We start from the raw sequence: 72,089 nt of genomic DNA on the forward strand, positions 1-72,089 counted from the left end.
CGGGCGGTCGGTCGGGCGGTCGGGCGGGCGGTCGGGCGGGCGGTCGGGCGGTCGGTCCGTTGCAAAGCTTGCGTCGCGAACTACTTCCTCAGTTTTCAACCGATTCCCATAAAACTTGGCACAGATGTGTGCCTTGGGTTGTAGATGTGCAAGACGTATTTTTTGACAGTACCCAAAAGTACGTTGCCATGGTAATGGCATATTATGGGCAAAAATGGGTACAAATCTTGCGTCGCGAACTACTTCCTCAGTTTTAAACCGATTCCCATAAAACTTGGCACAGATGTGTGCCTTGGGTTGTAGATGTGCAAGACGTATTTTTTGACAGTACCCAAAAGTACGTTGCCATGGTAACGGCATATTATGGGCAAAAATGGGTACAAATCTTGCGTCGCGAACTCCTCCCACAGTTTTTGATCAATTTTTATGAAATTAGGTACAGATGTTCATCTGAATATGTTAATGTGCAAGACACATATTTCCGCAGTGGCAAGAAGTGCGTTGCCATGGTAACAGCATTTTATTGGTAAAATATAGGGCAAAATGCTTCATGGCAAAACTGCTTCATCAGTGTTCTTCCAATTCTCATGGAATTCATATTGAATGTTAGTCTTAGGATATTCTCATGGTCGGACATCCGGGTATTTTGCGTGTCACGGGGTCATGGATAGCGGTGGAGTGAAAACAAACAGTCGCGTGAGCCTGGAGTGGTACGCTGTACGTGTTTTCTGCCGGGGCGCCTCGCGAGCATAGCGCTAGCGCAAGCTGTACTACTGTAGCTGTGCGGGCGGCAGGATTAGGCCCTAGGCCTACCCTAAATTAGGCCCTACCCTAAGCCTACTACAGTACTAACGTTAGGCCTGTAGACCTACCTGAAGTTTCTATGAGGTACTAAGTAAGCGTAGATATCGGGGTAGGGCCTACTCAAAGAGGTTCTACTGCACATCTGGCCATTATTGTCGGGTCGTTGATCCAGAGTCCTGCCGCGATTTCATACGGGCACAGCCAGTCCGACTGCCTTCAACTTGGCAAAATACCGGACCGATCGATCGACAGGATCCAGATTATTAGAATATTGCTGGCAAGACATGATGCATTATCTCAATGAATGATGGCACAAATGACAAAATGAATAATGAAAAACAGTCCCCATGTCTGCGTAGAGTTGCACATAAATTATACGCGTCGCACATGCACAGCATGCAGTATGCGCATTATGCAGGCTTAGCGCTTGCAAGCTGTTTGTTTTCACTCCAGTCAACCGGAAGTGACGTGTAGCCGACCGCAAGAATAGGTCAGCATGACACATTTCTTGACAGTGACAAAAAGTATGTTGCCATGGTAACAGCTCACATATTATGAGCCAAAATGATGGAAAATTTTGTGTTGCAAACTACTTCCTCAGTTTTTGCCCAATTTCCATGAAACTTGGTACAGATGTGTGCCTTTGGTTGTAGATGTGCAAGACGCATTTTTCGACAGTACCCGAAAGTACTTTGCCATGGTAACGGCATATTAATGGCAGAAGATCAAGGAAAGATCTTGCGGATTTAACTACTTCTTCAGTTTTATGACCAAAGCTTATCAAATGTTGTTTTGACCAAAGCTTATGAAATGTTGTTTGGCGGGGGTATAACCAGTCGCTGTAGCGACATTTCTAGTAGTATTTAACAAGGAAACGTGCAAGTTACACTCATTCTTGGGGAAGGTGCATTTAAATGTCGTAATGATTAACAGTGATGTCACAGGCAGAGTCTTTATTTAGAAAGTTTTTTGCTGGCATATCTGTGTAATCTGAAGAAAAATAGTTGAAGTATTATAAAATGTATAGCGTGTATTCAGAGATCCATTTTGCCACAAAAGTGATGTTGAGGCTATCATGAATCAACTCAAGTCAAAATGCATTTACATTACATAGTTCCTTTTAATGTGGATCGTTTGTATGATAATGCAGGCGCACCACGTGTCCTCCAAAGACGAATTATCCGGGCAATTGGAAGGATGGGCAAATAAGGTGACAGGCTCACTTTTTAGAGGGGTCTTTTTGTATGATATGCACGATGGCAGCTCGTTGAAGAATGCTTGTGGTTCTCCTTTCTGCGACTCTGGTCAGTGTTAAACTGATTAAAGCTAGAGTATCTAGAGTCGCATCAATGTATTATGTATATCAAAGTTTGTGATAACCAGTTTTCTAACGTGAACCGTACGACGATTTCTTGTTTTGCAGTTGGTCTACTCACCTATAGATCGCGACTACCATGCTGGCAGCGCTGATCAAATCCCCACTGATTTGCATGTAAAGTTTGGACACCCTCGAATTCATTCTCCTAACCAATGTTAACCATTTGCTGAACCTTAGATTTAGCGACACACTGCCAGTACTGTAAATTGAATCCTCGAGAGAACGCTGTGTGCAAGTTCTGTTCACATCAAAGTTGATGTAGTTCACGATCAAAATTCTCAATTACAGTGACATGCTGCTATGGAATAGTCAAATGAATAGCTTATCAAGCTTTGAATGACAATGCAAAATTTTCAGAAGTCATTGAAGAGTTTAAACAAATTCCTTCCCGTTGTTTTTTTTTTAATACCCAAATGATACATCATGTTCTGCCCAGTGGAATGATTATTGTTTTGCGTTTAAACTCCAGGTTTGTGCATATCCATTGTACATTCCCCAAATTATCACAATTAAGCATGAAATATACATACTGCAAACCTGAAATCATTTGATTGACACTCCAGATCCACTTGTATCTGAGTTATTATTACTTCTTTTTTAAATTTTGTCTTTCTGAAAAATTGCACAAAAATTATTTGAGCTTAAAATAAAGTTTACCCAGAATAATGTGCCAAGGAAGTGTGTGATAAAGGAATATCTAATGCTGAGTGATTCGTATACAAACAAGTTCACCTTCATAGACATGTGGATTGAGTGAATGCAGCAATATTGATAGAACACTTCAGCAAGAATTTGAGGAAAATCAGACAATCCGTTTAAAAGTTATGAATTTTAGTCACTGCTGGATGAGAAGACTACTAAAGCTTGTGATGTCACATGAGTACAACGATATAAAGAAAATATAAGGACAATTCAAAATATTTTCACTTTTCTCGCATGATAAAAGAACACTTGACTTCCCTCTTTCAGAAGGCAAGGGGAATAATATTACCCTTAACATACGTCAATGACGAGTCGAGGAAATGAGCACTTTTTTCAAAAAGTAAAATTTTGTGAAATTCTCTTTATATTTTCGTTATATGTGACCCGCTACAACAAAAGGGTCCTAAAGTCGCGCACGGTCGAAGCCGTGAAAATCGAGTTTGAAGTCAGAGCGTCAAAATTGGTCAAAACTTATGATTGTCTGATTTTGACATATTATTGGAGTCTGACATGTCTTCTATCATCTGTCGAAATTTTGAAGGAAAAAGATGAAAGGAAAGACCAAAAAATAGCGTTTTTCTGGGCCATGTTCTTTGGCGTTTCAACGAAGCAGAAACTGGTTCGATAATTTGGATTGAGCGCCACAGATAGGCTCCGCCCCTAACAATGACCAGAGTGATCTCATTGGTCAGTTTGCTGCTTGCCGCTAACCGAAGCGTGAAGCTCGCACACTGTCCAGTTGACTGGTGCGATCGGGCGGGGTGCGCTATGCCCAGCCGCTTCTCCTGGCATCCTGGTCACTGATTGGTCGGTGAGGAGACCGCGGACGCTGTGCTTGAATGAGCATTTCGGGGGTTGCTAGGGCTTACCTTCTATTGTCCGGAGGTGAAAACTGACTTGCGTGTCCCTTGATGGCGATTGCGTCGCAAGGAAAACTTTTAGGGCGCTGTTCTCGAAACAGTGATTTCCCAGACGTCTCGACATGCTCTCTTTTAAACATTGATATCTCAGCAGCCGATTATTTCCATAAGATGTGTTATATATCAATTTAAAGCAGAAAGATTAGGGAATTATGTCATGCAATTTTCAAATAATCGACCTCGCCCGACTTTAGGATCATTTTGTTGTAGCGGGTCACATATCGTTGTACGCATGTGACATCATACACTCTAGTAGTCTTCTCATTCAGCAGTGACTGTGCAGATACTTTAAAAATTCATAACTTTTGAACGGATTGTCTGATTTTCCCCAAACTTTCACTGACGTGTTCCAATAACATTGCTGCATTCACTCAATCCACATGTATATGAAGGTGGACTTGTCCTTTAAATGGCCAAAGTTCTTGTTTTCTGGCAGGCATAAACATTCAAATTGGCAATGACTTGCAAAAGTTGATTTTAGCAGGAAATCCACAGACAATGGGGAATGTGAACAGGACTTGAATTTGTTGTTTTTTTCTTATCCCTTTTCACTATCCTTGTAGCACTCCTCAATCTAAACACCTCTGTCGTTCACCTGTTTCTGTCTTCGTCATTTTGCTGTGTAGCTAGCGAAGAAATCCGATTAACGTTTCCCGTTTCCCGTTTCCCCTCCATATAGAATTGTGCGCAGTATCATAAGCACTTCATGCAATACCATCGTGCGTTACGACTGAGTTGATATTTTAAAATGAATTCCTTGGAATGAATATCCTTTATAAATCATGTTTACATCACAAGATGCTGGATGCATACATTTTGTCTGTAGAAAGATTGGTCAGATAAGCATTTTTTTTTTCTCCGTCGATGTAGGGCAATTTGTCAATCAGTTGCAATGGAAAAAAAAAATCTTGACTGAAGAATTTCGTGAATTTGAATAAGCATGGGTTCGTTGGTGATACGATAATGTATACATGTTAGAATTTTTATCACACAGCTACTATACCAGGCATTACCATTTTGTTCTTGTAGCAGTGATATTGTCATTCATGTACTTGTATGTACATATAGTCTCCTTTTTACACTGTGCAGTTTACTATTCAAAAAATGTTGAATTGCATTGTTCCAGTGCAGATGTGCAATACTGGAAAAGTTGAAATTTTCATGCGAGTAATTTCTCGAGCTCGGTCTGTTGGTAGTCAAAGACATTTTCTGTTCATAGCAGTGAATGCAATGAAATTCACGAGCATTGTAACAGCGCACTAACCTCTTTGTGCAGGGATCTCCGCTCAACTTTCGCCACAAAAATGCCTCACAGCAGCAGTAATTTTCTCTATTGTATTCTTCCATTGTGTCACTCATATCTGGCGTGGTATTTACTCTACCCCTGTCGAACATACATACATATACTTATATATTGAATGGGAGTCTGTCATATATATATTAACACAATCTGCAATTATTTGAACATGACATTTTATTCTCTATTATATGTATATATGCAAACTTTGATAAATGATAATGGTGTTGGGAAATGATTACTACTAACATGTGTGTTATCTCTGCTGATGTGTCATAGCACTCTGTAATTCTTGCATCTTGGTATCTCTCTTTCCCTCTATCTACAATAGCTACTGTTTGTTCATGTTATGCCACCAAAATTACCTGGAGAAAAAAAAAAATTGGGCAGTTACCGCACCATACATTTTGCCGTGCCCAGCTGGCATGCATGTATAGGGAACATGGAGTTGGTTTAGAAGCCAAATATGGTACCGTTTATCTCATGGCATAATTTTGTTTTGTGATTGGGAGAATGCTGGCGATGTTGTGTACATGCTGTCGTTAGATTTCAAATGCCAGCTGCAGGCACGTTGAAACATAGAATACTTCGAGCGCACTGCATGAATCTCCCTTGGCAGATCCCCAATAACTTCTCTGATAATGAAGCAAAAATAGATGTTCTGCTAGACTGTGTGCAAAGACAGATGTCAGATCATTTCTAATTCCACTGAAATTTTTTTTCTTTGAAATTTCTTTCTAATTTTTTGTTTTATTGTTGTCTCAAGGAAGGGGATCAAGATTTGTCCAAATTCTTGTTAGTAAGAGAATCTTGGTGACAAAATCAGGAAAATGCTTGGAATTTGACATGATTTATTCACAGATTTGTGAGTGATCTTTTAGAAGAAACATACTGCCTGTTAAGTCTGTGTTGCGAATGTTTCTATGTGACGTCCAGTTATTTCATCTCTTTGCAACAAATGTCCCCTGAATCTACCAGCGTCCACCCCTTTCTACTCTTGGGCCTTTTGTCTAAATTCACAATTATGAATAGAATGAGAATCTGTATTTACAGCATGTCTGTTGTTATGACAACATTTCAGACACATTAGATTTGTATACGTGTTAGATGAGATTAATTGTGACAATGAACATATAATACTGTATATTGAAATTTATCATTTTCATGTTAATAGTTGTCATCTGTATCATTTTTTGAAGTGAAGATGCTTTAAAGAAGATGGATTCCCTTTTATGGAAATTGATGAAATCAAACTTGCAAGTAAAACATTTTTGTTTTGGGGTGCTCTTTTCCCCTTTTTTTTTTCAATATGGATCAAGTATAATGGAAAATAATGAAGGAGTTCAGCAACGAGTTGTCCTTCAATGCCGATAATGAGTGAACTGAAATTTGACTGATCAAAGTTTCTTCATGAATTGTCAATGTTGCATAAATTTCCACTGATTTATTGCTCTTGTTCAGCATTTTTTGTGCATTCTTAATCTGTGGGTGCATTCTTTATCAATGACTAGCCAGGGTGCCTTTGCTTGAATAGCATCCAGTCTATATCTCAGCGCACAGGATTGCATTTTAACGACAATGCTGCTAACAAAGTTGATGACGATAAGTGGACAGTGACAATTATAGTGATGATGCCTTTATGACAACGATGATAATGATGATGATGATAGACATTGGACAGTGATTATGATAATGGCAGAACTGAGTGATCCTCTATAATGTTTTATTTTGAGCAGGTGGAGAAGGGTCAAGAGGTGACCGACTACCGGTTCTTCCTGCGAGCCATCATCCGCCACTCGGACCTGGTCACCAAGGAGGCCTCCTTTGAGTACCTGCAGAACGAAGGGGAGCGCATGATCCTGGAGGCCATGGATGAGCTGGAGTTGGCATTCTCCCATCCAAACGTAAGCTGCTTATGATACTCTTTCTTCCATTCATGAAAAATGAGCTTGATACTTGCCAACTATTACATCATCATCTTAATTTTTTTGCTCTTCTTCTTGTTTTCTTCTTCATCATCGCCATCATCTTCTTTTTCTTCCTCCTCCTTCTCTTCGTTGCCATCATTGCCTTTTTCCTCTTCTTCCTTGACTACTGAGTCAGCCTAAAGTGTAGCATAGCTCATTTTGAATGTTGAAGTTACTAGTAGTAGCAAGTCTATTGCTTCATTTTGTCTCGTTTTGTTTTGTTTCTCCTACCTATTGTTCCTTTTTTTTTCTTCAGTCCAAGCGTACAGACTGCAACCACATCTTCCTGAATTTTGTGCCCACTGTGTACATGGATCCAGTGAAAGTGGAGGACAGCCTGCGCAGCATGGTCAGTCGCTATGGCTCCCGCCTCTGGAAGCTGCGAATCCTGCAGGCAGAGCTGAAGCTCAATGTCAAGTGAGTTTCCTCGTCACACTGATCATGACCTCAATGTGAAGAGAAACAGGTGTATGGTACAGAGATAGATAAGAAAAGTACAAGTAGTACAAAAGCTTTATACAACATGCCAAGAAGAGGAATTAATCAGGGCTTCGTAGCATGTTTTTGGCACTACATTTAAGGATAAGTAATACAGTATTCAAGTTGAGGGATATTTTCATTCCTCAAGGATGAAGTAGTGAGGCATAAACTTCATTTGTCCCCTTTAGATACATTACCGTAGTTTCCAGTGGGCATCTTTTGAAAGATATGAAGAAAATTTGAATATGTTCAGAGTAAACTGGGCTATTCATCACTAATCATCAATAACAATAGATGTGTGTGTTCAAGTGCTTGTTTGATAATTTAAGTATGAAGTATCAACTGCACCATGTGGGGATTTGATTCTTTAAAGCAATCTTGTGTTTGCAGAATAGATCAGTTTAAGGTATGGCAAGTCATGGCCTTTACATTCAGCAGAGACTTTATATATGATTACAAATGATTTAATTCTTTTATGCCAGTAATACTTACACTTTATCATTATCTGTGTTGGCCTTGCTTTATTACAGCATTATGTACGATGTCTTTATAGTAATATCTCATCAGATTGTGTATGTAGTTTGACTCAATCTCCCTCTGCACTCTTAATTCACTTCAGGTTGAGCTCACACAGCGAACCCATCCCGCTGAGGATCTTTGTGACCAACGAGTCTGGCTACAGACTGGACATCAGCACGTACAGGGAGGAGACAGACCCAGCCAGTGGCCTGGTCAGTTTTGCTGTCTCCTAACTTGTCCTTTCCTCTCAGATTTGGGTGAAGTTTCGTAGCACGACCTTGTACAATGTATAGCGTACATTGTATCTTGAATCAAACTACGCGGCAAGGGAATATTAATGGTGAAGGTGACAGGTTGCTTCAAATGGATATTTGCATGTTTTCAAAAAATGACACAAAAGTAAAACATTTGGCAGGTTTTCCTCCTCTTAATTGGTGTTCAAGAAATTAGAGGCATTCTCACTGAATGCTTTACAAGTGGAAATCTTAGGAATGTGGAAATATTTGTGCATTTTGGGGAACATGAAACTTCCAAGAAAATCAAAGCACACACATTTTTTGTTTGTCATATGTAGTACTGTTTTATAGTTTTATTCTGTGGAACCAGCCAAGTGTGAAATATTACTCACCTGAAGAATATCCACTTTTACTGTACACTAGAACCTATGAAGAGACTCTAGTACCTGTCAATGGTTTTATTTAATTCAATTTGATTTACAAAATTCTAGCATTTTTGTTTTGAAAACAGACAAACAAACATAGTATCACCCTTGCTTTGATTCATAAAATATGGAAAAAATAATGATACAAAGTGTTATCTTACCTAAATGTTACAGCGTGCGTTGATACATTTTTGAAATACATACCATTTCCTGATCTTGGACAGAAATTGTAATTGACAAAGAAAGAAACTTGCAAATGACCACTATCTTCAATATAAAAGTTATTACTTGGTCATTCTGAGTAACAATATGTTGCCTGTCATGGCAGTTGGTCAGATTTTGTATACCGTATATGGCACTGCTGATGATTTGTGAATGGCGCCCTCTGCAGGTCAAGTTTGTGTCGTACGGCCCGCGCAAGGAGGGCGTTCTCCACGGCCGCCTCATCAACTCGCCGTACATGACCAAAGACCACCTGCAGCTGAAGAGATACCAGGCCCAGACTCTCGGCACCACCTATGTCTACGACTTCCCAGAGATGTTCAGACAGGTAAAAACAGTCATGGTGTTGGCTAGGAAAGTACAGTGGATGAACCCTTTGAGTATAATTTACTTTCACTGCAAAAGTTTGACCCTAAGAATTTAAAAAGATACAAACACCAAAATGATGGTGATGGTAAAAGTGATGATAATGTTGGAGAGGAGGAGAAGGAGGAAGACAGGTGAGAGAAATAATAATCAATATCGATATGAATGTAAATGATGCGAGAGATATTTATAGAATTAATGATGAATATAGCATTGCAGTCCTTTAGTCATTATCGTATCGTACTACTACTATTTTTGTTACGCTGTCCAGCTGTACAGGTGATGTACATGAGATGTATCTAGCCCAAGATGTTTGTGGATGCCTGGTCATGGAGAGAGCAATTTATTTGTCAGCATGTACAAAAACAAGCATAGACATAGAAAAAAAAAACTCAAACAAACACTACATTGAAAGAACAAACAAACAAAATGTCTGAAGTGTTATTATAAATGGGGAAGGACGTGATGATTGTGGTAATTTACTCTTTGCAAATTTCATGTAGTTCTAAATGATACAATGTATGCATCCTCCATTTTATTTTCCTTGTGTAGAACATCGCCCTGATGTGGGACAAACACAAGAAGGCTCATCCAGACGCCAAGATCCCGGAGGAATTGGTAAGACCAACACCGCCATCTTTCTCTCTCTAGACTAGGCTCATTTTAATCTCCATTGCTAGTAATCTGATGTACTCTTTTTTTTTTACGAGACATCGGACTGCAGGTATTTGTTTTGTCTTTAATATGATTTGTCATGCAGTAGTGCAAAACGAATATCTATAAGTTTATATTCTTTGAAAGTGTTGGCTTAATGTCAGTTGTGCAATGTTCAAAAGCTGAAAAAATATCTAGCAATGGCATTGCATTTGTTACCACACTCTATTGTGTGCAGATAATGGAGGGGAGCTGTGTTTATTATTCTCTCTTCATCAGATGACGGGTACCGAGTTGGTGCTTGACGTGAACAATGACATCCAGGACATGAATCGCATGCCGGGAGAGAACACGGTGAGTTGGACGGACATAAATAAGAAGTGCTGCATGTGACTGCGTACTGCTTTCAGAGCTGCTCATTGGGCAGCATGGTAAAGGGAAATTGTAGGGTGACGTTCTCGTGCATTTTGAATAGTCAAGCTATCATGTGCATAGCAAGTAAGAATTCTGATTAATGATGATGATAGTGATTGTGATTTATATGATGCAAGATGATCGTCAATATATTCTTATAAGTTGTGGAAGTCAGAGATTTTACAGCCCTGATGACAGCATATGAGGGCAAATGTAATATGGGCCATGGTGTCGCTATATTGAGTATGGTGTAAATGAAGAAATGTCTTTTTGCTTTTTGAATTTGGACATTCATACCTATACTTATCTGATTGACTATCTGTTTGTGTCTGTGTCTCTTTCTCTCTCTCTCTTTCACTCACTCTCCTGTCTCACTGTCTGTCTCTCTGTCTGTATGTCTATCTGTCTTTCTTGGCATGTCTCCCTTTGTAGGTTGGTATGGTGGCTTGGAAGTTCACCTTCAACACTCCCGAGTACCCCGAGGGGCGGGACGCCATCGTCATCGCCAACGACATCACCTTCAAGATCGGCTCCTTTGGCACGGAGGAGGACTGTCTCTTTCAGGTTGGTGTGGCGTGGACAGACTTTTGATGCTTCACTGTTTGTTTGTTTGTTTGTTTGTTTGTTTGTTTGTTTGTTTGTTTGTTTGTTTGTTTGTTTGTTTGTTTGTTTGTTTGTTTCTTATGCATGTCCATGTGTCTTAGTCAGTTTACCTGCCTGTCTGATTTTTTTTAATCCAAATTTTTCCCTACCCAATGAAACAGAAGGGAATCCCATGAATGTCTTCTGTACAGTTCATGTGACTATCAGTGGATATTTATACAATCGTGTAGGTAACAGAATGGGTGCGCAGATCTGCCTTTCAGTTTCGACCACTGAGTATGACTCTTGTTACTGAAATGGATAGATAGTACTGAATGTGGCTTTTCATGGAAATGCAAAAGACTTATATAGTTCTTACCTAATTTCATATCGTGATATTAAAGAGACAACCATGTTTGTGCATCACCAATCCATACTGTACTAATTCTTATGATTTCCATCATACTCTTTAGTAGTATGAAGAAATACATTTTTTTCCTTTAAAAAGATCAAAATTGACTTTATGAAGAGGAGTTTTCTAATTCAGTGATATATTTACTCAATTATTGTATTAAGAAAAAACAAAACAAAACTTGGAGACCACAGAATAATTCTGCAAATGCCTCATTGGTTGATTTCAATACACAGAAAGCGTCGGACCTGGCGGTAGAGAAGGGTATCCCCCGAATATACATCGCCGCCAACAGTGGGGCGAGGATCGGGCTGGCAGAAGAAGTCAAGTATCTCTTCAAGGTCGCCTGGGATGATGGCAAGGAGCCAGAGAAGGTGAGAAGAATGGGTGGTGTGTGACGTGGCCGACATGCTTTCTTCTTTCTCTTCTTCTTCTTCTTCTTCCTCTTCCTCTTCTTCTTCTTTTTCGTTTTTTCCTTCTTTGTATTCTTTGTATTCTTCATCTTCTCATTTTTCTCCTTCGTATTCTTCTTCTCCTTTATATTCATCTTTGTATTCTTTGTCATCTTCTTTTTCTTCTTCTTCTTCTTCTCCTTCTTCTCCTTCTTCTTCTCCTTCCTCTTCATTGTTATTATCATTCATCTTTTTTTGTGATCTTCTTCTTCCGTGTATTCTTCTTCTGTATTGAAACCTTCAAAGAGCTATGCAGCCTATCGCACTCTCTTTCACACTGATCTGCTGTAACAACAGTGCTGCCCTGGAACTTTCAATTTGCCTCTTCGTGAAGCCAGGCTTCTGGTATCGAAAGACGTGATTTCGAGTCATTCTGAAAATCCTAAGTGCGAATGATGAAGAGTGAAGCGGAAGCGGTATATCAAAGGATGTCTTGCCCAGAGACACATAAATTCCACTGTCTTATCTCACACAATAGGAGCCATGCTATTTTTGATTCAGGAATTAGACTTAAATTGTGCAGATCACCAATTATCCATCCCATTGATGCAAATCCTCAAAACATTAGTTGATTTATTTTTGATGTTGTCAATGGTATATATATTTTTTTTCTTGGGGACAGGGCTTCAAGTACCTGTACCTGACGCCTAACGACTACAAGAAGCTGACGCCTCTCAACTCCATCCGGGCGGAGCACATCACAGATGATGGCGAGTCACGGTACAAGATCACGGACATCATCGGTGAGTCACGGGATATGGGAGTGATGTTGTTGAGATTTTTTTAGAGTGTCAATTCATGTAATTTTCAGATTTCGTATGCTGTAAAAAAGAGGAATGTTTGCATGCATTTTAGTTCTGCAAAGTTTGTGAGAGCCAAGATTTGCAAAAATCAGAATGCTTGCTAAAGTTTTTGTCTACACTCGATTCATTGAATGCCAGTGGCAATTCATGAAATTTCAAGCCGCGAAAACGGCTGTCGGCTCCAATTCATGAAAATTTCATGTCACAAGTGTATCTTGCTTTGCAATATCCAACCTACTCTCAAGTTGCTCTTTAGCTGTCCTATGTGAATCAGTTGAGATTGATAGTGTGGTTTCTGTGTGCTTCAATATTGATGCAGTGTACATCAGTAGCATTTTGAAAAAAACAAAATGCAACTGGCTGCACTTGCTCAATATGCTGTCAGACCTTGTATCACACCCAAAATATATTGCTACCCAAACATGAATGTGAAGTTAGCACACACATATTCCAAGTTAGCATTGATATTTCGAGCTGACTGGAACATTGAAAGCTCACCTTTGACCTGACTATGCTACTGACTGTGTCAATTTACATGTGTGATTGACAGGTAAGGACGAAGGTCTGGGCGTGGAGAATCTGAGGGGGAGTGGCATGATAGCCGGCGGGTCTTCCAGGGCCTACGAACAGGTCATCACTCTCAACATGGTAAGAATGGTAGTAGTAACTGGAGAGTAAGTTATGTGTTGCGCAGAGGTTCTGCTACCCTGTAGTGGAGTGCTCTATGTGAAATGTGTTTCTATACCATGAAAACTCCTACCAATTTGAATGGAAACTAGTCAAATTTAATAGGTGTTTTTTTTCAGTCACATTTAGTCTAGTTTGTAAGAGTCATCATCAGCTAGAAGTAGTTTAGTGCAATGAATGGTTTCAGCTGATAAATCATTTGGGCATTTGGTATATTGACCTGTTGCAAAGCCTCTTGGAGCAGCAACTTCCACAGTTTTCTTGTAATTTGAAACAAATTATAGTATATATCATATCAAGGTATGTAGATGTGCTAGATATGATTAATTTCTATGTGTCTTGCAGACAAGCATTGCCATGGTAACCATTTTAAAGACAAGCTTCAGTAAATCATATTTGAAGATGATTCGAGAGTGGTCTTCCTCATTTGTGTCGCGGAACAGGTGACGTGCCGCGCCATCGGCATCGGATCCTACGTCGTGCGTCTCGGCCAGCGCATCGTCCAGATCGAGAACTCGCACATCATTCTGACGGGAGCAGCGGCGCTGAACAAGGTGCTGGGCCGCGAGGTCTACACCTCCAACAGCCAGCTGGGCGGCATCCAGATCATGCACAACAACGGCGTCACCCACGACGTGGCTCTGGACGACTTCCGCGGCGTGGGCACGCTCCTCCAGTGGCTGTCATACATGCCAAAGGTGGGATTGAGATACCGGTATAGAGTATCAAAGTGTGACACCATAGCCATTCATCACCATGGAAACTAGTTCTATACAACCTCACCTGGCCCAAATATCTGTGAATACCATTGTTGCTAGCCATGTTCGCTCCTGGTTCCAACCAGTGCTATAACAAAAATACTGTGACATCATCAGTTTGGTACTCTATAGACCAATTCGGTTTGGGTGCTGTTGTGTTTTTTTTTATGGTAATTTCTAACTGGGGGCTTCAAGTATGCCTAACAAAAGATAATTTATGCGCTGACATAGCAACGCACATGGCTCATTGCATAACCCATTGAAAGTGCTTTTGCTCTTCTTTGGAAGCCCCCCAGTTATGGCTGCCTTAAGTAGCAGTGCTCTGAAGTTGGATTCATCCTTAGCTGATAAGAGTTTTTGAGTCTGTGCCCATAAATCCTAAACATAATTTTGGTTTCTTCTCTGCCAAAGACTAAATTCACACCTCAGCTTACCCATCAATGGTGATCTGACTCTGCGTAACACACGGTTGCCATTCTTTTTCCCCCTCATTCAATTCCTCCCAGGCCCGGGACTGCCTTGTACCCATTGTTCCCAGCGTGGATCCCGTAGAGAGGGAGATTGACTTTGTGCCTTCAAAGACGCCCTACGACCCTCGTCATATGCTGGCTGGCAGACCCCACCCTGGTGAGTTTACTGTGGGGATGGGGAAGGGTGGGGAAGTGAGAGACTTATTGTGGTTTGCAGTAACTAACTATATACTCGAACGACACAGAAATCACAAGTAATAATAAAACCCTTAAAATTCAATTTTTATGTCAAAATTACAATTGAACAAAAGAGGCACATGTATAGTAAAAGAATCTTTCAGTTGAGCCATTTGGTATACATACATTATGGTTTGATTTGGTTGCAACATTTTCGGAAGTTCCTGTTGCTGTATAGAATTGCCATACATTGTAGGTACACTGTATAAAATGCGAACTATTGCATTTGATTTCTTAGAACAGTTTCACTGGGTTGACATCAAGGTTGAGCCAGATTCAGGTTACTGTCAAAACGTTTTCCAAAAAGATTTGTGTGTGTGTGTGTGTGTGTGTGTGTGTGTGCGTGTGTGTGTGAAGTGTAACAGATGACACACCACATCTGATACAGCTGAGTCAGGGTACTGGCAGAATGAGAGTGATGCCAAAAACTTTTCAACAGTGTAACACTTGCCCCACCCATCTGTCCTCGTTTTCAGATAAGGCTAGTGAGTGGCAGTCCGGCTTCTTCGACAAGGATTCCTTCATGGAGATCATGGGACCGTGGGCCCAAACCGTCGTTGCTGGCCGAGCCAAGTAAGTCAGTGTCAACCCCTTTTCATTCCCAAGCGCTTTGCTGCACATATGTATAACATTGTAATTTTGAAAAAACAAAACAAAGCAAAACAACTTAAACCTTTAAGTGTGAGATAACCAGTGCTCTCGGGCATAACAATGCCACAGTCCAACAAGAAGGCCATGGTGACACAATATCAATGCCAATGGAGATTAGACAATCTCTATCTTGGGGCAATTTGTTTCCATACATCTCCAGAGCTGCAGAGTCTCCCGTGGTCTGCAGGATGCTCCCTGAAAACTTTAATATCTCCTCATATCTGGACAAGATGAAGTGAAAACATCCTTGATTTGGTTAAAAAATTACTTGGGCTATTTAGATGCATTTAAAACACCAGCATCTCCCTGATTGCTATTTGCAACTTCTCTGATTATGATGTGGCCATGTTGGCAGCCCTATATCTCATTCAAGCATCAAAGAAAGCACTCCAGTTGAACTGCATGCTAGTCAGTGAATAAAGCACTGTAAGGGTTAAGAACCATTTCAAATGGCTTTGATTTAGTCTGGCGTGGGCTCTGACAGTCTGGCATGCAATAACAGTGAAGTGAGCGATGTCTAAATTGAGAGTGAGATGAGGGTTGTGTTAAAGTTTGAACGCTCTGATCCGTTGGTTCTCAAATCAAGTTGGATTCAGCCACCATGTTCAAAGTCAAGTAACAATTTGCAAGAACTATATTAAATGTCAGTATTAAAGCATTTTTGTCATCATCTCTGATAGATTGGGTGGCATCCCTGTTGGTGTGATCGCCGTGGAAACCAGGACAGTAAACATTGAGATTCCAGCTGATCCTGGCAACCCAGACTCCGAAGCTAAGGTGAGTTACGCAGAATGTTGTGACTATGGCAAAAGAAGAAGAAGAAGAAAAAAAAACCAAACAAACAGCTGTCTATTTAGTAGGTGCATGTCATGAAGGTGGCAGGTGATATCTTGTCATTCTATTGTGTGTCTTCTCTGTGTGATCTTGTCCAGATACCTGGTACCAGCATTTCACTCAGTCATTCAACATTGTTTATGATGTTGACATTGCTTATGATGTTGACATTGCTATAAAGTTTATGATGTGCCTTGCCCTTGTTCGTTTGCTTGCAACACTCTCAAATTACTCCACACGCCCATTGCATCTTGTCATCTTTCCCCCTTTCCCCTGACACTGCAGTCCATTGCTCAGGCCGGCATGGTGTGGTTCCCTGACTCCGCTTTCAAGACGGCACAGGCTATCAGGGACTTTAATCGAGAAGGGTTACCCCTCATCGTCTTTGCCAACTGGAGGGGCTTCTCCGGAGGGATGAAAGGTGCAAACTCTCTTTCCTCAAATTGTCACCATATGCTTGTAAAATGTTACTCTTTTTTTGTCATACTAGGTTTTAACCGGTCCATAATTTTCCTTGACCTGTAGGCAGCAAGTTTTTAAAATCTAGTTGCACCAGACAAATTGGGTTCTCAGAAGAAGTGGGTTAATAAAAGGTACCACCGCACCCAAGCCCCCTTCTCCATATCTTCCTTCTTAATGGTGAATGCTAGTGGAACAAGAAAATATCTTCTGGTATATATGTCTATGAAGAGAAGAGATAGCAACTGTACTATAACATGCTTTCATGATTGGCAGGACTAGTACTTGCATCAGTTTTTATAAGTTCTATCTTGAAAGAAAAAAATATTTTGTACAGTGCCGCACAGATGAATAATTGTTTGTTTGTTTTGTTTTTGTTTTTGTTTTTGCTCCCCAGACATGTATGAACAGGTGCTGAAGTACGGCTCCTACATCGTGGACGGTCTTTGTGAGTACAAGCAGCCGGTCATGGTCTACATCCCTCCCTGTGCTGAACTGAGGGGTGGATCCTGGGTGGTCATCGATCCCACCATCAACCCCCGCTACATGGAGATGTATGCGGACCAGGACAGCAGGTGAGCCTGATCAATCACTTTGCCACATTGTCTTTGTGTGCGTGTACTATAGGTTGGGCCCCCTGGGGTACTGTATTCTGTATTCACTGAAATTTTGGGAGTAGTTTTATTTTCACAAGTTTATGATTAAGCAACCCACACAAGTATTGAGAAAATAGAAACAAAAATATGAACCGCACACATTGTGTCAGGCCAACGCACTAGCTTTACAATATTGAGTGACTACTGGTAGTAGAGCCCCGCTGTCATGCTATTTTGAGCCCCCTGCTCAGCTTCGTGGATTACTAGTACTAGATTTGATAATTCCTAGCAAAGTTTTTAACAAAAGGGTTTGTTTGGGAGGTCGCACTTTCTTCTGAATGTTTGTGTTATTTTTTTAGACAATTATTTTGATATCGTACAAGACCATTATGAAGTGCAAAAGTAAGAACTCATGAAAATGTCCATTCACTTGCCATTCACAAAATTATCTGTACACTGTATGTTAAAATATCAGCATATACAGGGGAAACTCGGTATAACGAACACTGCTATAACGAGATATCGGTTATTACGAGGAAATTTTCCCGGTCCCAAATTTCCTTCCACACAAGTCTATGTAAAATGCTACTCTTATAGCGAGATCGGCTATAACGAAATAACTGCTATAACAAGATAAATTTTGTGACTTCCAAACAAAGAAAAACATAGCCAATCAAACCTGATATACAGGGTAGCGAGGTAAAGCAAAATGTCTTCAGGTAAAGCTTTACTTCGCCTGTGCTATCATGTTCCGAGATTGTAAAGCTCGATGCGCCAAAAACTGTCCTGTACACACATATTTTCTTCAGTTCACTCTACAGCTAGCACCGCATGTTGTACGTGTATGTGTGTGTGCGCGCGCACTGATACATGCAGAAAATGTGGTGGGACGGCCGTATACATGACATCATCATGACGTTTAGCAAGTGTGAGGCAATCTGATGCTGTGATTGGCTTTCTACGGAGGGAATTCCCCATCTTCACACACACGCAGTCATAATGTCCATACAGAATGTGTCACACACACACACAGCATTGTGCAGACCATATGTGACACTGCACCTCAAAACAAACAAAAAGTCGCCAGACATGAATTTTTAGTTAATACCATATTCTGAAAGAGCAGACTTTAAGCTTTAAAATGATGCATAACTCAAATCAAATGGACTCTCCTAACCTATCTAAATATTGGAAAGAGAGCACAAACTCTGGAAAAGTGTGAACTGAGAAAAGAGGCTCTGAGGTACAGTGTCTATTCAAGCGCTTAATCTTTACCAAACCGTGCTGGCTGTGCGATGAATGGGACAAAAAACAGGAAGTAAACCACCAGAGTGACAACAATGAAGGGATTATCAGATTAAACTGAAATTTAGCATGCCTCATTAACACATTCTGTTGATAATTAATGCCAACTTTCAAAGCAGTAGCACTATCCTTTCAAAAATTAATAGAGTTGAAAGTGAAGACTGTGGACAAGGTTTTTCAGAAATGAAAAAGGGATTCTAAAGAAACACCTAATCACACTATTCTACCAAAAATGCTCGAGATAAACTGCTAGAAAAACACACTTTCCTGCCCGTTTTATGATACCAAATTTTAGCATAATGTAAAAGAAGACCCGCTCTTTCAGAAAATATGAAAAAGTCAGGTTCGGCTAAGTTGACCCATTTCACTTATTTTCAGTCCTCGCGCAAAATCAGTGTGTGCGACGTTATGTTCGTTTTGAGGTGCACGGTCACATATTCAAGCTTTACACACACCCTGGCATACCATAACCACACACCAATTCACAGACGATCTTCACACAATCGCAAGCTATATAGATTTACAAATTCAAACATCAACAATTAATAAGAAAAACATTCTTGATATCGGATTTCATTGGCGAAAAAAATCTTCTTACCCATAAAGGTGAGTAATTACCTCACATACATTACCAAGTTATCAGTATTGATTGAAAGATGATGGGTAGTCCCACATGTGCAAATTAATGTCTTTATGTTATGCTTTCTTTTATGCCTACTGATATAACGAGATATCGGCTATAACGAGGAAATCGACTCGGTCCCGACCATCTCGTTATATCGAGTTTCCACTGTACTACATTGTTGGAAAGGTACGGGATGTTTACCAAAAATAGGGTCTAGGAAGTGGAAAGTGATTTTGGCTGTGATCAAAGACTGTGTATAAAAGGGAGTACTTAATGCTCATCCATGAGCACACTGTGCACTCCAGTTTCCTGCCCTGAGAGTTATGAACTGTTTCAAAAGTTCAACTTTGAAACTTGTATTCTCGTAACAGAGGTGGCGTCCTGGAGCCAGAGGGCACAGTGGAGATCAAGTTCCGGCGGAAGGACCAGGTGAAGCTGATGAGGCGCATCGACCCTGTCTGTGTGTCCATCATGGAGAAGATGGCCCACCCCAAACTCTCTCAGGAGGAGAAGACAGGTATGTATAAGATGAAGATGATGATGATGATGATGACGATGATGATGGTGGTGGTGATAGTGGTGATGGTGCCATGGTGTGGGTGATGGTGTTGATGATGGTGATGATGGTGATGATGAGGATGATGATGATGATGATGGTGATGATGGTGGTGATAGTGATGATGCTGGTGATGGTGATGATGATGATGGTGATGATAGTGATGATGCTGGTGATGGTGATGATGGAGATGATGGTGGTGATGATGGTGATGATGATGGTGATGATAGTGATGATGCTGGTGATGGTGATGATGGAGATGATGGTGATGATGATGGTGATGATAGTGATGATGCTGGTGATGGTGATGATGGAGATGATGGTGGTGATGGTGATAATAGCAACTTAAAGCACAGAACCTATGTACATATATTCTTCTGCACTGCCAGAGCTCCTGATAAGATTAAACAATAGTGAAGGGTTAGATTGAGATCACGTGGTGAATATGGGGCAGATTGCTTGTCAAGGGTGCCCTGGTATTACCCCTTGATGCCCTTTTGTGCCAGAGAGGCATTTTCCTTCAAAGAGGCAATTGCATTCTGAATGACAGAAGATGATGCTTGAAGCATCCCCAAGTATTTTGCAGTCATGTCGGAAAATTGCAAAGTGACAATAAATGGACATAATTTTTAATGACTTATTAACCAACTAACAAGCTTGTCTATTAGATAAGTTTGTAACCATGAAGGTTCTTGTAATTATATTTTGTACTAAAGCATATTGTGTGTAGCAGAACAAGGAGGGTTTTTTTCTTTGGGGGAGGGGGGTATATTTCTTGTTTCAAGGGGAGGAGAGATTTGTGTGTGTGTGTGTATAAGTGAGTTAGAGGACGGTGACATGTGCTGTGGTAGTTTCACCCCCCCCCCCCCCTTCATTGAGGACAGTGGTTTCCTTCTTACATATGTTCATATTGTATCATGCCATTTTGATGCATTAAAAGGCAGTATGATCTCAGGATACTATGAGTGTTTTAACAACATTGTGCTCCAAATCCCGTATGCAGTGATATGGTCAGGTGGGAGTTGTAGGTAAACAGAGGATGTGTGTGCTTACTAAAGTTTGGGTGCGCATACTAGTAATTCATCTATCATTCAAATCTTGAAATAGTTTTCCATGAATATGAACACCCACAATTGTGTGAAAGTGATTCACTACAGCAGCCATGTACCTCTCATTTGAAATTTTTTGCATTTCTGTGACAATCTCACCAGCTCTCAACAAACAGCTGTCGGAGCGGGAGGAGCTTCTACTACCAATCTATCACACTGTGGCTGTGACCTTTGCTGACCTTCACGACAGGGCAGGTCGCATGATGGAGAAGGGAGTCATCTCTGTGAGTAGAGCGTACTATTGAACATGGTGTCTCATGAAGCATGCTCTTAAAATCAGTATCAACAGAATGGACTTTTTCAAGTAATTCCTTTTTTTTTCAACTCGGGTCTATAAGATGAACTTTGCTTGTTCTCAATGTTGCTGACTGTTGAAATGCTACTAATGTTTTTTTTGTTTTTTTTTTTTTTTTTTTGGGGGGGGGGGGGAAGTATTTATATTCATGATGTTAATGCTTTGTATGATGTGCCTGAACATATCCATATGACAAATTATTCCATATTTCATGCAGCAGTCTTCCTCTGCAAGCCCCTCCAGTATCCATTAAATCCCATCTATTGATTACCTTCCGCCTCAAATCATGGGCTGCAAGTTTTCATTCAATCATATGTTTGAATGTGCCAGAAAAAAAAAATAATCAAAAATCCTGTCAAAAGAAATTGCAAAAACATTATCAAGTAAATTAACAAGTATATCGAGTGAAATACTGCACATATTCTGTCATTTTGATAGCAAAATAAGGTTCCTGATTTGAGAAGGATGGACCTTACTTAAAACAATTAATATTAGCGGTAGTAATTTTTGTGTGTGCACAGACCTAGCAAAGGCAACCTTTATCAGACAATACTGTTTGTGAGTTGTTTTTTTTTTCTTACCATATGTTACAGGAGGGACATCTTCCCATGGTATGAAATCTGTTTCATCAATTCTTGTCAGACATCTAATATGAGAATTCATGTTTGTTTGATGTTTTGCAGGAGATTCTCCAGTGGAAGAAGTCGCGCCAGTTCTTCTACTGGAGGCTCAGGCGGCTGCTGCTGGAAGACGCAGTCATCAAGCGGATCTATGCCAGCAACGAGAAGCTGTCGCACGGAGAGATCTGCTCCATGCTGCGTAGGTGGTTCGTGGAGGACCAGGGCACGGTCAACGTGAGTAGACAAAAATATCTTTTGAGACGAATGGCAGTGTGCTGTGGTTAAGCCAATATGCGTAAAATGGTTCTCAGTATAGATACTTATTCAAGTATAGCAAACAATGTGTTGTAAATTATTGAACCACTTTGCATGGCATGCATTGTAATTGCAGTTAGTTGTGGTGTGATTAAGCGACATTGCATTCATTAGAGTGATATTCAGTATTGTCATTCTGAAGACATTTATTGTCTAAAACTATTTGTGCTTCATATTTGTTCAGAAATAGGCGTGGTCGGGGGAGAGTCACTTTATATGCATGAGAAGTGTTGTATGATGCAAATGAAACTGGAGTTTGGGAATGTCCCTGTTTGGTGCACAGTGTCCAGTTAGTCACATTTATGTTGACTGATTCCTACAGAAATGACTGAATAATGGATTGATGAAGTGAGTGAATTATTGATAAACTGTTTGTCTGAAAGTGAAGTTTTGGGAATTCCATTTTTTGTGTACATCATTCATATGAGTTTCTTCTTTTAACTCACTCACAAGTACGTTAGCAGAGTCATTGCTCAAGTGATTGATGGATGGGTGAATGAAAGAATGAATGAATGGATGTATGGAAGGATGGAGAATAAATGGATGGAAGCTAGGATCAATAGATGGATAGATGGATCGGTAGATGATCGAATGAATAGATGATGGATATTAGAAAGTGGATTGATCAATAAATAGATGGCTGGATGGACGAATGGATGAATGAATGAATAGATGGATGAATGGATGGATGCATGAATGGATCGGATGGATAGATGGATGGATGGATATATGGAAGAATGAATGGATAGATGTATGCATGAATGAATGGATACATGCATGAATGGACAGAAGAATGGATGGATGGATGGATTGATACTTAGATAGACAGATGGTTTGATTATTTTACTGCCTGTGGCTTACTTTCCTCTTGTTTCTATATCTGCCCATAGTCCTATCTGTGGGAAGATAACAAAGCAGTGACCAGCTGGTTGGTGGAGCAGGAGAAGAAGGAGGCGGAGACTCAGACCTCCTTCCTGGCTGAGAACATCAAGGCTGTGAAGAGGGACAGCATCATCCAGGTCATCCGCAGGTGAGAGATAATCAGTCGCTCCTGTCGATAAAATCGATCAATTCGCCGATCTTGCTAATAAGATATATGCAAGTATATAGATAAATAGATAGATAGATAGATAGATAGATAGATAGATAGATAGATAGATCGATAGATAGATGAATGGTATTTTATGGAGGTATTCATGTCTCGCAGTCAAAAGACTGAAATGCACAAAGAATTGCATTGTAAATTAAACAGTATGAATGCATGAAAAGAAACTTAGATGGTTACAAAACAAATACCGATATTGAGGAAGAGTAATAGGGCACATAGTAACCAGGATTTGATTGAAATTAATCATTGACAAATGATTGTAGATGCAACGTAATCTCATGACCAACATGGCCTGCACAGACAGTGAGCGTTTTGTGCCAAGAAAAAAAAAAAATTAGATAAATACAAATATACATAAAAACTAGTATTATTTTAGTAGTGATAATGATAAGAATGACAGTGAAGATATTGACGATGACAAAAAGAAGATGCAATGCAACCCAACATTCTTCTCTACAACTGTAACTGCATTCAGTCAGAACAATTGTTAATAGCAAAAAGTAAGTAATTTTATTGTGAAATGAACTCTCCTTGCCAAGGAAAACATGCATGAGTAAATGCATGAATTTGTGTCTGACACCATTTCTACACCACCCCCCTCCCCCATCCCATCCACCTACTATGCCTTGACCACACCCTCCTACTTGCCCCCCTACAGCCTGGCATCCAAGCACCCAGAGGTGGCCCTGGACTCCATCATCCACATCAGCCAGCAGCTCACCCCCAGCCAGCGCACCGAAGCCTCCAGGATACTGTCCACCATCGAGCACAAGTCTACATGAGATGCCATCCACCTATTATACAACACGGAGCAATCTGTTTGGCCCCACCCCATAGCTGAAAGACCGGCTTGTGAGGAACCTTGAAACATCGAAACACGCATCGAGTATTTCACCAACCAACCAAAGGAACAAACAAAAGGCATCAAAACATTCTATGAGATACTGTGTATGCCATATATTTTGCACATATAATATTTCATGAATTGGGACCTGTGATACTCTTTTGCAGGTTGATCAGATCAATAGATCAAAATAGAAAACAAATGGTGATGGAGTGAAAAATTAGGTATCTTCAAGTCCCCAAGAAGCAAAGTTAGCGATTTCCAACCTCTGCGATAATATGTATCGCAATTGTGTTAGAGGAGGCAATGATTTGGTGTGGTGTTGTTTCATGACTATCGGGCAACAAGCAAAATTCACACACACACACAAAAATAATGCAACAGCACAATGTGTGCAGTACATGAACCAATTCCAAGAGTACTATCATGTAGTTTTATCCAGTAGAATATAATAAGTGGCTCAAAGAGTGCTACCATGTAGTTGAACCGTGTAGTCACGCGATGAAGAACCAAACAGCCGAATGCTCTTCCAACTCATTTTCATCTTCTTGTATTTTGCAAAACTCAGAAGTGACAAAGGAGATGAGACTTTGACAGGTGCAATTTGCTCCATGCATGAGGGATGTTGTGTGAATGTGTTGTGTGTGTGGTGTAGGTAGAAGGCAGAACTCTCGTTGGCAGTTTAACACGGTATGCAAATGGTCGATTTCGCGATGCATCTATTATCACTCTCTCATATTCGAATGCAAGGCAAAGCTATGCACAAGCCTGTAATGTTGCATTTGTCTTTATCGCATTGTCCATAATTTGGACAACTAAAGCATTGTATTTTTTTCATGTGCTAATGTAACTAGATTTTAGTCTCTTTCTTGCTTTAAAAGCTGACATAATAATTGAAGGTATTATGTACTAGATGACTGGACACAGGGTGATGTGAGGGAATTTTGTTGTTGTTTTTTTTCACTTTGTGGATGCGAGTCCAAAATATCTCGTAGACAACTTTGGTGTCTATGATAAATGTACACGAAAGAAGAAAGAAAGAAGAAACAATTTTTGTGTTACTATAAGGTGATCATGTGGAAGAACGGTGTGCATTTCATATCACTGTGTTTGCATTCAATTCCAGAACAGCCGCGAGAATTCTGCCAATCTTTTTGTTTGCGATACTCTTACGGCAAAAGATGGAGCAAAAATAGATGAATGGCTGTTGCATTAATAACGTGAAGTATTGCTCAAATATGTGGATGACACTGTCAGTACTTAGGGAGAGTACTTCGTACTCAGGGCTTTGAAAAATATAAAAAAAACAATCACAAAGGAAAAAGTCTATATGAATTTTATCCATGCACTGCAGCACTGTACTAATGTAGAATTACCTTACCATTAAATCAAATGTGCCATGATTATATTCCTGTTACCCTAGAGAACAAGCAAGTGAAGTATTGAAGCGAATTTGATTGTAATCTTGTGGTGATTTTGGAGTCTATTTAACTCGCTGTGTATGTATGTTGTAATGTTCCTAAATAACACTACTCAATTAAAAAGCATGTATCTTCTGATAGTTTGTCCGTTTTTCTTCTATTTGAAGGTGAAACGTCAATTTGTCATGTACTAACATGTTATATGGTGTCGGAAGTCAATTCATTTCTCAGTGTGTGTTGTTCTTTTTTGTACATATGCAATGACATTAGATTAGTGTATGAGATCAATTGCAGAATGAATACCTGCTAGAGGATAGTGGACCAAGGAGTTAATTGTTTTCAGAGGATTCTAGATTTATGATATAAGTGTCTGTATTTCCATATTGATATATATATTTTGCAGACTATAAGTCCTTGGAGAAAGAATTTAAAATGAACTGTCTTGTGCACAAAGGTGTGCTGATATGTGCAATGCTATTATCTATTCACTGTACTGATAGTTAATGCGTAGGTAAAAGGGAATTCTATATTCATTGTGACGATAGGGAGGTACTGCCAAGTGAAAATTGTGATTTTTTTAAGGAGCCAGTCATTTTTTTTTTACCCAGCAAGAACCTTTTGGTTTTTCTTTTTTCTGTTTTTTTTTGACAATGTTATTTTTAAAGTCATATCAGCATTTACTGGCATAAAAGCTGGTGTAAAGTGCAAGTTTTCTGATCAGCTGAGAGAAAAAAGTTTGTAATTGATATATCTCTTTGTGTTTGTATTTCTTTGAAGACTACATGAGCAACAAAGATGTGAGGGCGGAAACGTCACACTCGTGATGATAAGAGTGCTATTCCCGGTATAAAGATGGGGGAACCAGGAGCCACTGCTGGGCCCTGTTGCATCTGAAGATGAAATCAATCATAAGTCAGAAAATCAAACATAATCTAGGTGTCAGCCAATCAGAATTGAGTATTCAGAGACCTAGTTTGATTTTCTGGCCTTTACTGGATTTTGATCTCAACTTTTGTGCAGCAGGGCCCAGGTTTATTCATATGGACGACAAGGGCATTAAAAGGCAGTGCACTGGTATAGGAGGGTAGAGAGAGTCAGGATTAAAGGGGTCTGTCCACAAGATCACACACATAGCAAAATCTACAGACACAACAGTCTGACATCTCTGCAGTGGTAGTGACCTTTCATTATGACGATCCTTATGAAGGTGTTAAAGCTCCACAACAGATAGCAGAGGTTGTTGCTTACTAAAATTGTTGCACCTTTGAGATTTTGATAGCAAGTAGCAGTGACCAGTCTTTGTACAAGATACAGATGACAGTGGATGCTGGTAATGATGGCTTCTCGTTCTCGAGTCCCTAGAACGTATGTAGTGTGACAGACTTTAATTTGAGGGAGAGAGAAAAAAAAATCTGCCTTAAATGACCCAGTTATGAATAAAATATGTGGGGAAAAAACCGCAGTGGAATTCCAACTTCGGTGGAGTGATCTTATGTACTCTTTTGAACAAATCACCGAGTACGGAGTGACGGCTTTTTGTGAGTGTGAATGTCTAAATCTTCACATTTGTCGAAGGAATCTCGTCACTTTTATTGTTTACATTTTTATTTCATTTGAATGTGTTCAATCCATTCAAGACCCAGGCCACCTATTGTGATTCAGACCAAATGATGGGAGGGTGGTACTCATAGAACACATACCCATATTTGATTCACTTAGCCTTTTATTGGAAAACAGTAACTCAACTGCAGCACATATCGATGCCCAAATGTTACTCGTCCTCTTTGAGCACAGCTTGTTGTAATAGATTCACTGCGAGGACTACGAGTCAGATATCTGGTAGCATCTCATCAGTGGTCTGAAATCCGAGGTCTAGAATGGGTTAATTCTTTCTCGTGTCGATTGAACTCTTATTTTATGTTATCACTCAAGTAGCACTATGCACCTCATATTCTCTGTGTGTAATATTCCCTGAATAGCCTTACTACATGTATGTTTTGCACATTATGCAATCTACGTAAAACAGCCTTGCGCTAGCGAGAAAGCCGGCCAGTGTAACTCTTGCGCTGTCAGAATGTGATGTGAATTGATGTTTTAATAGTGCGTAAGTGCCAATGACGGGAAGTAAAGGAGTAAATAAAAACTACTAACAAAGACTACAGTCATCAAAAAGATGCACTTATTATCACAGAGCTTCACTTCATGTGCATTGACAGACATTGCAAGTAAATTGACCTGGCATTTTTTTACATCTAATAAATTGGCAGTGGTACGTGTCAGAATCTAGTTCTCTGGTTTGTGTTATTTTGTATCGTAACTCTTTTTAAACCCATCTGAAGTGCATACATGTATGTTCAAGAATGTTAATGAGTAAACGGAAATATGGACAGATATCATCTGTAACAAGCGTTTCCATCCAAGGCAAGGTTTACAGAAACCTTGACGCTCACTAGTTGTTGAAATAACCAATGTGTTATGGAGGTACGCTATATACAGCTGTATGCAAAACCTATGGATGCATTAGTAGAGAAGTGACAGATACAGGTAGTAATTTTCCTGGCAAAACAAGGTCACCACTCGACAACAGATGACACAGAACACATGTAAAATACTTGTCGGACATTTATTACAAGATGACTCTTGTTAAGGTATATTATTTTTAGAAGGATGATGTATTCTATTTACAACCCTCTAGCTTCTGCATTTTTTTTTTTTTTTTTTACTGAACACTATCATCCAATTGATTTTTAGTAATTTCCCAGAGCCATAATTATCAGTTGTAAGAACACATTATGATTCCACAAAATGCACCTCTTTACTACATATTTTCATGCATTAAATTTTCAGTGGAAAAAAAAAAATGAACAGTTTGAATCCAAGCATCATATATTGTAGATTATATACTGAAAGGACTTATAACAACAAAAGACAGTGCATGCCTTACTCCACCACAAACAAAGTATACCGTTACAAGATATCTTTTTATTCCTCCTACTTTTTATCCTGTGACACAAATTGTGCATTTACAGTAGTACATAGTTCACGAATACAGAGGCCTCCGACCTCCACATTTAGAGCTGACAATGTACACACTTAAGTTTTTCAGTGCCACAGCAGGCTTTGTGTTTGGCTTTAAAATACCTGCTATTAAGAACATTTCTAACACTGCATGAAAATGGAAGTTTTGAAGCTAGTACGGTATTGCGGTTGACAATTGATTGATCACAAGATGCCTCACAGTGGTTAACAATAGCACAAATGCACCAAATTTCCCCACAGACAACATGAACAGTGTTGGAATCAATCATAAGCCACAGCAGTTTACTTGCGTGGTCATATTCTATAGATATGGATTGCATCATGATAAAATATGTTTTTCCTATTTGACATTACATGTATTTCCATTAACTGTTGTTTGACCGAGTATCTAACGAATCAATTTGAACACTACCTGGACAGCAAATTTTAACAAGTAACCACCAAAATGTTTGGCAATTGCTAGAATCTAATTATCATGGTACTGTATTTCATTGTTTGTTACACACGAATATTAATTTCTACCTTGAATTACTCTTGTTTGAAATCAAAGTATAATATCCTATTACCCCTTGAGATTGTGTAATATATTCAAGATCATCGCATCAAGGCCCAGATTAATGGAACGCATACATCAGCTGCGATTCATGTGGCAGCAGCATGGCACCAACAGCAAAGTTAAGGATTATAGTTCGTGACAAAGTATCTTCAACTTCTTGAACGTTCACTAACTATAGATTTCTGTACAAATCAAAACCCCAACCGAGGTGAAAATGATGATCCTAAATGAATGAATAGAGTGGAAAGTACAAACTGCAATACTGCTCAAATGATGAAACTTCTGTGAAGGAGGAATAGTACAAGTGTGTGTGTGTGTGTGTGTGTGTGTGTGTGTATGTGGTGTGTGTGTATGTGTATGAGTATGTGCTCTTTGCTATTTAGAGAAGGAAAAGGCACTCCAGCTACTGATGTACGTAACCGACCCTGGCACAAGCTAGTTTTAGTGTCCAGTGTTTAATAGCAAAGTGCTTGCATTACTACAATGGTACATCATTTTGCGTGCCCCTCTCAGTACAAAGTTATATTTCACACTATATGGTACAAAATTCACTCAGTTATGAATATAGACATCTGTGAATAACTTTTGAAATGTAAGAATGCAAAAACACCTGAATTTCACCTTGCAAGAGATTTGGCATGTAGTACACAGTTAGATTAAAATATATGTAAACAAGAGTGTACAATAGTTCATCATGCATAAATAAGTATATACATGTGGCTAGAATATATGTGACACACATGCACATAATATCCACTTGATTTTAGTACATGTACCAATGTTTACTTACGATAGACAAAATTGACAAGTTTGTCAATACGTTGATAGACTTTGCTAAGAAACAAACAGAAAACACATACTGGTGGTAATGATGAATGTCCTCACTTTTCTGTGTTCATTGAAAAAAAAATACAGTAATTGATTAATCAACTGATTAATGACATACATACACATACCACTAGCACATTTGAATATAATCATGGAGACTGAATGTAGAACTTATTAAAAATTAATGAATTACAGCACATTGCTCGCTTAACCCTAAAAAGACTGGGGGGGGGCTTTTTGGGCCCCCCTCAACACTTTTTTGCGATAAATCTGGAACGTAAAAATCTTGCGCCGCGACGTTTTATGACTTTTTTCTTTTAAGTCTTGCGCAACTTTTGAGACCAAATTCGTGATGCCCGGGTACGTGGTTCTGAAGTTACGCAATATTTTGTAAGTGCATGTCAGACCCGAAATTGCTCAAAAACATGATTTCATGTACAAATCCAATGCAAATTCTGTTTCTGACCAATATTCATAAATGTATAATTATTTTTACTTTTACTGATCAAAATCAATTAATTTCATGTTCTTTGTGATTGAAATAGTGTAGCCGATGATTTCCATAAAAACAATAAAAAACCAAAAGTCAAAAAACAAGAAATACATAAGAAATTTTAAAAACAATAAAATACATAAGAAAAAATTTTGATACCGCCATTTTTTTTGATGTACATTCAATAAGAATCCTACACAAAGTACCTAAACCAAAAATTAGCAGTTTTGGACCCATAATTACAGATTTACTGCCATTTTTTTTTAATACATGCATGAATTAGCATAATTAATTTATTAAGAACAAATTTGAATATTTGTGAAATAATTACATATTCAGTTTTGTAGATTACTGTGTGGGTGACGCGTGTGCCAATTTTCCTTGCGATCATGCGGTCAACGGCCAAGATCTTAGGGGGGGCCCAATGAGCCCCCCCCCCCCCCCCCCCCCCCGTCCTACGAGGCATTAAAGGGAAGATAAACCCCAAGAACAATGTGGATTGAATGAAAGCAGCAACATTAGCGGAACACATCAGTGAAAGTTTGAAGAAAATCGGACAATCGATGCAAAAGTTATGAATTTTTAAAGTTTTGGTGTTGGAACCGCTGGATGAGGAGACTACTAGAGGTTATGACGTATGAGTGGACAACAATACCAAGGAAATATAAAGAAAATACTACAAAAATCCATTTTTCATGAAAATTACAAATTTCATCAACTTGATATTGACATATGTTAAGGGTAGCAATTATTCCCCCTGCTTTCTGAAAGCGGTTGGTCCACTGCTCTTTCATAATTCTAGAAAAGTGATTTTTTGTTGAATTTCCTTTATATTTTCTTTGTATCGTTGTCCACTCATACGTCATTTCCTCTAGTAGTCTCCTCATCCAGCGGTTCCATCACCAAAACTTTAAAAAGTCATAACTTTTGCATCGATTGACCGATTTTCCTCAAACTTTCACTGATGTGTTCTACTAATGTTGCTGCTTTCACTCAATCCACATTGCTCTTTGGGTTTACCTTCCCTTTAAAATAGCCCAGTCTTTTTAGGGTTAAAGGGGTCCTCCGGATGATTTTCAGACTTTTACATTTGAACAACTATAAATTAGTCCAACTGAGTACAGAGTTTCAGAATTTACAGTGATTGGGATAAGTAATGAGAATGTTTTCAAAATTTATAACAAATTGCAATGAACAAGGATGATGACAAGACAGCCTCACCATAAGAATGCATGAGTTGGGGCTCAAGGAAGCAGAACAAAAGAAGAAGGCATGCATGGATTTTTCACAGGTGAACTTGTTGAGCAAGCGGTATTGTAATGGAATTACACTGCTACATTTCTGAAATATATGAGGCTCTGATGTCATCATCACTGTTCAGTGTAATTTGTTTAAGATTTTCAATTTATTGGTTTCTCTGTTCAAGGACCACAATATATTCCACGAATCTATACATGGAGCTGTTGATTTATGTACTACATGATGTGAAATTATGAAAATCGTCCGGAATGCCCCTTTAAATCACCTATTTTGAAGCCACAATTCCTGCTTGTTTGGCAATGTGCATACTGTATCAAGCATCTTTAAAAAATGCATGTTTGACAGATTAAACCAGAATGTCAACATGCAAGTTTTCAAATTCTGCACAAGCACAGGTTTGGAGTTGCCCACAAGGGGTTAAACATGTCATGAATAACTTCAAAAATATAAAATGAATAAAAAAATCACCCAGATTCCTCTCACAGTGTCTTTTCCCAACTTTAGCCCCCACAGCCTCCAAGTATCAATCATCTGTGCTTCATGGGAAAAACCAAGTAAAGTGTTCTGACAGATGATACCCCTAGGTATGCTTTATTTCTTCTCAAACATAATCTCCCTTCCAGTCAGTCAGTCAGTCTGGATCCGATGTTGGATTTCCAACAACCTTGCCACTATTCTCTTTACACATCATTCGTCAATTTTGAAGGCCTGCATAAAAGGCAAGTAAATAACCTTTCTACTTCCTGTCCTCTATCTGTACTTGGCAGTAGGTTCCAGCAGTTCTCGTTTACTCAACATGTACTGCTCCACAATTAATGTAATATATTGACAAATCTTCAGTTAAATTGTATAATATAATATCCAAGACGATCAAGAATATTTTCTACTCAATGCGAGAGTGATTCTCATGTCTCTTTTTTTATGTCAATTAATGATTTGTAATTCAGCTACATTAAAGTTTTTAAACAGATTTTGGAAATACAGTGTAGGACGATTTACTAACAAAATTTCACCTTGGTGTATAAAAAAAAAATCCTATCGCTATTGGGGCAACAATACCTTGTGTCTCAAAAATGTCAAATATTCAATTCAGGAGAGTGGAAAAACATTGCAGCCAAAGAAAATGTTAACAAATGGAATTGCCTTTTCTTTGCATGCCATGGTGGCTTTATTTTTGGGGTAAGACAAATAGGATTTGGACAGGACATCACTTAACTGATTATCTGACAATTAAACCAAAAAAGTGGTTTTCACCAAAATCAGCTGTACAAGGTATTGTCAACCCCACCAACGACATGAAAGACAATGTGCAAAAATAACAGTTTTTGCATCAACAACAAAAAGGTGTTCGAAACATTTGCAAAATCAAAACTGAGACAATTGTAGATTGTCTCAAATATGTTTTTACACAAAAAAAAAAAAAATGGGGGGGGGGGGGCGCAAGAGACAAACATTGTACTTGTAACCTCAAAGAATAGCAACATCTGTTTTGTATCGGACTTCACTGAGCATATAATGATATGATTGTGTTGAATTCTTGCCACTCTGCAATATCTAGAATGAATATAAAATTGCACCACAAATTTATTATAACTACACGTATTCATAACAAAGTAAAGTGATGGATTCTTGTGAAATATAGTCACTTTGCTTGTACTTCACTGAAAATGCACCCTGGCTTTATATTCAAATAGCACTATGACATGTAATGTGATATAAATTACTTTATGCAATATCATAATGATAAATACACACAACAACATTTATTCATAAGAATTCAATCCATATTTACCAAACTAAAATGCACAAATTGCTGGCACATATATAACATGTACATAAAATACCAAGAGATCATTATCTAAGACAGTTCAAAGTTAAAAAGGTACATACAATGTTTATACACAGAGGAATACAATGTTCCCTTTTTCACAGTCTTTAATACGCAGAGCAAGAATGAGAATTCAATGTCTCCTACAGAAATTTTGAAACTTAGGAGCAGTTTCGTATGATTGTCTTCATGTTTTGTTTGAATGTACTGTGTACGGAGTAAAATCATGAATGTCATCACCTCAAAACTCTTCCAAAATTAAATGAAAGAAAATAAAAGGCATCAAAATCAGGACTTTGGTCAATTAGTTCTAGCAACTACATGATACAACCCCTTGTTCAAAATACTGTAAGAGTGGAAATTTTCTCAGTGTTGACATTTTTGTACATTACACGCAGGATGAGACTAGCACAAAAATAAGACTGTGTGTGCAAATTTGCTGCTTGTTAATGCGTAATTTGGAATCCAAGGTAGGCATATTATAGTGGTACAGTGTATAACTGTTGTGTTATTTGTAGTTTTCGTCACATTCACTAGTCCTACAGTGGGAGTGAATATGCTGTCGTAGTGCGGACCAGTTACCTTTTTGTGCTGTCCAAGTCACAGCTGTGAGCTGTTTGTGATGGTGGTCCACAAAATTGAAATGACACCAAACTCATCTCACCTGGCCAAGCGCAAAAACTGGTTTGCACCTAAAAAATTTCTGCTCTTAATACAGTACATGCAAGTTGTTGTTGGCAGGCTATTACAAGACTGCAATCATTTGATGCAGAGAATACCACTTGTTCTTATTCATTCTATGCCATTACAATACAGTAAAGTGAAAATTTATGTAAAGGTATATGGGATCTCCTCTGATTTACAAACATATTTGGTTGCTCCTAACATCATCCATAACTTTTGCTTGGTCATAATTCCAATTTTAATGAAACTTCTCAACTGACTTACTGGTTTGACTGATTTTAAGATTGCTTTCTAGTTTAGGGTATCCTTCCATTATTATACATTTAACATAAACTGACAACTTTTCAGGTTACATATTCTATAAGTATGCACCATACTTTAAATGCTCATGCAAGAATTCAACCATTAAAACTCAATGACCAGATATTGGAGCTACTACATGTATATGAGCTCAAAGGAAATTGGAATGAATCATATTATAGAGTCAACATCACATTCTTCACCCACTTTGATGTCCCACCATTGAAGAGGTCTTCTCTATGCCAACACAAAATAAACCCCCAAACAAGATAAATGATCTGTCGTTCTTCACACCAGTTAAGTGTGCATTTTATATTTCAATGTACATGTGTACTTTCATTAATGGTCCAAATGTTAAATGTCCAAATCAATTTCTATGTCCTGCTAGATGCAAGTAATTCCTCCTTTTCTAGACAGCTGCCGGTTTAAAGTGAAATGAAAAAAAAAAAATGTCCCTTTATCTACGATGAAAATTTGTGTGTACCTGGAAAGCTCCCATGCTGCCAATGAGTTGCATCATACAGGTTGTTGGAAAACAAACAAATAAATATATAATTATATACCAGTATCTACTCTGCAGTGCTGAAAGTGAAGATCTGCTGACATACATGTAGGAACTCACATTTACCACATTCATTAAGGAAAAAGTGTATCAAATCAACAAGTCTAGTGTGCAAGCTTGAATACTCTGTACTTGCTTAACACTGTGTCTTGTATTGGAGTAAGATAGCAAGCCTTTAATAAGCATGAGGACTTCTTCTTTTGATGCCACAGGTAATCGACCAGCAGTGTTGCTGTTTGCTTACCAGCAGAATACACTTTCACTTTATCCCCTATGCTCATTAAAAGAGTAATAGATACAGTTTTCTTTCCTACCATACATATTTGAACACGTAAGAGTTGACATCAGAATCTTCACATGCCATCTCGTTATTTGTAGCCAATCAGTCCCTAAGAGCTGACTTGCCACTGTTGACAAAAAAAGAAAAACAAAATGAAAAGAAAATAGTATGGCACATTGCTTGTAAATAATAAGATTATCCAGACAGTACTGTATGTTCATGTGGATTATGAATTGTTAACATCCCTGTGGTTTATTCCACCTGTAGCTGCTGAAGGACATAATAAAAATATTTTTAGACCTATACATACATAAACTTTTTTCCCTATATTGTTTGTTTTGATTTTATTCATTGCTTTACATCTCATTTGAATGTTCAAATATACAAAATGGATACAGCTGTATTATATACGGAACAAAAAAAAAAAAAAAACATCCCCTATCAAAGATTACAGTAAACAATATGAATTGAATATTTGATCTATGAAAAATACACACACACATACACTGCATCATCTCACATTGTAGTTACAAACCATGATATAACAACTGCATCTAATTTAATAGGGCACTGCACATATAGGGAGATAGCACTGTGGTAACTGATCCAGCTATGATTATCATCAATTTCCTAGCATCATCAGTTGCTATAAATATCTGGATATATCACAGGATTGTTGCGATGGAATGGACTCCCTGTGCAACAATTCCTGGATAGAAGTGGATCATGAATTAAACAGAGAGAAAGCAACAACAAACAAATGAACATAGCAAGCAAATCTTACCCGAAGTCCACCCCCTCCTGCGTCATCCATTTTGGCCGCTTTCCGTTCCGCCTCTTCCTTCTGCTGCTGCTTCCTCTTCACTCCCTCTGGATCCTTAAGTCCTCGACTCTCTTGCTGTGTTTTTTTATGGAGAGGATTAGAAAGTTTGGTTGCATGGCGTTTTACATGCCAGCATCTGGGGGCTGAATTGTGCATGTAGCAATGGGTGTAACTTAGGAAGGTGACACAACATTAACCTTTACTCCTTTGACAAATTTTGCTCTTATAGTTTTATTTTTTTCCCAGGGCACAGGGTTGGGGTTGTGATAGATAGGTTTACTCTGATGTGAGGATTAGGATTAGGGCTAGGATTATGTTTGTGAGTAGAATTCATGTTTGTCTCAGCTTCCAAATATTTAATACGAGCAATCACTGCAGGCACAAATGTCATGGAACCGGCTCGGAATTCCACTATCATTTAAAAATCTCATCAAAGGCACTTTTCATTTCCAGATGTCATTGCTGGCTAGCAATTTGATATGCTGTCATGCAGGCTGAAAATGATGTAACACTTGAAAATAAATACTTCAAAAGAGCATGATGACTGCATCATCATGTTGTAACAAATAAATATGTCATCAAAACTTTTGGCACCAAAAAGATGTTTTTGTTTGCTCTCTTTGCAGTTTTTCTCAGCATAATTAATACCAGTCAAATATTTATGCATTTCAACTCATTTTAATATCCTAATTCAATTATGACTTTAAAGGGACTTTTTAACTCTTTATGTGCCACGTTCGCACGTCCGACTCAGTCGACGGTATGCCAACTTCGCATATTCTGCTCAACAAGCAAAGCCGCCAAAACCGATCGATAAATCGCTAATCCCAGCGGTACAATCAAAGCGTTTCTTGCGCTTTTGTTCCTCTCACATACGGCTTGCATGCTATGTGGTGACTGACTATCAAGCGGTGTTCCCAACTAGATTTGCGTGTACATTCTTAGTTTCTGTCACTATTTTATGTGCAAAATGTCTTTACAGTAATGTAGCAACTGGTAATTCAAAAGAAAAATTGAAAATAAAATTGTGATACATGGTATATGAAAGCAAAGTTTGGCATTCCTCTTTAACTTTACTCACTATTATGTCCAGCTTAACAGAAATTTGTAGAAGTTATACAAATTGGAAAAACAGAATTCTTTCTAAAAGCATGACTACCTTCGTGTCTCAGAATAACGTGGCACACAGGGGGTTTCCACCATGGCACTAACTATACACAGCCCAGTCGCATAGCGTAGTAACAGCGTCTGGTCGGGCTACCATGGCACATAAAGAGTTAAACACACATCTCCATGACTAGCTACTGCCCTACCTGATGATAAAATGCGATGTTCCTATGCTATGGTATGATACATTACGTACACACACACTGTGTAATCCTATTGTTATGAAGACACTGAAAATGAAGTTACAAAATATCAGAAAGACAGTGTTAGAACTCAGAGACTGTTACCTGCTGCAAACGTTTTTCTGCTGCTTCTGCCTGCTGTCTTCTTCTCACCTCCTGTATTCACGAAACAGGTCAAATAATTCATGAAGTATGAACATGAACAATTTTCTCTTGAGTCTAGGACTCTAGTCAAGAGGCTGGAAATTTTCATATTGCATCATATACTCGTAATACACGCAAGTATACTACATGCATACACACATCATCATCATCATGGATACACAGCAACAGAACAGATTTTTCATAACGTTGTGTGGTTGAGTGCAGATTAGCCCCGCAGACCGCGCCGCTATGATGCGGCGGGGTCCTGGCGGCTACCTCGCAGTTTCGCTAAAGTGAGAATCACAAACAACTCCCTATTGCCACATACGGCGACTTCACGAATAAATCTATATGGGTAAATTTCTATCACATCATAAACACAGTGACAATAAAAAATGAAATATACATTACCCCACTGCCTTGGTTCTTTTCACCAATTTATCTGGAAACTGCACATTTTTCCACATTTTTTAGGAGTAAGCGGCCTGCCCTAGTGGGAGAGCCGTGCTACCATATTGAACGTGTATCCATTAGTAAGCATCTACGCATGAAGCGAGTAATACGTAGCCTTTTGTCAAGGCCCTCTCGCTGTATGGTGTAGAGAGCCCAGCCGAGTATCAAAGGTAGCGCGACTCGCTTCGCTCGTCCCTTCGCTCGTCCGTTACAGCGAGAGGGCCTTGACAAAAGGCTAGCATGCAATGTTAGTGAGCATCGGTGAGCTGAAGATAATTTGCCTTATAAGACAACATTTTCTGCATCATAAGTAACGAAATGCATCAAACAGTCGCCGATTTGAATCATTTAGGTTTAATCGACCCATGTAAGTATTCCTAGAGTAAAATATCCCGTTTGCGGCAGTTTAAGCATTGTTAAGGGTTTTTCCAACTTGTAAACAAATCAGGCAAATTATTTTCAACCATTTCATATATCATAGACAAGATTATTCATTAACGCAATTGTTTTCATGAAAGAAATTTACCATTGACCAACGCAGTTTTCATGATTTACCAGGGCAAAACCCGGCACAATTTTCGCCGATAAGGGCGATATGCGACGTAGTATTTCTGCTTGCGGCACGATGTACAATCCCTATGCAATACGCGCATGCTCCGCGATCTTTAGCTGAACGCCTTCACATGTCTCGCGAACATTGCGTAAGCGCCAATTCCCATTGCGAAAGCACGTGAAAATAGCGTGCGCACATGCATTGGCCGCAAACAAGATCGCAATTCTGGCGGTGCTGTTGATGTCTTTCTCGTGTTTTTCTCATTTTTTTTCGATGGTAACATCCACTTTCCGAAAAAATGGCGGCCCACATCGGCTCGCGAAAATTCTATTTTACGTGAGGATATGTTTTCAAAATCCATGAACATCGAGAAAACGACAAAAAATCCAGTTTCTTGGACCATTGTTTCTTAACTGTTATGTTAAGAAGTACCGAAAATTTCATTTTGGATGCGATATGTTGTCATTTAGGTGAGAAAATTTCACTTTCGTCAGAGATCGTGCCCATTTTATCGGTTGGTTTTTGTTGAATTCTAGTGTGTTAGTATATGTGTAGTGTGCATGTAACAGTGCAATGCTGTGTTTAGCTGTATATTACCGTGTATGTTGTACCTGCCGCGAACGGCTGCACGGCCGCTTACTGACGCAGTTACTCTAGTAGTTTTTGTTGAAAAATTTATAGCGCCGGAACGGCACCCGTTTTGTACAACATTAAGATCTGAATGCGAAAACGGCGCAGCCCCAACACGCTGTGCTGCACGTTGGGGCTGGTCGCAGTTAGGTGCAGATGTGATTTGTATACAAAGATAGGTCTAGTACACACAAAAACAAGGTTCCACCCACATACAATTGACTACTCTCTTTTCCTTTTAAAAGTAAACTAAATATCTCCATTAGTCCACGATGGAACTTCTTCTTTCTCGTAGTCTCACTCAACCACTCTCAATCTCTTTTCCCTTTCTTCTTTTTCTTATTGTTATTCTTTCAATAGAGACAAATTTTCTTATTATTTTCCACATTATTTCAAACTAAAGGACAATAATGCTTGTGGTGAGCATATTAACACAGAACTGCATCTCGTTTACCAATCTGGCTATGAAATTTACCCTCTACTTATTACGTACTAGGGATCTCACGTTAGGACCCATCTAGCGTTACACTAGCCCCGGAGACCGCGCCGCCAGGCGCGGTCCTGGCGGCTTCCCCGCAGTTTCGCTTATGTTATAGTTCAAGTATTCTGTGCGCTTGTGCAAGTGATTGTGAATTCTGTGAACATCGGTGAGCTGCTTATAAGACATCATTTTGTGCATCACAAGCAATGAAATGCATCAAACAGTCGCCGATGATAGTCATTTAGGTTTCATCGACCCATGTAAGTATTCCTAGTAGTTTCTGTTGAAAAATTAAGGAAATATAGCGCCGCAAAGGCACCCGTTTGTTCAACATGAAGATCTTTTATGGGAGCACGGCGCAGCCGCCACACTGCGTGTGGCGGCTGTCGCAGTTAGCGTTACACTAGAATTCTAGATTTTCTATGTAGGCCCGGGGCACCGTGACTTAGTACAGTCCCACCCGTCAATAATCATGTTCGTAGACAACTGAAAGGCGACAACCATCCATAAAGTGACTCTATCCATTCGTCCCTTAATAAATGCGAATCGACTTTTAATGGTCCTTCTCGAAATACTTACAGGATCCTCTTCTGGATAATCTTCCCTTGATCCAAACAAGCACTCGTTACAAGCACCCATGTTGCTATAGTATAAAACGACTTCTGCAGGATGCACAAAATACGATAGCACTGTTAATATTGCAAGTGTTGTCGCGATGCTATGCGTCGCTATAACGCGCTATCACAGAGAACTGCTGTGGTACAATGGTCTGTCGTGTTATGTGTAGAGAGGTACAGGTGTGCACCTACCTCGCGCCCGCTGCACCTTCAACACTATCTTTTCTTGGTGAGGTTGGGTGGAGCCAAAGAGGTTCTCAATTTGGGTGGAGCACTTTATTGGTACATCGAGGGAGGTAGTGGGAGACTTCGACTTCACATTCAGTTCTGACTCGACATGATAGTTCGGGCAAATAGATTTCTTTCTCTTCGTATCTTTACTAGCCCGAAACGTTTGTTTGTTTGTTTGTTTGTTTGTTTGTTGTTGTTGTTGTTGGGTTTTTTTTTTTTTGGGGGGGGGGGGTTTGTTTGTTTGTTTTAAAGAACTGGAAAATAATCAAATAATCAATTAATCAAAACAATGTAAGGCCTTTTTATGGCATTTGAGGTTCTATGATCTCGAATCTGAGTAAGAGATTGCAAGAGATTTATTCATCATAAATTTCAATATTTTTGCAACAAAGCGGAAGAGAAAAGACGGGTGGTCATAATGACTTCTGATATAGACAGATCTATGAACAATCTATCCGCCCCCCCCCCCAAAAAAAAAAGATACTTTCTATTCATTTTTAACGAATTTTGAAAGGAAGGCTAAAAAAAAGAGGGAGCCCTAATTTTGATGTCGATGATTTTGATAGTGTAGTTGGTTGATAACTTTCGAAGAATGTGTGTATTTTTGACAATGGCTATATACTGGATGAATATTTAAAAGACTAATGGAATTTAAATCACTGCATGGTGCTATGATGGAGGGGAGAGGGAATATGAGGGTTAATATGCACACTCTCTGTGATCACCAGACAAACAACAAATTGATGATTTTTTTTTTGTTCAGCATTCTTTATTCTATGAATAAATAATGTAACATGAAAAGCGAGTAGATTGCCTCCTGAATTTAACAGGAGACACAAGGCAAAGACAAAGGATAATACAGAAAAACATGTATTTATACATCTTACATAATATCATTGATAACAGACACACTCGACAATAATGCAGTTACATAACCACGAACAAATTGACCAAAAATACATTTATACACAAACAAATTCAAATATGCAATATTTGAATCTAAAACATACAGTTCCATCTTAATTATACACTTTTATCTCATTCTTCTATTTTTTCTTCTCTTTGCCTCTTACTAACTCTTTCTCTTCAGTTTCCTCTCTCTCTCTCTCTCTCCCCTCTCTTCTCTCTCTCTCTACCTTCTCCTCCTTAAATTCTTAAAGACACCTCCTTCCTTTATTATACCCTTCTCCTTGCTCCATAACCCATAAATTCATTTAACACCTTATTAATTTCTTCTCCCAAAACTCCACTTTAACTTTCTTATTGAAAAATAACAGCAATTCATTAACAATACCACATCATATCAAATAACATAAAATCTTATATATCATATATACATTAAAGGGTGTGTACAGTTCTGGTCGAGGTGAAAATTTAGCCTTCAACATTTTGCAAGATATTCAGAAACCACTCTATGAGATGTCAAAGAGCATGCAATTCTAAGGGGTATCAAAAGTTTATTTGATGAAAATCGGTTTTGAAATGGCTGAGATATCCAAAAACAAGGTGAAGCAAAGAGATCCTAATAAAAGTGTGGCATGTTGCCTTTTATTATTATCACTTTTTGGGATATCCGAGTCAGCCATTTGAAAACCAATTTTCATCAAATAAATGTTGAATCCTTCTTAAAATTACATGCTTTTTCATATTTCATATGAGATTTCTCATTATCTCACTTAGGAATGTTCAAAACATGAATCCCCACCTCAACCAGCACTGTGCAGTCCCTTCAAAAATAAACTAAATCTCAAATTACTCTTCTCCTTATATAAACCTGTTTGTTAGAGATGTTAGATATTACACAACTGTTAGATGAGGATGTGAAATCATGTCTTCTTGCCTTTTCGAGTCCGACTATAGGTGAGAAAGTGAGCTGTGTGCAGTGGCGTATCTAGGGGAAACGGCGCCCGGGGCAAGCGTGAAAATTGCGCCCCTATTTCTGAAAAAGTGTTCAACCCCAACCCCATCCCGGTAGGGACTTTAAACAAAGTCTACATGATATGCTTTTTTCAAGCACTTAAAATGGGTCTTTTTGAGGGTGATTTAAATGTAGCGAATTTTGATAAATTTTGGCGAGCGAGCGCAGCGAGTGAGCCGAAAATTTTTGTATTTCAGCTTACAAAACATGGAATTCTTGTCATTTTTTGCTTATCAAATCTTACAATTCTAATCAAGATATAGTGACGGCCTTATAGATATAACAATTTATACCAACAAACTGAGGACTTAAAAAAAATACTCTAAATTAGTGCGCGCGAGTGAGCCGAAATTTGTATATTTCTGCGTCATCATCACGTTTTGTTCTTATCTCTCTTTTTTTTATAATAATATATATAAATTTTGGCGAGCGAGCGCAGCGAGCGAGCCGAAAATTTTTGTATTTCAGCTTACAAAACATGGAATTTTTGTCATTTTTTGCTTATAATCTTACAATTCTAATCAAGATATAGTGACGGCCTTATAGATAACGATTTATACCACCAAACTGAGGACTTGAAAAAATACTCTAAATTAGTACGAGCGAGTGAGCCGAAATTTGTATATTCCGCGTCATCATTGCGTTTTGTTCTTATCTTGTTTGATTTTGGGGTTTTTTGCGCCCCCCCCCCCCCGTATGTTCGAAACCGTTGGCGCCTTTTGATCCAATTGGCGATCGCTTCAGAACGAAAGAAATTGCAGCCGCTGCTCAGTGAAACATTTTGCCTGCTAAATATTAAATGACATGTGTGAACACAATAGACATTGTCATTTTGTCCGCGTCATCAAGTTTTGTTCTTATCTTCTTTTTATATATATATTTGGCGAGCGAGCGCAGCGAGCGCGCCGAAAATTTTTGTATTTCAGCTTACGGAACATGGAATTCTTGTGTGAACACAATAAACATTGTCATTTTGTCCGCGTCATCATCATGTTTTGTTTTTATCTTGTTTGATTTGGTTTTCTGCCCCCCCCATCATTCTCCCTTCCCCCCCCCCCTTCCGAGCGAGTTTTTTTCTTCTTTTTTTTCTTCTTCTTCTTCTTTTTTCTTTTCTACTTTTTCTTCTTCGGTTTTTTTTTTTCTTCTTTTCTTCGCTTTTTTTTTTCGTTTTTTGCGCCCCCAAGGAGTGGCGCCCGGGGCACGTGCCCCCCTTGCCCCCCCCCCCCCCCCCCTAGATACGCCACTGGCTGTGTGATCTTGTCTTCTTGAGCCATGTCTAAGGTACGAGAAGGTGCGAAAAAGCGAGATGTATAAGTTTCGTGTCCGAGATGGCAAGAAGACGAGATCTCATGATTTTTCTCTCCTAGTCAGTGCTGGCCGTTTTCTTGAACCCACGTTAAGAAGTTGAAAAAAAAAATGAAATTTCGGATCTCACCTTCTATAACATCTCTCCATCCGAGAAAATTATCTTTTTAAATATCCCGTCTTCTCCTCGGTGAATGATACTCTAAACCATGAAATAATGAAGCGCTCTTTTTTTTTCGTCACACCCCAACAATATCTTAACTCTTAATTCCTTTTCGACATTATATAATTATAATGAATGAAATCAACTCAAACAATGTACGCATTTTATAGAATGTATACATAATACATGATGGGTAAACTTATATTTAGAGGATGAATAATAGAGATGACCCGGTGGTCCGGGGCCACTAAAGATTCATGTCGGGCCATCAAATTTACCTTTCATGCATTTCGAGGTCTGAACAGGCCACTAGACCAAAAAGCCAGTGTCCGAGGCCTGATATATATAATTATATATATATATATATATATATATATATATATATATATTATAAAACGAAGAATCAAGAAATAAACTAGTAATGCATTATTTCGCCAATAAGAATGAGTTTATTGTACTCAAATACAATAAACGATAAACAGTTACTCATTCTTCTTGGCGAAATAATGTATTACTAGTTTATTTCTTGATTCTTCGTTATATTGGAGCCAATACGTGAATTCGCAACATGTTTATACATATAATATATATACAAATAATATATAATGGTGTGTTTGTTTATGTGTGTGTGTGTGTGTTTACGTATGTGTAAGTTCAGTGGGCCAAATTGCTGATTACTGATAGTATGAAATATTAAATTCACATAATCAAGATTAAGTCACACAAAATGAGCAATATTTGGATATGTCTAGGGGTGGTAGGGAATAATGTCATATGTGGGAGCATGCTGGTCAACTTGTACCCTAGCTGGTAAAAAATCAACGGTTGAGTGCGTTCTCCGTGTGAGCCTGCCCTTTACGTGACTGTGGTGTAGATAGGTTTATCGATTTCGGACGATCGATATCGAGACCCTGTGAATGGCCAAGATGGACGGTTTGCGTGATGTGTCGTGGTGTTTGTAGAAAAGTTTGGCTAATGTATTGGGTCCAAAAGTGATGCTTACACACATGCATCAGCTCTTTGCGAACTCGGCTGTCCCTGAGCTCTATAGTAGTATCGGGTAGCAAAATGCACCGTTTTCACGACACCGTGCAACGTTCGAGTGGAATGACAACCAACAACCAAACTTCATTTTAAAGTATATTAGCTCTCGATAGGAAATCGCACGCTTTTCCAAAGAAGTGAGAATTTCAATTATGATGCTTGATGTTACCTGCTGATCAGAACTGGGTATGCGACATAGCAAACATTAACTGGCTGTATGAAATGGACGCCTATCAGCTTTGGACATGAAATCGGTTTTCAGGAGACTTGGATGCATAAAGATGCATCGCTTCCTACTAAACAAGGATGCAACTGCATTCTTGTTAGGAACATTCGTGACATTTTTCTGTCTGTATGTCGGACATCCGAGGTCACACGTCTTGTCCAAACCTGGCTTGGAAAGTCGAGCAGCGGGAAAACAAGATAGCAAAGGTTCTGGAAGTGCCCGGGGCGACTCGCGTGTGCTGTCTGATACCTATGGACAGGATCATCCAAAAACAGATGCGCCGTTTAAGCCTGGGTATCTGCGTGAACCGGTGGATCCACATACGTACAGGTATATCCACAGAGCAAATGATACCTGTGTGGACATCAATGACCACGATACCGACATGTCCATTATCTTCTTGGTCCTCTCGGCTCCTAAGAATTTCGCACGACGAGACGTCATACGCCAGACCTACGGAAACTCCAGCGCGTGGTCCCCGGCAAACATCATGGCACGGACTGTGTTCCTCATCGGCTCAACTACAGACATGCTTTTACAAACACGTATTGACATGGAATCGGAGAGTTATATAGACATCGTCCAGGAAGATTTCGTCGACAGCTACTGGAATCTGACTCGAAAGACAGTGATGGGACTCAAGTGGGCGACTCTGTTCTGCAGACAGGCGCACTACGCCATGAAAATCGACGACGATACAATGATGAACCAAAAAAGGCTGGTGGCCCACTTGCAAGGGGCGCCACGGACAGAGTTCACTCTGGCCAAATCTTGGATGAACCATCGTGTGGTTCGCGACAAAAGCAGCAAGTTCTACTTGTCTGAAGAATATTACCCGCCCAAAACTCTGCCAAACTACATGGATGGGCCAGCGTACATGATGTCCGGGGACCTGGTAGAGAGGGTGTACCGAGTTGCCATCACACTACCCCTCTTCCCTCTGGAGGACGTCTTTGTGGGAATGTGCTTACAAAAGCTGAAAGTGCCGATTAGAAACACGCGAACGTTTTTAGGCAATCGAATCAAGAAAAATGCTAAAATCGAGGATGCCGAAAAGAGGGCCAAGTCGACAACGCTCATCTCAAACATGGACATTGGGAGCATGATGTGGATGTGGGAACTGGGTCGTGTGGAAGACGACTCCATGTCAATTAAGTCTGCCTGACCAATAGTGACGTACATGGCAAATTTTACCTTGAGTATTATGATTTGCAATGGAAATAGATTATGTATACCTCCAACGATGCTTCCTTATTATTCGATACTAAACTGTATGATGTGATAAGTGTAATGCATAACAGTTAGTAAGTGTATTTGGCTCAAAGAGTGACATTTTAGAGTCAGATAAACGCGTTTTGGTTCGCGCTTTTATCACTAGATGCTTATACAGCGTTTATGTTTTAAAGTTATGTTCTTAGATGTAATATTGGTCATTATAGCATTGAAAACCGTGTCAGTGGTATTTTCCGTTTTATTCCTTATCAAAGCAAGATGCGTGGTAGTGACGTGAGCAGGATATAGGGATAATCCATAATACGTGCTATGACACATGTAAGCATCTCTAATGTGACCCTCTATAGTAAAGTAGTATAGGAATACAAAAGAGTAATGATTTTTCTAACCGCGTTGATAAAAGATTTTTCGTGAACAACTTATAGTTCACACAAAAAAATCAACATCGCGGAGAGAGAGAGAGAATTCGCGACAGTTGATAAGTCCTACGCATCATACGACACACATATACTAGGATTATTTGATCCTTCAGATACATTTTATGATTACTTGAGAACACGTTGTCGTATAGAGTATATATATATATATATATATATATATATATATGAACATTTCTCTGTGTACCACATTGTGAATTATAGTTCTAGATGAAAAAAGTTTGTCGTTCCTACCTAAATGTAACAATTATTTTAATGACATACATTACTAAGCTATTGTTCGTATCGGTGCTATACCTTTCCATTTTTCATGGAGTTCTTTAAAGCAGCGTCGGATTATGTGTAATATCCTTAAAGGGAACGCAAACCCAAAGAGCAATGTGGATTGAGTGAAAGCAGTAACATTAGTGGAGCACATCAGTGAAAGTTTGAGGAAAATCGGGCAATCGATGCAAAAGTTATGAATTTTTAAAGTTTTGGTGTTGGAACTGCTGGGTAAGGAGACTACTAGAGGTTATGACATATGAGTGGACTACAATATAAGGAAAATATAAAGGGAATTCAATAAAAATTCATTTTTCATGAAAATTACACATTCCATAAACTTGATACTGACATATGTTAGGGGTAGCAATTATTCTTCCTGCTTTCTGAAAGTGGTTAGTCAAGGACTCTTTCATTTTGCTAGAAAAGTAAATTTTTGTGGAATTCCTTTTATATTTTCTTTATGTTGTTGTCCACTCATACGTCATAACCTCTAGTAGTCTCCTCATCCAGCGGTTCCAACACCAAAACTTAAAAAATTCATAACTTTTGCATCGATTGTCCGATTATCCTCAAACTTTCACTGATGTGTTCTACTAATGTTAATAATTTTACTCAATCCACATTGCTCTTTGGGTTTGCATTCCCTTTAATCTTCGCATCCGCATGTTATATCTATATATCTGCACAACAAGAAATTGATACGAATATTTTACCTATACATCCTTGCAGGAAATGAGATCGACTACAGGACGTTCATTGATCTGTAAAACTCTAGGGGTAAAAAAGAGGCGACGAAATATATACGATTTCAATTCTTACCCCAATGGGATGGAAAATATCTATAGAAATGATTACGTTTTAGCATGAGGCTATGGATTATGCATCGCCTTGGGGGAAAATATATGATTTATATTGCAGAAGAGTGTGAACTGGTGAAAGTTTTAATAAACCGTTCATGCCGGAGATTTCCTCTGAGCAGTTGTGTTCATCCGAATTATTGCATTAGACTTTGTTCTTTCAGACCTTTGTTCGCAATTTAGATAATAAAACCACACATGAAACCATGCTACTGAATGACCCGTGTAATAAGTCGCTTGATCTTTATTTCGTATTGAAATACCCAAACACACTGAACTCAGACCTCCTTGGACTAGCAAACTTTGTCTGCACTGATTGTTTATTGTTTACAGTACGCAGAAAGAGACTTTCTATAGAATAGTGTGTCTTAGACACTGGAATGAACAATGATCGTCATTACGACATAAGGGTCCACATTGTTGTTTTTCTTTTTCTTGTGGTCCGTTTGGGTCACTAAAATGTGTAAGTTTGAAATTTTGTTGGCCCGAAATATTATGGTAATACAGTGGCTAGAAATAAAAAACAGGAGGAAACAAAGAAATAGTTTTCTCTATTTTTGTGTGTATATGCCTAGATATACTAAATTTTACAACTATAAATGACATTTATATTGTATATTATCTAATCTGTTTTGTCTTTTCGTATTTCATTTGGAATCACGATGATATAATAATATGCTATCATAACCTACAATAAACTTCAAATAATCAAATTAATTTTGTTACCGTCACTTCACATTCATAATCATCTTGATGATTAATGTATGGGATAATAATCGATATTACCGTAGGTTGGTAATATTTGTCAAATAGATACAATAGAGACTAGGAATATAAGGACTTGCATATAAAGCTATGTCAACTCTAAAGACCATGATTATGTTATGAGCATAAATCATAAACTAACAGTCGTATGGTTCACAACCGTGCACAGAATTAACTACCCAATTCCCTGCCATACGCTAACCAAAACTCTTTATAGCGTGCTTCAGCTTTCAGATCTGATGTGCAAATTCAAATGGTATTTTTGAAATCATGTGATGATGAATCCGTTGAGATAATTCAGTTACAAAATGATAACTTAATCAAGTAAAACAAAACAAACCTGATCTTTAAACTTCTTCAAATCCTGCAAAATCGGAGGTAAAGCATGCTGAACATGACATCATACAGAAAATGCTCAGGGCGTAAACCCCCATGGCAAACTTAGTTGCCCAATTGGGCAACCAAAAGTTAACCTTTTTGGAAGTTTGATGGCCCGACGTTAGTTTATTTTCAATGGCCATAGGGCCACTGCTGTAAACTGTTAAGCCTTGCATCAGATATGAAAACTTGGAGAACACAGTTTATTCTTGCTCTATACATAGAATATTAACTTCACTATCACTTTTTGTATGTATGTATGTACAATGTATGTATGTATGAATGTATGTATGTTTACGAATATATGAATATATTATATACATATATTATATATATATATATATATATATATATATATATATATATATATGTGAAAAATGTTAGTGTATTAATGTGAGCCTATATCAATGTTCATGTATGACCTACACTGTTGGAAGCAATATGCCTATCGCTTGCAGTCCACATGTAAATAACATCATGCACACACACACACACACACACACACACACACACATGTATATATATATATATGTGTATATATATACATGACTAGTGTATATATGGGATACATGATTGTGTATAATTATTTGTTGCTTGAAGGTTTGCATGGTGAAGTAAACATAATTATAATCATTGTTACGACTTTTGGTTATGATTCACAGATAACCGCCAAAGTTTAGCGACTTATACAGCCTGCTCCGCCAAACCTCTGCTCCGTTTTGGAATTTAATGGTCCTTGCCTCGCTTTCCCTTCCCTCGTCTGTTATCCTCTGCTCTCTGGTACAGCGACAACTCCCGCCCTCTATTCAAATTCCCATAGCTCTCCTCCTCTTGCATCGACCTGTTATTTTTCCCTCCAAGACCAGTGTCCTTCGGTCAATTACTGACCGTATACTCTGTTCTTCCAGCAGTAGGCATTCATCGTGTCCTCGGCGTTTCCCTAGCCAAGGTTGAGGACAAGTCCAGCCTTGTGGCCAATTATCTTTAGGGGCCTTCAACATTAACTCTCTATAGGGAGGGGCGTGGTCGCGTGCCGCCCGAGCCCACCCGGGCCAAGGATCGATGGCAGCCAGTTGCTTCTCGGTAGGTGCGATGTGCAACCAAAATTGGGTACGGCCATTACGAGGGGCAACTGAAAAGTTTTGAGCTTATTAAGGGACGGTGTAGTAGTGGTTGAAGTGAGAATTCAACTTTTAACTTTTTGTATACTTAGTAACCACTTCATAAAAATGTTGAAAAGCTTATTCTAAGAGGAATTTAAACTTAAAATAATGAAAATCGGTTTTGAAGTGGCTGAGTAAAACAAAGCGATCCTAATAAAAGGTGGGTCAGACGTTTTATTTGGATTGCTTTGATTAATGGATATCTCAGTCATTTCAACAAATTTTCATCAAAGAAACTTTGAATTCCTCTTAGAATTTATGCTCTTTTATATTTAATAAGACGATTCTCATTATCCCTCTCTCCAAGTGTCATCAGAAAAAAAAAATCATGAAAAACATTGAAAACCTCACACTCCATATCAAACAAACTGTACCAACCCCAACATGGAAAAGATTAATATGATTATGAAGACCAAATTCGATCCATGCAGTTTTTCACATACCTTAAAACCATCCACCAAATTTCTTAGTCTCAGTATGATGGACTACCTCCAGAAGTGTTGTCATATCAAAGGACAATCGTTACTCTGACCTACTGATGAAGCCCCCACGAAAGAACATAATTTGATAGAGAAAAAGAGGCCGGGAATGATCACCAAAAGAGTCCTGTTTCAGCAGGACAATGCTCCATGGAGCACTGATCAACATTCATGGCTTCCGAGTTGTTCCACACTCATCATGTTTATTCATTTTCTAATCATTCATCTACAATGTATTTCGCTATTTATTCATTTATAAGTTAGTCTTATTTTCACGGAGTGGCTCTATCTCTGAGTTGAACACTCGTTGTTCGTGGAGGCCCTGCGTGGACAATCAAAACACAAACTGAATTCACCATGCATCTGATAGCCCCGTCGGACTTCCACCTCTTCCCGAATCTCAATCAAAAAAATAGAATGTGTGGCTGATGGACAAGCTATCTTGATGTGGCTGCACCACCGATGAGGTCATTTGCCGTCGACGTCTGTGGTGGAGGACCAACCAAAAGACTTCTACCACAACAGTATCGGGGCACGTACTCCAGCACCACTGGACGAAGACTGTGGACTTGTACTTACGAGGGAATAACAGTAGGGCAAGTCACTACATATACATGCCTCTCACAATCTCTCGGATAGATCGGTTGAAGCTGCCCGGACTCGATCGTCCCTAGTACGGATCAGATCGAAAGCGAGTCCTGACCTCAATAGTCTCAGTAAAGCCAGGGAGGTCAGCTCCTTCTTCATCTTTCTTATGGCTTGTTCTTGTTCTTCTTCTTCATCATCATCATCATCATCATCATCATCATCATCATCATCATCATCTTCATATTCTACCTCATCTTCACTTCACCTTCTTCTTCATCATGAAGGCTGAGATATCCAAAACAAATCAAAGGGATCCTAAAAGGGTGATATATGGGCCTACCTTTTTAGGATCGCTTTGTTTTACTTTGTTTTTGGATAGGGCCTATCATCCTCAGCCATTTAAAACTAATTTTCATCAAATAAATTTTGAATTTCTCTCAGAACTATCATATTAATGGTATGCTCTGTAACATTTCATGTGGTTTCTTAGTATCTCACAAAAAGTGAATATATAGCTCTGAAAGAGTTCTCATCTCAATCAGTAGGGCCTCGGGCATACCTTTAGGCCCTTGATAGCCTAAAGGGACGCAAGGATGTAATCTCACCTCCCTGCTTTGGAAGAAGATAAACGTACTGCTTTGTTATAAATGCGTCGTGACCTCCCTGCTAAAGCTATATTATGTACAATATAGTTCCCAGCTATTCCTATAGATGTAGGGCAATTTGTCAATCAATCGCACCAACACCTTAGCTTTTGTTGTTGCTGTTGTTGTTGTTGCCTTTTTTTTCTTGTGTTCTTCTAAAAGATCTGACTTCTAGATGTTCTCCGCATCACTGGGTCAATTGACAAAATTTAATGATGATCTAATTTCGCACAGCATCGTCGAATTTGAGTGATCGGTGAGGGGTCACCCCTGCGATTTCGACCCGATTCGATCACACTTGCACGAATCTTACGTCCATTGATTGCACGCGTAATGTTGTAAACAAGTTACTGTGCGCTCCAGGAGTCGGCGAAGTGCCGTCGCGCGTCGTCGCGCTGGCACGGTCATTGGGTTAACAAAACATTGGTACTGTAATACAATTCAGTCTGAATTATACGTAAATACGCCTGTGAAAGCAATGGATGTACATGTATTTTAATACTTTTCTTTATTGGCAGAATCGTGAAATAGGCCCTATGTCTCTGTTGATGCCCTGATTCCTCCTCCAGCAAAAAGGACTGCGACAGAGGTGTATAAGAAGGAATTTTACACGGTAAGTGTGCGAAGTGTTGTACAAATTTGTATGTTGTGCGTGGTGCTAACGTGTGAGAAGCCGTGTCGGCGTCAATGTCATGATAAGTCAGTCAGTGCCACAGTCAGCGATGCCCCATCAACGTCATTCTGCGTATGGAAACAGTATCATTTCGAAGATGATGTTTTGTAGGGCTGTTTTGCACATCAAATGAGAGATTCCTCCATATAAATGTCAATTCTTTGCCTAATAATCTTATGAAACGGTCGTGTAAGCTGGAATTTAATATACACCACCAATGCCAATGGCAATGAAATTCTCTGTTTTTTTGTCAGTGCAGCTTTGCACTTGCAGAGAGTGGTAGTAACCCCGTCGCGGCCGCGTTTTTTTTAAAGACGGCACAGATTGGGGCATGGCGCGTGTTAAACCTATGGGAAAAACGTTGGGTTAGGGTTTTTGGTTATGGTTATGGTTAGGGTTAGGGTTAGGGTTGGGGTTAGGGTTAGGGTTAGGGTTAGGGTTAGGGTTTGATGGTTAGGGTTAGGATTAGGATTAGGGTTAGGTTTAGGGATAGGGTCCCCGATAGATTTTTAGTTTCCCCAATCTGTGCCGTCTAAAAAAAACACGCGTCGCGGCCACGGGGCGCTGTAACAGAGTACGGTACGTATTTGTCCGTATGGGGTCGCTGCTGCGGTTACAGTGGTAGCAGTGTCACAGTGTGTGGTGCCTGGTTATGGTGCCCGACCCATTAGCTATACTAATGGTCTATACACAGCCCAGTCGCTGTAAAAACGACTGGGCTGTGTATGGACTATGGTGGCCATGGCCAGGTCACAAGGTGGTCGAGGCAGTGTGTATGCGTCAGTGTACACAAAGTGCAGGAGGATCCAATCAATGAACAAACATTATTTACACATGGAAGCATGAAGTATTTTGACTATTTACCACACAGAAAAAACCCCAACAATATCTTTATGTCAGTGAATTCCTTTGACTTTCCTTTGCTTTCCATTCAGTGATGCTCATCAGTAAATGCAGTAGATGTCAACATGAGTGACACGCTAGCAACCATCAATGTCGACCAGCTGAGCAACGCCGTGAATGCCGTGGTCCAGGCAGTAGCAGTGGACAGTCTTTCCTTGGACCCTTCCCCTTCGCCCTCACCAGAGAGCCACACCAGCATCCCGAGCCGTCATAGTGATGGGCACGTGGACACGTCTGCTGCAGTGGGGCAGGGCCCCGGAGCTATACTGTCGCTGCCTGGAGAAGCGGCAGTTCCCACATCTTCTATTCCTTCAGCCCAGCTAACAACTCCTGTTTCATCTCAACAGAATAACGCAGCCGCAACAATACAGGTTAGCAGAAGCATCCCTTCTTGTTTTTAATATGATGAATTGTTTCAACACAATTTACTGACCGTTATAATGTTGCCATGGTATGGGTGAGTTATGGTTACAAAATGTAGTTCAGACCTCTTCACAGAGTTTTTTTTTTTTAGCCTCATCACATAGAGAAGTAAAGTGAGGACCTCCATTATGATCCCACTTCAGTGATCGGTCACCAGCAGCAACCTACTGGTTACCTTTTCTCAGTAGAATAAGAAAGTGGAGGTCTTATGTGCATGTTTGAGAGAGCCTAGGGTCACAACCAATTCATTCATTTATTCAAGCGTTCATTCATTTTTTCATTCATTCATTCATTCATTCATTCATTCATTCATTCATTCATTCATTCATTCATTCATTTATTTGTTCATTCATGTGAAGTAACACTTATTTCCGTCAATACAGAATCATTACAATGAAAATTTATATACAATAACAATTATGTACAATGAAGTTTAACTTACAATGTATATGTAATCATGTAACACTGTTTATAAAGAGGAGGATGCAAAGCCAATGTTGTGGTCCATCCCAACCCTGTGAAGTGATCTATCCCACATACATACACTCAGTTGAAAATAGGCCTTTTGTCGTATGAAGCGGTACAGCAAGGTTGGGGGGGGGGGGGGGTGGGGAGTTGTTTTCTCTTAGGTGAAAGTCCAAGCTGCAGATCCAGTTTAGAACAGCATCACTTGGTCTGGCAATTCTACAAGCTCTCGAGGAAACTTCCGCAGGTGGTACATGTAGTCCTCCACAATGTGAGACAGGGTTTGGTCAGGATGGTCGCAGTCGCATGATGGGCTGTCCTAGAACCTCCATTTGTGTAGACAGCGACCTGTCCTTGCATGGAGGGTTCAGATGCAGTTCAGGGTGAGCCACTGTTTCTTAGGGAGGTTGAAGCCCGCTGGCTCTGCTGGCAGGTCAATGATGGTGTTGCTCATGAAACAGTGGTTGTCCCCATGTGACTAGCAATAGACAGAGAATGTTATTGACAAGATGATGCATGTCGCACAGAATAACATACCGAAAAACTCTCTTCTTTTCTTTTATGAACATTGTAATCTGGTGGCAATGTGGACAATATTTTGGTGTGCAGGTCACAGCAGCATCATCATCATTATCATCAGCACCCACTGCATTTCAGGCAAAAACTCCAAACCTGGCAAGCCCAAAGAATCCAGTCCGCATTGCTCCCAAGCTGCCTGCCGCCGTCACCCTGAACCCTTTTACCCAGCCTCAGAAACAAATGATGATACTCAAGCAAATAGGTAGGGAAGTGCAGTTGTCAAATCCTGTATAATACATTGCCATTATATACCAAACCTGTCCCACTGGGTCAGGAACAGAAAGAAATCAGATGCTGTGGATATTGTAGCTGAGATATTTTTGTGACAAGTAATGACATGGCAATGTTTGTTGTATGGTGATCACGTCTGTACATTGATAGAGGAATTTGATCACTTGTAAAGATGTTAGCATCTTCAAATTGAGAAAAACTTATGAGATTTAAAGAGGTCCTTTTGACTGCATTTCATCAGGGACTTTCTGTACAGATACCTTTTAATAGCAGCTGCCAAGCAGAAATCCCAGCAGTTATAGACTGACAAAGCTTCTGTAGTACACTGTGATATTGTTCTGACTATAAGGCGAGATGTTATTCTTATATGATTTCATGGTAAGCCATGTACAGTTGTTATTTATAGCAACTCAGCTGAGCACTTGCCATTTTGTCAGCAAATACCATAGATCTGAAAATGTTTCATTCTGTTATAGTTTGAGATTGGGGAATAGGGAAGAAACAGGGGACAGAAAGTAAGGGAAAATAGTCATATTGTTGGTCCAGTGTATAATACCGGCCACTGGCTATTACATGTAGGCAAAATGATTGCACATTCTGCCCAAGAATTATGACAAAATGTTTTGGGATGGCACATTTTTCATTGAAAAGAAAAGAAAAAAACAAGAAAAAGGAAAGCATGTAGATTTATTTACTCTTTACCAAGGGGTTTTCGAAATGCTGATTTGTCTGATGGTCACATTTGACCCCTACTTCTCAGGAAACAATGTTGTCCTAGTTCCTGTGGCGGCCCAGTGTCAGCCAGGACACAGCCCAGTGGGGAGTATGGGCCAGGTGTCATCAGGCAGCATGCCCCAGGGCAGGAATACTGTCACTCTGATGCAGCCTGCTGCTGGAAATAATGACACGCTGTATGCTGGTAATCTGGTGCAGGGTGTGGTCCCTCCAGCAGTGTATGCTCAGCAAAGGTATGTAATGACTGTTACCATGCAGACTGATTATGCTCCTGGGTACTTAAAAAGATCCTGAAATATGGGGCTCTTTTTTCTGTGAACATTGCTAATCAAATGATATACTCATTAGATGTTGTACTACTTTTTCAAGAAGTAGAAGTTGGAAGTTTTTGAGAATGCGATGAAATTAGATGAATATGATTTTCAGTGTTTTTTTTTCTTTCATTATTGTTAATGTTGGATATATATTTTTTGAAATGGAAGTGATAATTTCATTGTGCAAAGTTCATTGTAGAGCTCGGTCTAATATAAGAATTTATGAAATACAGATACCTCGAAATGCAACAAAACTGTGCCAGTTTAGTGGATCACAGGATACCGGTGCAAATTTAACTTATATTTCCATTCTGTCATGTTGACAAGGACATGTCACTTTTTCAGTGACTTGACAGTTTTGCATATCAAAGCACAAATTTTCTGCCATTTCATGAAAACAAATACTTCTTCACATTGATTTTTGCAGCATGAATTCAGCCACCACTATTCGTAATGGTCAGCCATCCCCTTTGATCAACATGAATATTGCCTTCCACGTACCAAGCCAGGGTGCGGCCCCATCGCTGATACCTGCCAACCAATCAAATGGATCTGGGCCACAAAATTCTGTGCGGCCAGCCAGAGCAAGATCGCGAAAGCGCTCCTCCCGCCTTGTGCCAAAAGTCGTCAACTTGGCGCCGGGAGCATCCAACCCGTATCAGAATAATTCAGCACACCTGATGCTTGCGCCAAACCAGGCCGTTGCATCGCACATGCCCATGGGGCCGCTGCTCTCGCCGACACCCTCCGCAATCGGTGCCACCATAGACACACCAAACGACCCTTCTGACCTTGGCCAACTTAGTTCAAATTCTGGGGCAAGCTCCCTCCTGACCCCTTCTATCTCAACTCTGAACCTCATGTCACCAACCGGTGGCCTCACGTCGCATGGTCAGGTGTCGTTGCTCTCACCTTTGACCTCGCTGAAACCTCTGCAAGTTCCCAGCGGCCAACCGGTCAGCAGTCACATGCCAGTGGGCTGTCAGAGGATGGGTGCCAAGCGGGGTCGCCGAAGGTCGCGCAGTCAGGCAAGAGATAGTGCCACTGGGAGTGGTCCAGCAGAGCAGCGCACCCTTCAAGACATTCTCGCCTCCCTGAAGGGGAGGTCAGCTGATTTGACCTCTGACCTTACTGTGAGCTCGTCAGTCTCCAGGGGGCACAGAAACCGTGGTGAATCTGAGCAAGATATATGTGAGTGTTTGCAGGGAAAATGAAAAAAAATACTTATAACTCTCTAGTAATAGTATTTTTCCATCTGCAATTTTGGAATAAAAACTGTATATTATATATATCACATGCAGGCTTCATATATCACAGTATTGTATTTATGTTCATATTCCCAATATTTTATCTTGGAGGAAACTACTGTTTCATGTGTGCTCAGTAACGACAAGGACATTTCTGATCATCTGTTCCATTGAATAGATGTCTTCAGCAACTTGTACCATTGTTCGTTATAACTTTCAAATGAAAAGGGAATCTTTTTATTTACATCCCAGGATGTGATAATGAAGAAAAGCATCTTACCTAACTTGCTATAGTTTTGATATGTTAGGCCATTAGTGTACCTCATTGAGAAAAAGTAGATCTATATTATAAATTGTATATTCATGTGTTTACAATTACATGAAATTTTAATCTATCAAATATCCAATCACTTTAAGAGGACAGGCTGATTATGCTAAAACACGCATTTCCAATATACCCTTGCCTGAGTATACTCGGGACTCGTCTTCAATGGGCTAAGAACCCATCAATTTTGTGTAGCTTCCTTTCATGTTCAGGCGCTAAATTCTAATTGATATCAGTGAGCTTTTTGATTGTTTTTTGTTTGTTTACTTGTTGTTTTTTTCTCTTTGATGTAGATATGATGACAGAAGGGACATCTGGTGACATGTCAGAGAGAGAGTTAGACCAGCAGAGACAAGGCACCATTGTGATGGACAAGCCTGTGCAGAGCCGGGCCAGGCAGTCCCTTCCAGACATGCTCTCACTCAAGCCATCCACCCTTGACCCCAAAGCTCTTGGTGAGAACCCTCAAAATGCACACACACACACACACACACACACACACAAAAAACCAACAACAACAACAACAACAACAACAACAACAACACATAAACATTGAGAAAATTAGACCTTATAAAGTTAAGATTTCATGTTTGTGCTCTCAAGCAGGGCAAGGTGTTGATACGTTGCCAGGTAGGTCCACCAAAATCGTTCATGGGACTCGATTTTGTGTGTGTACTTTTATGGCATTATGTGTTAATGTCCAAACTTGTTCAAGTGATGTGTTTGCATTAGTATTTAAGAGCACATCATTAGGAAGCTTATATAGTAGTTCAGCGGAAATTTATCTATTCAGGTTCGATGTTATTACATTTAGGCTAAGGTATCGATTATAGTTTTACCAGGGAAGTGTGACATGAATACTTTGATGAAAATACTAAATTGCTGAGTAGGTATAATGAACCTTACAACACAAACAAACAAACAAACAAATTCTGATTCCATCCAATGTAATATTCCAGGAATCCATTTAACGTCAAGTTTTGTGCGGCAGTTGCCACACTGCGATAATTTAATTTACGAGGGCAGCAGGTAGGCAACAACTCATCGGTTATGAGCCTGCGTGTTGTCGCCATGGCAACTGCCAATTATAGCGTACATGATAACTATAAGTGCAAATGTCTGTGAAATGAGGGGTAGGGGTAATTTCAGGCAGTAAATGATTACACACATGACAAGCAAGGTTGCATACCAATTACATTGTCAAATTAATTCCATCAAGACATTTTTTTGTTGCTGTAAAACTCTATCTGTACACATCAGCCAAGATAAATGAGACACAGTGCTCTATGGGTTTATGATGAGTTATGTAGCAATGAATGACAATGTGTATTTGTGGGGCTGGTTTAATGTTTATGTTTTTGTTCCTTATTTTTGTTTCCCTATCCAGGTGTGTTTACGAAGCAGGTCATCCAACCCAACACACGATTTGGCCCACTGGTGGGACAACTGAGTAGCAGCCAGATGTCCAGAGAGCATGACGTTCCTGAGGCTCAGTCATGGAATGTAAATAAACCCATTTTGTTTATTTTCTTCTGTCTCTTTTTCAAGCTTAGCCATTTCAGTGATTTAAGCATGGATGAAATATGGTGTATTGTGAACGTGCAGTTGGTTAAGGCAGTGTTAAAACATGGTATTTGTGTGCCTAGTAGACATACTGATGTTGTAAGGATTTTTAAACCTACTCCCAATTTATTATCTTTTGTTTTCAATGCAATGGAATCTTTCTCACTCAAATTGATTGTAAATCATGTGAAATGGTGGTAAAATTACTCTTATTTTTCTGGTTTTGATTGTTTAGCTTATGCTTACACTTACTCCCTTGAAATTTGTTTATGGGACAAGCATTTACAGTAACGGTAAAACAAATTTAACATGAAGTACCCATGTATGCATGCATTCTCTCTTGCTGTGCTTTAATACTATTCGTGCCCATTGTACAGATCTATTCATCAGGCAAGCCGACTCTGGTGGGAAACGTTCTGCACACCGATGATGAGAATACGTCCAACTGGATGATGTTTGTCAAGCTAGTGCCACAACGAGGGCAGCACAACCTGCTGGCATTCCAGAGCGGCATTCACATCTACTTCTCCTCTTGCCAGCTCATCTCCGTGGGCCAGGAGCTGATTGTGTCCTACTCAAAGGAGTATAACCAGTTCAGAGGTGAGTGATCTGTGCATTTATATTCCAAATGGACATGACGAGACACTGTAAAGGATTACAGGAACTCAAGAAGACAACCCCAGATTTGCGTACTACTGCAAGATCATTTATGTTTACACTGTAGAATCGAGTTAGTAACCACAATGTCAAGTTATCATATTTTCGTTTTTCATTACACAGTCAGAATGTAACTTTTGCATAGAATGTTCGCATCTTCTGGTTTAGTGTGAGTCAAAAATGTGTGATGAAATTTGTAGGGTAAGATGACAACATAAAAGTGGTGTGATATGATTTTTTGTGTACTTTCCTGATGGCACTTACCATCTGTGATACTAGCTGGTTTGTATGCAAAACTACAAGATTTGGCTTGTGTAAGATTTGGTAGCTTTGCTCACAAACCAGCTAGTATGTGCAGGACAATTGTAAAATAGCGTCTACATTGAGACACATGATCAACCTCAAGTGAAACAAGTACATAATGACTGAAACACATACTTTTCACCATTGCTGTATTCAGCTTATCCTGTAATGCTAATTAAATTCATAGCCAGGACCTACTGGGGACTTTGATCTGGCCGAGTGTTTAGCGTGTTTATGAGAGCATGTTTATGAAAGGAATGTTAATGTAGATTTTCACGTTAACAGAATGTTCTTTACAGTGGAACCTTGCCATATACACGTAACAGAACCTGCTTATGCCATGGTGATTTCGTGGGTTTCTTTGTTTTACCTTGATATTGTGGGTAACCTGATATACATGTAACATCGTAATTTTCATAACTTTTAGGTCCTTGTCATTTAACAAGGTTTTATGTACTTGTACCAATGCACAGGAGTGAGGGAGAAATGTGAGAGTGGGGCAAGGTGTGGACAGTGCGGTCAGCGCTTCGGTCACGACGCACAGCTGACACAGCACCTGCGATACTGCCAGCAGGCGGAGGACGACGCTCCCCCTGTCGGCCGGCGCTTCAGGTGCGAGCTGTGCCCGCGCTCCTTCACCTCCAGCACCAAGCTCAACCTGCACCTCCTGGTCCACATGGGCCTCAAGCCCCACCGCTGCGAGGTGTGCGGGAAGGCGTTCACGGACCGCAGCAACATGAAAGCGCACCTCCTCGTCCATACAGGTGAGGCCATCATTCATGTGCCATTAAGCTACAAGAAAGCAGGATTTTTCAATTTGCTGCATATTCTTTTTTTCAGCTTGTTTGTTGAAAGCATCACAGTGATGGCTTGTTATCTATATCATGCTTAAAGGTAGGACCTAAAAGGGTGTTTTTTTTTTTGATGTCATAAAATTCTGGGAAGTAAATCTTTAACTAAGATATGATTCACAGATTGTCCTTTTTTCATTCTGTGTAAGGTGTGGATACATGATAACATTCTGTGATGTACAGCAATGCCTCCTATTGCCTTCAATGCGATACACATTCATATCATGATTGCTTCACAAGGCATGGGTTTATGTGCAGACACACATCCCGGATTCTATTTCAATATCTCGAGTGTAATTTGGGCAGTGGCTCCCCCCTAATTTTAGCCCTTTGACTGAATGCAGAAAGGTTATGAACAGAGTAATATTTGTTGGTTCATTGCATTTCATACCATCAAAGTAATGAGTAAAGGAATCATTCGAATGTGAGGGTGTTGTGTACACAAGTCCTTGAAAACATCCTGTTTTGCATTTAGGAGAAAGAAGAAAATGGGAGGGGACAGCTATGCTGTATACTTTATGGAATCACCAAGGCAGGATTTCTGCATGTATAATATTTATCTTTCCTATGTTACTCTCTTCAGGGGTCAAACGGTTTGCTTGTCCAGTGTGCCACAAGTCCTTCCGACAGAAGATCCACCTCAAGTCCCATCTGGTCACCCACTCTGGGGAGAAGACCCTCCAGTGCCCCATCTGCAAGAAATCCTTCGGCAGGCACAGTGATGTGAGCTACCACATCAAGCAGCACACTGAGGGCAAGAAGGTATGTGGATACCCATCTACTGCCAATTAGGGCACACACCTTGGTGTGAGTGGATTGGGTTCTGGACTCTTAAAGTGAAAGGAAATCCAAATATACATGTGGATTGAGTGAGTGCAGCAATATTAGTACGTAGAACACATCATCAAAGTTTGAGGACAAATTTGAAAATCTGTTCAAAAGTTAGGAATTGTGATGTCATACATTGACGACACTGACCATTTCTTTTAATGAAAAGTACACATTCCCTTGATTGCCACTAATGTATGTTAAGGGTAATATCATTCCCCCAGCTCTCTGAAAGAGGTGAGTCAAGTTATATTAGAGCTTTCAATCAATCATGACGAGTGCATGAGAGTGTAGACTCCATGCCCTCATAGAAGATGAAAGGCAATTTCTGAACTACTGTTATTTTGACCGCATGAATTCTTTTAGATAAAAACTGATGCGTGCTGTTTGTACACTTAATGCCAGCTGTGCCTAGAAATTGGTGAAAAATTGGGAGGAATACATAGAGGGCTACTACAAAAATGGCGATTGGTATTCATTTCATTGTCTGTCATACTTTTACATCAAAGTGTTTTTCAGCTGTGAGTTTCTTTTACTCTACAGGGGGGAAGATTGAGTGTCTATATCCTCTCTGTACATGTAAATGTCACGTTACCTCCTGAGTGCTTTGCTGCTGAGCAAACCTTACCACCATAAGATTCTTGACAGTCCCTCTCATATCATATATATCTGGACATCATTCCTTCCTGAACGCCTTGGTTTTGAACCTAATCTATGAAGTGAAGTAACTGTTCTACATAATGATGTCCATGCCATACCATAGCTGAGGGACAGAGTATTTTATCTTTTTTCCAAGGTGAAGGCAAGTTATACACTATATTTCAGCATGCAGCAGATCCACATTGGAGTCAAAATTGCATATCTGATCCAGATATCAAAGCTATGCCTCAACCATGTCTTTTGGTTTGGCTGTATTCTTGTTCTTTAGTTGTTGTTTTTTTCATTCAGCTAAATCCCACTTGCAACAGATTTTTGATTCAGCCATTTCATCACTGCAGTGCTGAATAAGAGCTTCAATTTTATCAATGATTTCATTTCAGATTGTTTGCCAAGTGTGCAACACCTCCTTCTGGAAGAAATCCCAGCTGGTTAGACACATGAAGATCCATACGGGTGAGCGGGACTTCCAGTGTCATCTTTGTGGGAAGGGCTTCATCACCAACTACCATCTCAACCGGCACCTCTTCTCCTGCGAGAGGGAGGAGAGATTCAATCGTCGGCCCTGGCCCGGTGCCGTACCCACCGCCACTCTTGCAGAAGGTTTAGCCCCGATGGATGTATTGGCAGTCGAGGAGGAGAGGCTGGCTCGAGTGCCATCAAGGAGGAAAGGATGGAAGCAGAAGTTGCAAGAGGAGCCCAGTCCGCCCCCTGTCCTGAGGAGTTCGCGAGGGAGACCCATCAGACCAAGAATCCTCCCCAATGAGGTGACTGGACTAGACCATGCCTTGCCTAAGTCCAAGAGGAGGCATCGAGCAACAGCAGTGGCAGTCAAGTCTGAATCTTCAGGAAGCTGCTCACGTAGATTCCTTGCAGTGCCCGGAGTGAGGAGTTCAGATCCTCAAAGCAGGCAAGGACTTCATTATACTTGCAGTTCCAGCAGCAGTATTCCACCTGTTGCACTGCCCAGGAGGAGTGAGGTTACTAGGAGGATGGCCCTTCCAGGAAGTGCCCAGATGTCTGTTGCTGTGTACGGAGTGCAAGACAGCACCCTGCATGTCAGAGGTCAGCAGTCATCCAGTACGCTGTCACAGCTTGCTCTGACCGTCCCGCAGGAATCCCCCATGTCTTTGGACTGCGACACATTCTCACATGCATCGGTCGTCAACCCCTCACAGCTTGAGCCCAGCTACTCCTACCCATCTGCTTCTTCCACCAGTGAGATGCATGAGAGTCCCCTGACAGCACCTCTCTTTGATCTAGGAGAGGGTTCCACAATGTCCACCGGCCCTCAGTCCATGGCTGCATACAATCCCCAGTCATTCAGCCTCAGCGACAGCCACACGGACTCCTTCTCCGAGACACAGGTGCACTGCAGCACTCCCCAGCCCCTTTTCATGACCGAGAGCACCCTTCCGGACTCCACGGGGGGTACTTCTGGGCAAGGGTGCATTTCGGACCACCCTACTCCCGCCACCACACTCACTGAGGACTCCCTGTTTGGTATCGACCCAGGTGAAGGCTCCAGCTCAGCAATGCCTCAGCCTACGGGGGACGGGATGGATGACATTACTGTCGATTTGCATGCCATAGAGGGCGCTCTGGACTCTGATGATGATCAGTGTACAGATGAAAGGCGAGGTGACCTACCATCTGAGCACATTGAAGAATAAATGACAAATTCCATACTCTTTCCTAGCTGTGCTGTTAGTGGCCAAATTCTAGAAATACCTGCCATAAGGTCTTGCTGTGTTTACAAAGTTTATTTTCCAAAAGGTAAAATTCCATCATAACAGTATGAATTATATTGTTTGTGTGTTGCATGCCTCGAAATTTGGATATTTATAGATATCAATAAACTATTTTTTCTTTTTTCCTTTATCAGACATACCAACTCTAAACAATGTGCATTCAAGGGACATCTGGCAGTATGCATTTCTCGGCAGAAAGGTGCTCTGGTAGTGATACCGTACTCTACCATGTTTTGCAAGGAAGATGTTTCATTCAAAGATGCACGTATACTGTATAATTTTTGTGTATGAAATCCACTTGTAAACATGTACTCTACCCTGTCCCAGGCTTGCTTAAATGAATTCTAACTTTGTTGACAATTTACATGTATTGATGCAGGTGGTAGCAATATATATGATAAAGGGTCTAGGGCAATTACCCCCTGGGCAATTACCCCGTACCCTCCCCCTGACCCCAACCCTAATCCTAATCCTGAACCTAATCCTAAACCTAGCCCTAACTGTAATCTTTACTCAAACCTTATCACTAACCAGTAATTAGCCGGGGGATAATTGCTCTCAGGGGGTAATTGCACTGATACGATGATAAATGCAATGTTGTGTATTTGTGATAATATAGAAGTGATGTAGACAACTCTTTATGTTGCCAAAATTATCATAAGACTTACGTTTGCCATCTCTTGCCTTGGAAACTATAGGTTTTAGAGCCGACATTTCTGTATACTTTGCCTGCGTTGTTTAAAGGTCCTTGCCATCCCGCATTGAAAAGGTTCTCCATAAGTTACAGCTGAAAAAGAACATATGTGACCCTGCATATCAAAACCACCAAAAAGTCGCTAGGCATGGATTTTTAGTTAAGGGGAGATTCTGAAAGAGCAGACTCTAAGCTTTAAAATGATGTATAATTCAATTCAAATTGACTCCCCTAACCTATCTAAATACTGGAAAGAAAAGCCCACACTCTGGAAAAGTGTGAACTGAAAACGGAGGCTCTGAAGTACAGGATCTATTCAAGCGCTTAATCTTGACCAAGCCATGCTAGCTGTGTGATGAAAGGGACAAAACACAGGATGTAAACCACTAGAGCAACAACAATGAAGGGATTGTCAGATTAAGCTGAAATTGAGCATGCTCTATCAACACATTCTGTCCATGATTGATGCCAACTTTCAAAACAGTAGCTTTATCCTTTCAAAAGTTATTAGACTTGAAAGTGAAAAGTGTGCAAAAGATTTCAAGAAATGAAAAGGTGCCTCTAAGACATATCTGATCATTCTACTCTCCCCCCCCCCCCCAAAAAAAAAGGTTGTAGGAAAAACTGCTGAAAACACACTTTCCCATTCATGTTATGATCCCAAACTAAAGAGTAATGTAGGATAGCTCTTTCAGAAAATATAAAAAACTCAAGATTGACTTGGTTGACCCATTTCACATTTTTTGAGTCCTCAAGTTAAATCAAGGGGTGCGACTTTTTGTTGGTTTTGTGATTCACGGTCACATGTGATCCAAACAATATCACACTTTTCGAGCAAAGAATGTTTTGTAAAGATGCATACTGCATACATTGTATGTGGCATATACTATTTTGTGGTGTTACTATCTTTACAAAGTTTGTGAATCGACTGATATCCATTAACAACTCGTAAAAATGTTGTCTCCCGTGACACAAAAGCATTGTATAATGTTGATCCAGGGTGGAAAATCACATACTTTTCCTTTTTAGAAAGGAAAAATACCTGTCTCATTCCATTAATGTGGTTCTCCATCACAAATGCAACCAGTCATGAAATTGCAGTGTAAGTCCCAATTTGTGAAATGTTATTCTTCTTGCAAAATTTGGAGCATACATGTATGTGTACATTAGTAGACTGCCAAAAAACGTCACATGTAATAGAGTCAAACCTTGCCACAAAATGCAGCTGGAAGACTTGGTCTTTGCATATCTCTTCATTGGAAATTTTGTTCTGCAAATGATAAGAGTGAATTATTGAACATCCAGTGGAAGTTTGGAGGTGCTAATTCTCTTTTGCAAAGTGAAAATTTATGAAATGTGCAAAGGTGTCAGTTTCTAGAACGAATTGCCTCCCCTTTTGACATCAATGCTATGATCCCATAGTTAATTCCCTTGTACTGTATTTCTAGTGCCCCTCAAAGCATTTCCTTGAATGAATGCAAAACATCTTCAAGGGCATAGAACATACTGGCAGTCAATGCAATGCTATGATACAGTATATCAAGTGGTAAATCTAAGCTTGTGATGTACTTCTATTATTAAAGGTCTCCTTTGGAATTGCGTAAATGGGAGCTATTGTGTAGTAGTGTATTACCTATTCTGTTCTGTTTATGTGATGATAGAAAGAAACTACTATATAAACGATCAAAGATTAAAAGATTAGAAAATATCACTAATTATTCGCTTTGTGCCCTTTCTTCTCCAGAAATGTTACATGTTTTATTTTACATGTAAAAATTCAGACTGATTGTTAGCCTTCTTGTCTAATGCAGGAGTGTTGAGTGTGTGTATGTATGCAGGATAGTCACAAGTAACTACAATGTAACACATTTTTGTGGGTTGGTATAGGCATATATAGGAGCACTGGAAAAGAAAGAAGAAAAAGTCTTGAGATTGGTGTGAACTTTTTGATCTCAATACAAGATACAAGTTGTATTTACCTCCGGATTTTCAGCTGTCAGTGCTACAGCCTTCATTTAATAGCGAAATGACCCATCTTTGCCTTGATCACATGGGTCATATTCTATTTATGACCCGCTTATCGACTGTCATGTGATCAAGGTGAAGACGGGTCACGATGAAGGCTGGAGTGTTGACAGCTGAATATTCCGGAGGTAAATATCCTGTTTTGAGATCAAAAGTTTATTACCAATTTCAGTTGAATTTCCAATACAGATGAGCATCTACTCTAAAAAAGAAAAAAAAGAAGGAAATATTTATCTAAGGCAAGTAGAGACGACACACTGGTCTCTCAAGTCAAACTGTCTTGGGCATATCAGATGCATGTTCTTTGTTTGGTTAAGAGTAACATGAATCAAATGTAGTACAAATTGATAAGGATGAATGCACATGACAGCAGACACAAGTGCAGCTGGTAACAAAGAAATAGACCTGGGCCCTATTTTATGAAGAGTTATAATTGATTATACACTCGTATTGTAAGTCTATAGCAGCCTGTGTGGTAAGTAAATTTATAATCGATTATACGTGTATCTTTTGATAAAACAGGGCCCTGATTTTGCAAATAAGACTTTATTGACTTACAAGCAGCCACATGTGCCAAACTACAACTTACAAGCACCTATATTCAACACATACCACACACACACACACACACACACACACACATCCCAAAGATATTGTAGACACACTGTGTGCGTGCATGCATTTTTTGTTCTGTATGATTATTGGGAAGACTCAATTGCACTCCAGTGAAATCGGGAAAGATGTATACGAGGTAACTGATTTATGTCAGACCGTCCCAAGCCAAGCTTGGAGTCAAGTTTGAGGTATGCCCAGGTAGTAAGATAAACAGTACAATGTATATTCTTAAAGTTGAGTTCACTCGGTACACTATGTATGGGGGGTTCTGTTTCCGTGTACATCACCAATTTACCAGGTACCATGTGTATCCATAGGTTAGTATCCAAATGTTGTCAGATACTTCCTGTTCAATCCTTTAACACAGCACAAACAGAATGAGACATGCAACAAACTTCATATGTGGATGAACCATCATAGCCATTTACTGATCAACCATGCTCACAGCATCAGTAGCCAATACACAATAATATGGTCTGAATGCATGGTGGAACTTTTAGGTCTCTTTATTCTGCTGAAGACAGATGTGTGAGTGAATGACTACACAATTCAACTGGAAAACAATTTACTGACCGATTGAATTTTCAGAATATTAGCTTCAAGTTTTCGGACTTTTCTCTAAAGCAACCACATGTTGATCAAGAACAAGGCTTTATCACAACCTAGTGATCACTTCCTTGCTTCTGTGCATACTGTATATAGCTAGTACTTCATGAGATAAGCCAATAATGGTACTGGTCTTGTGTAAACTGTATGCTGAAGTGATGAAGAGCTGAAGAGGTGAGTGTTCAGGGCACAAGTTGAATTATCCATCACCAAATTCACATATTTCTTGTTTCTTCCTTGAAGCACATCCACATCAATGCTACATAGTTCTCTGATAAAAGCTGTTGGGGATTATCGCAGAGAGAGGTTGGCATCTGGTAGTTCTCCCATCAACGATTGTGCTTAGACTTTCCCTGTAGGAGTCCATTCCATAACTGTTGTCAGCATGGCCAACTGCTCTCCAGAAACCTCCTCCCAGCTGTACTATTTACAATTTCTGCAAGTTCAAAAGGAGACAAATGCCTTCATCATAACACAAAACATCCATAGGTAAGGAAGTATCACACAATAACACAGTCTAAGAAGTAAGGGGGGGGGGGGTGTCTCTTGGTTACAGGGTAAAAGGGAATGAGCATCATATTTCTCCATTCCTACACAGATTGTAATTCTGCACATCATTGAACATTTCAGATATTGGTCTAATATCCTGTAGAAGCAAGATTATGTAGTGGTCACTAAAAATAATACATTTCTTGATACAGTGGATTCCCATTATAACGAAATCCTCGGGACCAGCAGTTTTCTTTCGTTATATCAAAATTTCGTTATAACAGAACAAATAAACAATTTTGCTAAAGAAACAGTTGTATAGAGGGGATAGTGTTGCGGCCTGAATTTTTACTTCGTTGGAACTGAAATTTCATAATAACTGTGTTCATTATAACAGGAGTGCACTGTAAATGTTTTGTACCTTTGGATCTACATGAGTGTAGTTACTTCAAACTAAATGTTATTCAATCCACTTTGGAATCCTTTGAAATTTCAACTGCCCTAAAATATCTTCAATTTAAATGGATCCTCATGCTTCCCACAATACAGTAGCACAACTGAAGATGACACACAAACCTATGATGATAACACTGCAATTAAATCCAATAAGTTTCATCATCTGTAGATGCATTCTGGCACCTCACCAAATGTTGACATCCAAACCCACGTCACAATGCTTGATGAAAAGTGAATTTAAAACAAAATCAAACACACAATTTGCTGATTCCACACCAAAAGAGTTTGCAAACACAGCCCCAGATTCAGGCTCACTCTTTGGTGCACTAATTCCTAAATGTGTGGTGAAAAACAAATCTTTTCCTTTTTCCACTTATTTCTGTTGATGTTAATGGCGCTTGTTGGAAATTTGTTGGCTCCTTCACGAAACAATTCGTACTTTCAAGCTTTCTACCTTATCTGCATTTTGGTTTTGTTCCTTTCTTTTTAATGTAGGTTTACTCCTTCAAAAACATTTACATGTGCTACATATTTATGGGCAATCCATGCTCCATCTTCTTGATCAGCAGGGCTTACCATTCCCAATTTACATGCAGCAAGGTTTCATCAATCTTCATCATCTGGAGGTATTCCTAACTCTTCATCGGTCCACTTGGATGGGTCTGGATATTCAAAGTGTCCCTGAACGACACAAGAGAACATTACACATTTGTCACACCACATTACAGACCATGATGGAGTGGAGGTAGGATTTTGAATAATCAAGAACAAAATGTTAACTTACATGAAAAGCTGAAGTAAAAAGATGAAGTAATGCAAATACACATGTATAGATAATCATTCATATGAATGTTTTACTTTTCAGTTAGCATGTGCACATTCATGTAGCTGAAGAATTTAAACATCTTTTTTTTTTTCTCTCTCAGAATTCTATCAAATGGACACGGGTCTTTCATCTTTTCTTTATTTCCACAGTACCACATACCAACACACATGGCGGTAGTCTGTAGCAAGCTTTTGTTAATGTGTTTGGTATCTGCTTGTCCTACATGATGCTACTAACAATACCCCTTAGCATGTAAATAAACCATACCAGTAATAGTAAATACGTGAGCAAGGAGTAAGCGTAGTCAACATTACAACAATGTGTGAAATTTGTGCGTAAAAATCTTGTTTACACAATCAACCTCGCCAAGAAGTCGACCTCACATGAATCAAACAGTTGGCCAAGTTGCCAAGTAAAACTCCCTTTTGGTTGGATGTAACCGTGTGTTCATTATATTGTGTACGTTGAAATTCATGTATGTTGAAGGGTTTTTCTGGTCCCTTTGGATTCAACTTACGCAGGGTTGAATGTATGTGTGAATAACCACAATGCATGTACCGGTATCACTATGTCCTTGCTACGTTTGAGACACAGCTACTCACTAATCCTTATAGGACAAGTACATACAGATACACTGAAATGTATTGAAGCTTACTCCTTTATGAGTGAAAAGGGAAATGCAATGCCATGGATAGAGATAAGAGTTAAGAACTTGCCTCAGGGTCATGTCTGATTTACATGTACATTGGTTGTGGGAACTGTAAGAGATATTTTCTGTGATTTGCACAAATAACTCATCCTAAATATTTCACATCCTAAAACACTTGCATTGGAGTCTCAGAGTCTTACTTAGGGTGTGTTTGTGCACGTTTGAAAGCCATTATGCTGTGCAAGACTACACAAATGTTTTAAACTAGCTTGCGCATGTATGCTACAGCTTTAGTCCATCTAAATCATTGAAAAAAATCACACGTTAGGCAGATATCAAATAGCAAAGACTTCCTTCTTCTCCAAAAACCAAGATGAGAAACTAGACTACCCTTAATTTCATTTTTTTTTATTTTTTAATTTGGCCTCATCTCAAATACTCACAAAAACATCTTCAGGTTCATGGTAAAACCTCCATAAAATCCAGAACCACATGGCAGACACCACCGCCATTCCCTGGATTTGCCTTGTCTTGGAAGGTGCATTTGCTCCTCGGTATACTGCTGAACCACTGTCAAAAGGGAAGGATACAAAACGACAAACATGAAGTTTTGAAAGGCACAGTGCTGCAAAATTAAATTTTACTGCTAATCACAGAAATATTCATGGGACATTAATTTTTGCTTATTTTACGCTGCTTTTGGCTAGCACAAATTTTATAAGCCACAAAAATATCTTCACAATTTTCTCTGCACATTTTGAAATGTTTGAATCATGTGCCTTGTCAGTGATACGTCCCTCCTGATACCAGTGTGTGTGTGTGGACAAATGTGCACACATGCCCTAGAACTATTAGTATTAATATATGCAGTACTCATTTGAACGCATATGCGTATGAATTAGTTTTTGTGCAGGCAGTACATTCGAATGGACTGGGTAACACATCAGTTTTCATACATTTTCTGTGAACTGGATGAAAACATACATTATTTGTACAATGTATGTCTACATCGTGCTATTGGTACCAGCTCCAAGGTTGGACCTCTCCTGCCATTTGGACGGCGTTGTGGTCTAATTACGGGTGGCTTGTGTTGAAGCAATTTGCAGCGTGAATTCAAGAACCC

At 39.6% G+C, this 72,089-nt stretch overlaps 4 protein-coding genes across 4 annotated transcripts in view; 2 read left to right on the top strand and 2 right to left on the bottom strand.

Moving 5' to 3' along the window:
• Nucleotides 1–2,227: 2,227 nt before the first annotated feature.
• On the top strand, nucleotides 2,228–25,589 carry LOC139728348 (acetyl-CoA carboxylase-like; the record flags this gene model as incomplete). The annotated part of the gene is made up of 22 exons (XM_071639293.1): nucleotides 2,228–2,296; nucleotides 6,838–7,005; nucleotides 7,325–7,485; nucleotides 8,168–8,279; nucleotides 9,120–9,278; nucleotides 9,869–9,934; nucleotides 10,250–10,324; nucleotides 10,817–10,948; nucleotides 11,615–11,752; nucleotides 12,453–12,573; nucleotides 13,184–13,281; nucleotides 13,764–14,018; nucleotides 14,585–14,705; nucleotides 15,262–15,358; nucleotides 16,117–16,213; nucleotides 16,556–16,691; nucleotides 17,127–17,304; nucleotides 19,627–19,772; nucleotides 21,023–21,144; nucleotides 21,899–22,069; nucleotides 23,041–23,180; nucleotides 23,917–25,589. Coding segments are annotated over 22 exons (2,886 nt in total), but the record flags the coding sequence as incomplete, so codon positions are not given.
• Nucleotides 25,590–35,462: 9,873 nt separating this feature from the next.
• Nucleotides 35,463–40,445, bottom strand: LOC139728318 (uncharacterized). Its single transcript, XM_071639265.1, has 4 exons — nucleotides 40,366–40,445; nucleotides 37,631–37,681; nucleotides 36,138–36,251; nucleotides 35,463–35,480 (listed from the first exon to the last, which is right to left on the bottom strand). Exons 1-4 carry the CDS (start codon nucleotides 40,423–40,425, stop codon nucleotides 35,463–35,465), a joined length of 243 nt encoding a protein of 80 aa, XP_071495366.1. The 5' UTR covers nucleotides 40,426–40,445.
• A 12,203-nt stretch (nucleotides 40,446–52,648) lies between these two features.
• Nucleotides 52,649–64,563, top strand: LOC139728336 (uncharacterized). The gene is made up of 11 exons (XM_071639281.1): nucleotides 52,649–52,714; nucleotides 53,710–54,048; nucleotides 55,175–55,346; nucleotides 56,136–56,343; nucleotides 56,852–57,615; nucleotides 58,290–58,451; nucleotides 59,384–59,499; nucleotides 59,937–60,159; nucleotides 60,993–61,283; nucleotides 61,954–62,132; nucleotides 63,239–64,563. The coding sequence occupies exons 2-11, from the start codon at nucleotides 53,743–53,745 to the stop codon at nucleotides 64,526–64,528; spliced, it is 3,711 nt and encodes a 1,236-aa protein (XP_071495382.1). The 5' UTR covers nucleotides 52,649–52,714; nucleotides 53,710–53,742; the 3' UTR covers nucleotides 64,529–64,563.
• Nucleotides 64,564–68,448: 3,885 nt separating this feature from the next.
• The window catches only part of LOC139728319 (NADH dehydrogenase [ubiquinone] 1 beta subcomplex subunit 2, mitochondrial-like), a 6,880-nt gene continuing 3,239 nt past the window's right edge, over nucleotides 68,449–72,089 (bottom strand). Inside the window, exons 2-4 of the mRNA XM_071639266.1 lie at nucleotides 71,410–71,536; nucleotides 70,068–70,172; nucleotides 68,449–68,982 (exon numbers count right to left, since the gene is read on the bottom strand). Of these exons, the coding sequence (XP_071495367.1) occupies nucleotides 70,098–70,172; nucleotides 71,410–71,536 (202 nt within the window). The 3' untranslated portion in view covers nucleotides 68,449–68,982; nucleotides 70,068–70,097. The remainder of the gene's footprint in view (nucleotides 68,983–70,067; nucleotides 70,173–71,409; nucleotides 71,537–72,089) is intronic.

The sequence above is a fragment of the Diadema antillarum genome, unplaced genomic scaffold, assembly GCF_040938485.1.
Source record: "Diadema antillarum isolate AM-2024a unplaced genomic scaffold, OU_Dant_1.0 seq00000173_RagTag, whole genome shotgun sequence".
Taxonomy (NCBI): Eukaryota; Metazoa; Echinodermata; class Echinoidea; order Diadematoida; family Diadematidae; genus Diadema; species Diadema antillarum.

Coding starts and splice junctions, on each gene's coding strand:
- LOC139728336 (XM_071639281.1), top strand. CDS start 53,743: ATGAGTGACACGCTAGCAACCATCAATGTCGACCAGCTGAGCAACGCC. Junction 57,616..58,289: donor TGAATCTGAGCAAGATATAT/GTGAGTGTTTGC, acceptor TCTTTGATGTAG/ATATGATGACAGAAGGGACA. Junction 61,284..61,953: donor GCACCTCCTCGTCCATACAG/GTGAGGCCATCA, acceptor TACTCTCTTCAG/GGGTCAAACGGTTTGCTTGT.
- LOC139728318 (XM_071639265.1), bottom strand. CDS start 40,425: ATGGGTGCTTGTAACGAGTGCTTGTTTGGATCAAGGGAAGATTATCCA. Junction 37,682..40,365: donor ATTATCCAGAAGAGGATCCT/GTAAGTATTTCG, acceptor TCGTGAATACAG/GAGGTGAGAAGAAGACAGCA. Junction 36,252..37,630: donor CAGAAAAACGTTTGCAGCAG/GTAACAGTCTCT, acceptor AAAAAAACACAG/CAAGAGAGTCGAGGACTTAA.